This window comes from Phocoena phocoena, chromosome 15 (assembly GCF_963924675.1).
Source record: "Phocoena phocoena chromosome 15, mPhoPho1.1, whole genome shotgun sequence".
NCBI classification, from domain to species: domain Eukaryota; kingdom Metazoa; phylum Chordata; class Mammalia; order Artiodactyla; family Phocoenidae; genus Phocoena; species Phocoena phocoena.
In genome coordinates, this window is record NC_089233.1 from 21,794,917 (window position 1) to 21,866,502 (window position 71,586).

The window sequence follows — 71,586 nt, forward strand, 5'->3', positions numbered from 1 at the left end:
AAATATCTTTTTCCACCTCCTTACTTTCAATTGATGCGTGTCCTTTGCTCTAAAGTGGGTGTCTTGTAACAGCATATTATAAGCTCTTGCTTTTTATCCAATATGCCACTCTGTCTTTTGATTGGAGCACTTAGTCCATTAATATTTAAGGTAATCATTGATAGATATATATTTATTGCCATTTTAAATGTTGTTTTCCTATTGACTTTATATTTCTTCTTTATCCCTTTTCTTTTCCCTTTTTTGGTTTGATGATTTTCTTTTGTATTATGCTTATGTTCTCTTCTTTTTGGTTTTTGTGAATCTACTGTATGTTTTTGATTTGTGGTTACCCTGTTATTCAAGTATATTAACCCTCTATGCTTCCCGTACCTGGATATCTGTTTCCTTTGTTAGGTTTGGGAAGTTATCAGTCATAATTTCTTCAAATACATTTTCAATCCCTTTTCTCTTTCTTCTCCTTCTGGGATCCCTATTATGTATAGATTGGCACGCTTTATGTTATTCCATAGGTCTCCTATATTGCTTTCATTTGGCTTTCTATCTGCTGTTCTGATCGGGTGATTTCCATTATTCTATCTTTCAGATCATTTATCCATTCTTCTGCATTTTTCATTCTGCTATTCATTGCCTTTAGCTCAGCTTTCATATCGGCAAATAAGTTCCCTAATTTTTCTTGGTTTCTTTTTATAGTTTCTAGTTCCTTTTTATAGCAATCAGCATTTCTATCAATAGTCATTTGCAATTCCTTCAGTATTTTCATTATCTCTTTTTTCAAAGTCAGTGTCTATTAGACTGAAGAGGTCTATTACATTGTTCTTTCAGGGAAATTCTCTTGATCTTTTCATTAGGAGTGGTTCCTCTGCTTCTTCATTTTACTTATGTCTCTTGCTCCATAAGTTTAGGAGAAACAATTATATACTGTGGTCTTGGAGGGCTATTTTTATGTGGGAGTATCCTTGTGTAGCCTGCGTGGATTTAATATTTTTTGGTGCGAGGGCTGTTTTTAGTGTGGCTGGCTGCCACCTCTTTTCTCGGTGTATGCTGGCCATTATCCCCTTGATAGGAGGTGTGACTAGTGTTGCGGTGACCAGAGCCTGCACTGGACATTGAGCGGGGCCTCCTCTTTGCTGTGTGGTTGTCATGGGCCAGGTCTCTTCCCTAGCTATTGGGATAGAGGCCCCCAGATCCATTTCTGAGCCATGTTTCCGAGCTGTCGTGTGAGGTAGGTGGGACTGGAGCTCTCCCATTGGGAGAGGAGCCACTGAGTATTCCTCCACCATAGATGTTGACCAGTGAATGTGCTCTGTTGTGTCACCTGTCACCCGTTGTGTAGGCTCACAAAGTACACTGTCGTTGGCACTGCCTTGGCCAGGTCTCAACCTTGGGAGCGCCAGCAATTGGCCCTGGTATCTATCAGGTATTGTTTTTACAAGGCAACCAGTGCAGATCCACTGAAATCAGGCCCGAGGACTGCAGTAGGCATGCCCCTGGACCCGCTATGAGTGCTACGGAGCCAGCTCATACCCTGGCCCAGCCCAGGCCCCATGTGCAGGTGCCCACAAAGCCCGCAGCTGCTAAGCCAGAACCATCCCAGCCACAGGAGCACCCGTTGTCCACTCAGATGTCTTGCAGACGCTGAATTTACAAAGCCGGCAGTGGAGGTGTAAATCCGTGGCTTGTGCAGCCAGGGGGAGAGATTTCATTCAGCCTTGCTGCCTAAGCTGCCCAGGCCCTGGGACTCAGCTGTGGTTTCAGCCCTGTCTCTGCGTGTGGGCAACCTGGTGGCATCTGCTCCCAGAGCCTACCGGGGCAGCGGCTGGGGCATGGGAGGCCACCGAGGTGGGAGGCCCCGAGGTGGCAGCTGGGGCACAGAAGCCTGCTGAGCTGGCGGCTGGGATGCGCTCTCCCTGAGCCCCTGTAGGCAGGGAGTGGTGCGTGGAGAAAAAAGCTACCAAGGCAGCACCACCCCTCCCTTTGTGGGCCACTTAACAATGGCGTTTCACTTCTGTGGTGGCCTGGGTTTCTTTCACAAACAATCCCCGTTGCGGCTGTAGCACGCTCCAGCTCCTTCAAGCTGTCTCCATGCAGCCAACAGCACTCCTCTCCCGGGGTCTGTCCTCTAAACGCCGAGTTTTGGCTCCCAGCCCCACCCATAACAGCAGACTCATGTCTCAGGCCACGATGAGCAGGGTGGTGGCACAAATGTCTGTGTAAGTCTCTCTCTGTTCTGCCTGCCACCAACCAGTTGTGGTGCTCTCCTCTGAGCCTCTGAAGCTCACTTTCTGTCACAGCTGGTCTCCCTGCCAGTGAGGCAGCTCCCTACAGTGTGCGGGAACGTTTCCTCTTTTTCAGCTCCCTCCCAAGGCCACGGGTCCCATCCCACTTCCTCTTTTTTTTTTTTCCTCTCATCCTACCTGGTTACATGGAGATCTTTCTTGTCCTTTCAGGTTTTTGAGGTCTTCTGCTAGTGTTCAGCAGGTGTTCTGTGAGAACTGTTCCATTTGTAGATGTATTTGTGGGAGGAGGTGAGATCCAAATCCTTCTACTCCGCCATCTTGATGTAAATGGATTAAATGCTCCAGCCAAAAAATACAGACTGGCTGAATGGATACAAAAACAAGACCTGTATGTATGCTGTCTACAAGAGACCCACTTCAGACTTAGGGACACATACAGACTGAAAGTGAGGGGATGGAAAAAGATATTCCCAGCAAAAGGAAATCAAAAGAAAGCTGGAGTAGCAATATTCATATCAGACAAAATAGACTTTAAAATAAAGACTGTTACAAGAGACAAGGAAGGACACTACATAATGATCAGGGGATAAACCCAGGAAGAAGATATAACAATTGTAAATATATATGCACCCAACATAGGAGCACCTCAATACATGAGGCAAATGCTAACAGCCATAAAAGGGGAAATCGACAGTAACATAATTATAGTGGAGGATTTTAACACCCCACTTACACCAATGGACAGATAATCCAGACAGAAAATAAATAAGGAAACACAAGCCTTAAATGACACCTTAAATCAGATAGACTTAATTGATATTTATAGGACATTCCATCCAAAAGCAGCAGAATACACTTTCTTCTCAAGTGCACACAGAACATTCTCCAAGATAGATCACATCTTAGGTTATAAATAAAACCTTGGTAAATTTAAGAAAATTGAAATCGTACCAAGCATCTTTTCTGACCACAGCGCTATGAGATTAGAAATCAATTACAGAAAAAAAAAACACCTGTAAAAAACACAAACACATGGAGGCTAAATAAATATGCTACTAAGTAACCAATGGACCACTGAAGAAATCAAAGTGGAAATCAAAAAATACCTAGAAACAATTGACAATGAAAACACGACAACCCAAAACCTGTGGGATGCAGCAAAAGCAGTTCTAAGAAGGAAGTATATAGCAATACAATCCCACCTCAAGAAACAAGAAAAATCTCAAATAAACAATCTAACCTTACACCTAAAGAAACTAACCTTACACCTAAAGAAACTAGAAAAAGAAGAACAAAGTTAGTAGAATTTTATAAATTTTTATAACTTTATAAAAAAACAAAACAAACCCAAAGTTAGTAGAAGGAAAGAAATCATAAAGATCAGAGCAGAAATAAATGAAATAGAAACAAAGAAAACAATAGCAAAGATCAACGAAACTAAAAGCTGGTTCTCTGAGAAGATAAACAAAATTGATAAACCTTTAGCCAGACTCATCAAGAAAAAAAGGGAGAGGGCTCAAATTAATAAAATTAAAAGTGAAAAAGGAGAAGTTACAATGGACACAGAAATACAAAGAATCATAAAAGACTACTACAAGCAACTATATGCCAATAAAATGGACAACCTGGAAGAAATGGACACATTCTTAGAAAGGTACAATCTTCCAAGACTGAACCAGGAAGAAATAGAAAATATAAACAGACCAATCACAAGTACTAAAATTGAAATGGTGATTAAAAAACTTCCAACAAACAAAAGTCCAGGACCAGATGGCTTCACAGGCGAATTCTATCAAACATTTAGAGAAAACACCTATTCTTTTGAAACTGTTTCAAAAAAATTGCAGCGGAAGGAACACTCCCAAACTCATTCTATGTGGCCATAATTATCCTGAAACCAAAACCAGACAGATACTGCAAAAAAAAGAAAACTATAGGCCAATATCACTGATGAACATATGATCCGGAAATCCCACTCCTGGGCATACATCCAGAGAAAACCATAATTCGAAAAGATACATGCACCCCAATGTTCACTGCAGCACTATTTACAATAGCCAAGACATGGAAGCAACCTAAATGTCTATCAACGGAGGAATGGATAAAGAAGATGTAGTACAGGGACTTCCCTGGTGGCTCAGTGATTAAGAATCCGCCTGCCAATGTAAGGGACATGGGTTCAAGCCCCGGTCCAGGATGATCCCACATGCCGCAGAGCAACTAAGCCTGTGCACCACAACTACTGAGCCTGCGCTCTAGAGCCTGCAAGCCACAACTACTGACACCTGCGCACCTAGAGCCCATGCTCCACAACAGGAGAAGCCACCGCAACGAGAAGCCCACACACCGCAACAAAGAGTAGTCCCTGCTCGCTGCAATTAGAGAAAGCCCTCATGCAGCAACGAAGACCAAATGCAGCCAAAAATAAACAAATAAATAAATTTACTTTAAAAAAAAAAGGTGTGGTACATATATACAATGGAATATTACTCAGCCATAAAAAAGAATGAAATAATGCCATTTGCAGCAACATGGATGGACTAGATTAGATTATCATACTAAATAAAGTAAGTCAAAAAGAGAAAGACAAATTCCATATGATATCACCTATACGTGGAATCTAAAAATGACACGAATAAACATATCTATGAAACAGAAGCAGAATCACAGACATAGAGAACAGACTTTCTCTATGTGGTTGTCAAGGGGGAAGGCAGTTTGGGGAGGGAAGGATTGGGAGTTCGGACTTAGCAGATGCAAACTAGTATTTATAGGATGGATAAACAACAAGGTCCTACTGTACAGCACAGGGAACTATATTCAATATCTTGTGATAAACAGTAATGGAAAAGAATATGAAAAAGTATATACTTATGTATAACGGAATCACTTTGCTGTACAGCAGAAATTAACACAACATTTAAGTCAACTATACTTCAATAAAATATAAAAAAATTTTGAGGAGGACAAATTCATTCCATAACAGCTTTCTACTTAGTAGCTATCAACTTGGGGGAAATTCACCGTGAGGAGCCTTAATTTCCTTTCCTTATTCCTACCTTGAAGGTTTATACATCGGTGTCCAGCACAGGACCTATACACAATGGACCTGAACAAAAATTCCCTTCCCTCTTTCCTGCAGGGACTCATCAAATCACAGCGTTTCTGAGGACCACCTACTCTTTCCCAGTACCCTGTGTGAAATGTGAATTATAAAGGCATGGATTTATAAAACCCGCAGGGAAACCCAAAGGGAAAGGGGTGGATTACAGAGATTTAGTGAAGGGAGATTTAACAGAATTAGGAGCTACTTGAATAAGAGACAACCCTTCAGGAAATGGGCTGAGTTTCAACCTGGGTTACCCTGATCAAGACTGAAATTCCATAGATCTTGTTTGATCAGCTTTAGTCATGTGCCTACCATTTGTCCAAAGGGTGATGGAGACAGCTTGACAGAAAGTCTCACCAAGACTATATCTAATGGGAAAGAGAGTTCCTACCAAAAGAAGAGAAAAGGATACCAGACAGAAAAGAATGTACCTGTGTGTATTTAAGTTTACTTATTTATGCTTAGGTTTTATTTGTTACATAAGTAGTCATTTGGTCTCTCCCATCAGAAAGCAAACCCCTTAAAGACAGTCTTTGTCTGCACTTGGACAAATGTGTGTGTTGCTTCTTTTGAGGCTTCACAGTTTTATAGTTGGTCGGTAAATGCTCCCTCGGAGAATACCCACAGTTTCATAATGTAAAATTGGGCTCATTTTGAAACAGGAATTCTAAATAATAGTCACAGACAAGTACTGCCACAGTCATGCTGCTTAACAAACACCCAAAATTAAGTGGCTTAAAAGAATAAGCATTGATTTAGCTCACAAGTCTACAGTCAACTGGTCAACTCCTCTGTGCTCAGCTGACCTCGGCTTGGCTCACTCATTCATCAGCAGTCAACTGGCAGGTCAGCTGGGAACCAGTTGCTCTAGGATGGCCTCAGCCTAGATGACCTGTCTCTGCTCCTTGTGATTGTTTATCATCTGGCAGGATACCCTGGGTTTGTTGTCACAGTGAATGCCGAATGCTAAGAGACAGTGCATATGTGTACAGGCCTCAAGAGACCTAGTTTCAGAACTGGCATACCATCACTTCCACCACATTCGTTGGCCAAAGCAAGTTACAAAGCCAGTCACATTCAGCGGGTAGGAGGACCAGGCTAACTGCAAACCATGCTGCCAAGGATGGGAGTCCAGGGAGGGGTGGAAGATTGGCACCTTTACAATTAACCTACCATATCACCTTAAGAACTTTAACATTTCATATTCTATCAACTAAAAGGACTACGCTGTATTGCATTTTCTTTATCTCTATGGTAACCATTACCCTAGCTACTACCTATAATCTGTGTTAATATTTGTATGTAAATGAGCTTTTATTTAGAACTTCTGAGCCTTCTCTGTCATTCATTTATCTAAGCTGCCCTATTTTTACATTAACAGATCAATGAACCCTTTTATGCCCTTGTCCTATTTCCTTCTGAATCCATCACCGTTACAAGGCTCATTCAATTTTGATCTGTCTAAAGATCCAAAGGTGGAAAATGACATTAACTTTGTATAGTTACATTGTATAGTTAAAGGAACTACTATATGATGCTCAAGAACATTCTTATTAACATAGTCTATCTTATTTTTCCAAGTTACATTATATTTCATATTTGAAAGCTATTTTAAGCTATGTTAGCCTGATAGAAAATTCTGTATTTCTTATTTATCTAATACTGCTAAATTCTAATTAATGCCATCTTGTACTTTTAAAGCTAAGCGAACTGCAAGAGAAGCACTGAGTTTTAAAACACCCCCTCATACACACACAAGCACACACACACAGAAAATCATAATGAATTAGAATGAGCCTGGGAGTAGATATCAGAAGATCTGGTTTCTCCCTGGAGCTCTGCCACTAACTTTCTGTAATGACCTTGGGCAGGTCACAGAACCTCTTAATTTCCTTATTTTATATTCGGGAGTTGGACTTTGAAAGACTCATGAACCAAATCTACTCACTTGGGCAATTTACCTTTATACCATGAAGCTTGAACTCATCGGCCTTTCATTCTATAGCTTCTATAGATCACTTATATACAAATCAGGTTTACTGTTATCACTTTTAAATTACTTTAATTGGTTATTTATCACCAGGATAACTCAATCAATACAGAAGTGAATGAAGTTTAAAAAAAAGTATGATACCAAATGTAAAGTAGCTAGTGGGAAGCAGCCACATAGCACAGGGAGATCAGCTAAGTGCTTTGTGACCAACTAGAGGGGTGGGATAGGGAGGGTGGGAGGGAGACGCAAGACGGAGAGGATATGGGGATATATGTATATGTATAGCTGATTCATTCTGTTATACAGCAGAAACTAACACACCATTATAAAGCAATTATACTCCAATAAAGATGCCAAAAAAAAAAAAGTATGAGTCTCTCATCTCCCTATTCCTATTCTGGGAATGATGCATCACATATATTTATAACCAGTACAGCAAGAGCACAAACAAATCAGAACAGACGACAGTTGTGAATGTCCAGCACAGCTGGATTGGTGTGGACTGTCTGGATGCCTGCACTGTCTCCTCCCTCAGGTAACGTGTTGGCTCCCCGGCATATAAATGCAAACACACATTTCTATACCCACACATGGACACATAAATGGATAGAAAATACACACGTTTCTCATTTTTCTTTTTCTAAGTAAAATATGACAACATAATGATCATACAGCTCGAATACTCCAATTCATTGTGGATGTCTTTAATATCAGCATTTATAGATCCAGTTGAATCCATAGATTTATTTTAGTATCTGAACAGTATTCCAGAGTTTAGCTAACCATCTCCTGCTGGTAACAGTTAGGTCATCTTCAATTAATACTTTTACAGTTGTTGTGGAAAGTAAGGCAACGGGATTGGAAATTAAGAATTATGAACTATTGTTTGAAAGAACTGCATTTCAGAAAGTGAGGAGGGCACCTGCCCAAAGGAGGCAAAAATATGCATTGTTGTTATGCATTAAAACCTAAAACTCTCTTCAAGAAATGCCTGGTGATTAGCAACAGGTGAGAAGAGGCCTCATACGTCAAGCAGAGACCAGGTATTCACAGAAGAGGAGAGGTAACACATTGTAGTTATAAACACAGTTAAAAAGTCTCATTGAAAAGAATGTGGAAAACAGAAATACATCTGAAAGAGATCCTACGGTTTATTTAGTAAAATATTAAGGATCTATTATTTTTGTAAAGGTTTTAGTTTTCCTAACTAGTGATATGAGACACCTTCTTATTGTAGACAGCCATGTCTTCCTCATTCTCAAAGTTGGCTACACTGAACACATTTGTATCCTTGTGCCCTTATGCAGAATTGATTCTTAGGGGCCTGGAGCTAGTTGTTCAGTGACTGTCCCAAGCACAGCATTGGTTGGGTCAGGCAAGGCAAGTGAAATTAATCTCTGGTGCACTCACCACCCTCACTGGCTCTCACAGTGGTCCTCCTTCTCTCCATGCCTCCTGCTCAGGGCCTTTGTGCTGCCCCTTAGTCTCCCAGAGCCCCCAGTTTAGGGCTCTGACCAGAGCTGCCTTTTCCAAGGCAAGACCCCACACTCTGGAAAAAAGGTACAGTACTGGGGGAAGCAAGCCTGTGGGTGGGGCCTGGGAAGCAGGAGCAACACGTTAATCTATTACCTCTCTGACCACCTTCTTAATAGGTCTCTCTGAATCTTGCTCCTGCATTCCATCCTCTAATGGCTGGAATGGTCTTCTAATCTCTCCAATGGTCTTCTTATCATAGCCTTAACCATCGTGGTAGCAAATTACCTTCACAGTTGTAGAAAAGGTCCCACTTTTCAGAAAACTATTGCTATCATGCTTCTGCTCAGAATCTAAATCCTTTCACCATCTCTATCCTCAAAATCCTGCTTATCCTGGATTTTGCTCCCTCTCCCCCATTCCACTAGTATATAATCAACTGATTCCCATAAAGAAGTTAGTTAATCACTGGCAATCATTCAGTTTCTTGCCTGCCTCCCTCCAGATACTTCCCAAATTTTCCTGATCATAAGACTCACCTGGCTTGTTAAACATACAGTACCCCAGGCCCCTCCCCTAAAGAGTCTGATTCAGCAGCTTTTGGGTGGGCCCCAGGAATCTGTGATGTTAACAAGAGCCCCGTGTGATCGTTTTGATCAAGGAAGCTGGGGAAACCACTACTCTAACCAACCATATTTCAGACACCTATGACAGGGAATGAAGATTACTCCTCAAGTTATATCGTAAAGACATAAAAAACAACACATAAATAAATATTTCAAGCGCCACCCCACTACTTGCACAGAATTTGAGCATTATCACCTGTTATGGAACATGGACTGCAGACATCTAGGTCTCTCAGTCTGGCCCTGGCCCTGACACCCAGCTTGGGCAAATTGCTTTTCCTCAGTTTCTCCACCTGTAAACTCCCGATTGCTACACAGTGACATTCTTATTTAGATCACTATTCCCTTTGACCCAGAATTTCTACCTCCAGAAATTTATCCTGAGAGTTAACCAGGGAAATGTACAAGAATGTCCATCAGATTATTGTTTATAATGATGATAAATAGGAAGCTATATTAATGTCCATCATTAGGGAACAGTTAAACACTGATTTATCTAGACATTGAATACTATGCCACCCTACAAATGGTAATGGAGATCTTTATGTTTGATATGGAAAATGTACATGACATATAAAGTAGTAAAAGCAGGTTACAAACATAATTTATACTTCAATCTCAGGTTGTTTTTAAGTGTGTGTGGTGTTTGTAGAAAAAGACCATAGAGTTACATACCTAAGTATTAGCAGTGGTAAAATGTGGATGACTTTTTCCGTTTCCTCCATATCCTTCTGTAATTGTCGACATTTTTTGAAGTAAGCTTAAAATCTATACTTGGGGGAAAATAATGCTTCATCCATTTTTTTCAAAGGTACTTCTTCATGCACATTGCCAGGATGGTGTCCACAGTAGCCAGGAGACCAGGAGTAACTTAAAGGAAAGGTTTACTTAAAGATAGCATGAATAAGAGACGTTCTTTCCTCAAAAAAAATCCCACCACATTCTTTCACTGTGCATTTGAGCTGTAAAGATTTTGTCCAAAAGACCCTAATTTTTCCCAGTGTTACAGAAAAAAAGCAGCAATTCATTCACCTGGAGCCAGTTTCAGGGAACTCTGGTTTCATGGCTGGCCCGCAGAGCAGCTGGTGGAACAGCAAGGCAAGTGTCAGAAAGCACAGAACTCTGCTTATTTCAGGCCTTCCAGGAAGGCTCTCCCTTCCCAAGTCCCCTCCTCTCAGCTGGGAGGGCTGGAGAAGATTCAGGTGTCTCCAGTGGGGAGAGGGCGGGATCATGGCCTGCTTCCTGCTATAAAAGCACAGAGCAGCACACCGCTCTGCCTGGCTGATTTGGTGGTGTCTACGGTCATGGCGTGCAGGCAGAGAGGAGACAGTGGGAGACCCTCAAGCTGGTTCAGTGCAGACTGGAGGTAACTGGGGGCAGAAGGGAGAGGACATAATGGCCTTGTCTGCTGAAGTTCGCCCCTCTTTAACTCTCTCCCCCATGCCCTCCAGCACCTACAGGTCATTTCCTCTATTCTTCGCCCTTTTGACTTCGGTGAACTCAACACGTGTTCATCAGTTGGTGGATCCTGCCTTCCCAGGTAGGCCTCTTGGGTGAGGGAAGTGCTCTTAAGCATCTCTCGAACAGATTGCACCTAGGGTGCCTAGATGGCCAGGAAACACAAACATAGGTTAGACAATCTCCACTCATTCCCTTTATAACCTTGATCGAGTCACTACAGTTTTTCCATTGCTTACCTAGAGCTTGCTCTACCAGCTAAATGGAGGAGTGTGCAAAAACACCTGTACTACCTTCTATTCCCTCACTGCCTCAAGCTTTACGGCATCCAAAGAGTAGCACACCACACACTAAGCCCCCATCTTTGGGAGCAGTCGTCTTCAAACACATGCTCACGCTTAAGGAAAGCGTCAACATAACAGACAAAATCAGAGCCGTTCCACTTGTAATGAGTTTTTCAAAATTTTCATCTAAGCCAGAGGATGCACAGTGTCAGGTTATAGGCAGATTGGTTAGTCTTTAAAAAGTGTGTCCTTGGGCTTCCTTAGGGCATTTTTTAAACTTCAGATTGAAAAATCTTAGACAAAACTTTTCTCCAGTTCTTCACAGACCTACCATCCCCATCTCCATCAGGGTTCCAGCCTGGTTCCTGCATGCTTGCGTGTTAACCCGAATCCAGGCTTATCCTGGAGTACTTCAGAAAGCCCTAGGCACCTAATTGATAGCTTCCCTACAGTTTTTGGTATCTTGCATTGTAGTTATATCTTGCCCACCAATCTGTAATTTCCTCAAGGGTGGTAGGCAAGCTTTGCCTCTCCCAACTGGCATCTTCCCTGTTGTCTGTTGGAGAGGAGAGTTCCCTCAATACACTTCTGTAGGAATCATGCCTCTTGTGTTCAAAGATGCCCCATGTGTTTCCTTTGCTCTTCAGGGACTGTCACTTGCTATGAAAATAGAATGATAGTGGCGTTTCAAAGCATTCTTGCCAACAAGATACAGCACGCATCTGTGGTGGGTAAGTAATGTGTATGATCTCATCTTAGTCTTACTTAATAGAAGCCCTCGGCTCAAGGCCATCTCCATTTTCTGGTGAGCAGAGCACACAAACCCTGGAGCAACTGGCACCCAAAACCCATGATGACACAGGGGCCCTGATTGCATGATGCCTCTGAGAGTGGAAGACCCTGTCTCTCTTTGGAAATCTGTCTTATCTCAGAATCCCCTAGCAAACATCTATCTTCAAATCACAGCATTTCCCAGAGCTTGGGTTATATCACTCAGGTGGGAAAATGAAAGGTGAAGTGATTGAAGTACCTTAGAAATGGATTGGCAGTCTTGGCTACGTACCTCTGGTTGACTCAACGTCACTGAAATGTACTTCTTGGCCATCTCCTGTCTAAATTGCTCTTGCTTCTGTAGATCCCCTTGGTCTTGAAATGCTGAACTGCACTTATGTTCTGGACCCAGAAAAGCTCACCCTGAAGGCCCCATATGAAACCTGTACCAAAAGAGTAGTAAGTAATTGTTTGAGGAGTGATTTGGGAAGTAGTAACCTAGGAGTTAAGGCTTTGGAGTAGAGCAGTAGTTCTCAATCAGGGTGATTTCTTTTGTCATCCCAGAGAACATCCTGCAATGTTTGGAGACCGTTCTGGTTATCACAGGTGGTTGAGGGGTGGGGCGGGAAAGGGCAGCTACTGGCCGTCTAGTGGGTACAAGCCAAGGATACTGCTAAATAGCCTTCACTGCCCAGAGGAGCCCTCAGTAACGGACATGTTCCTGAACCCAAATGCCAACGCTGAGGTTGAGAGACCCTGGAGTTGAGGATTTGGGCTTGATTTCTGGCTCTGCCACTATCTAGATGTGATTTGGGGTAAGTTAGCTCATCTTTCTAAGCCTCTACTTGCCCACTGGAAAATGGATTATGATATCTCTCCATAAGGTGTCTAAAGATGAATGACGTAATACAGATGAAGGACGTGGCATAGCATCTAGACACAACAAATGATCAAACATGAGCTATTTTGATCTGTAACCCCCATGGAAAAGGGGAGGCTGTTTTGGGGCTGGCAAATAGAGTGCTGGCACCTCTAGGCTGTAAAAACATGTGTTGGAAGGCCAGCAGAAGCTGAACAATAGGATTTTCTACTGTTAAGCAATAGTACTGCCCAATCAGGGTTATTAGGAGCAGTAAAAGCAACCTAAGTCGTTTCCAAGTTTTAGTGTGCAAACAATCACTCAGGGAACTTGGAAAGTACAGAATTAGTTCAGTTAGTTCATGACTTAATAGGTCTGGGGTGCATCCTAGAAGTCTGCAAGTTTAACCGTCTACTTCATCTGATTCTATAGTGAAGATCTCCAGTAATTAACACTTACCCTTCTGAAATGGCCTTTCCCAACTTTAGGGAGCTTAGGGTTGCATTCCTTTAGACCAGAGGCCTACAGAGTATCACCTGTGGGTGGCCACATCCAGCCCATGATCTGTGTGTGTGATGGTCCTCAAGCTAAGAATGTTTTCTGTTTTTTTAAAGAGTTTTTAAAACATGTTAGCACTTGTATGTGGCCTACCAAGTCTATATATTTACTAACACTTAACAGAAAATTGTTGGCTGACTCCTGCTTTAGACTGTGAGTTCCTTGGGCCAGGAGAAATGGCAAAGATGGCTCCGTCCAGCACCCAGCACCATGGCTGCTACATAGGTGCTCAATAAGCGTATTTGAATATCTTGGTACAGGCCCCAAACCAAACAGGACCTTGATATTCAGATATAGGGTGAATGTAAAAAGAAAATAAAAACTGGACTCTGAGCCCTGAAACTCAAGGAACTATTATTCTCTGCCAATGTATGAGTCTTTCCTGGGATATCTAAAGAGGCTATAGAATCTCCTGGTACAGGAATGAGGGACCTTCTAGAACCCGTGGTACTGATAATTTAAGGGTTTTGCCAACGTTAGGGGTTTTGTCAACGTTAAGGGTTTTACCAATCAGCTGGGTCAGATGGTATTCTGGAATCCCCTTTCCCACTGAGGTACTAGCACTCTGTCCTTACTATGCCCTTTTCATACAGCTTGGCCAGCATCAGATGACCATCAAACTCATGGACGACAATGCTGCTTTAAGACAAGAGGCTTTCATGTATGACATCAGCTGTCCAGTTATGCAAGCAGAAAGCCATGAGCAGCATTTGGGATCCACAGTCTGCTTGAAGGATTTCATGTCTGTGAGTGAAGCAGGCTGACTGCTTCTCACCCAGCTACTGCGGGGGAAATGTGGTCTAGACAGAGCTGGGCTTCAGAACAAGATCAGGACTGCAATCTGTATTTTACTGCTGACTTGCTGTGTAGCTTTGGATTGATTTCTTAACCACACTGAGACTTTGTTTCTAAGTCTGAAGTGGGGGACAACAATACCTCATAGGACGGCTTTAAGAATTGACTGAGAAGGCAGATACAGCACTCAGCACATCATGTCTAGCAATAAAAAGGATTCAGTTGGTAGCTTGACAAACTGGATACTTCATCATGTGCCAGGCCCTACGCCAGATACTAGGATATAGCAAATGAGCAAAACAGACCAATCACATACTCGTGGACTTTATAGTCTAACAGCTAACATCAACAGTGGACAAAAATAATCATACTTTATTAACAGTGAGGGAACTGCATGGCTTGACAGAGTATTTGATTTCTATGCACACAGTAAAAAGCTGTACATTTAAGGACTTAGTAACTCAGCTTACAACTGAAAGGGAGCTTAGGTCTTCCAATTGCCTTTTGGTATCAAAAGCTCAAAGAGGAAATGATGTCTAAGGGCACTGCTAGGATTCATGACTGCCTGTGCTTCTACTACATCCCACAACTAGGCGTTGTGGTGTAAGAATCACACAGCAGTTGCTCTGGGTGTTTTCCACATACTCTCAGGTAACATGATTTCAGAAATCTCCAAATCAAAGCCTCACATCATCTTTTTTTTCTTCCAGTTTACCTTTCACTTTTTTCCTGGCATGGCTGATGAAAGTGCGGTATGAAAGTTATTTTTTAAATTACAAGCCTAAGTAACCTTTAGTTCTATATTAAAGGTGACATAACTTCCATCCTGGTTAAAATATGAAATAGACAATAGTCTTGGGGTTAAGGTGAGCACCAGCCCTCTAAATGAAACTTTTGACTTTAGGATACCAAACCTCAGATGGGATGGACCTTTGCAGTTGGTGATGGTGAAAGAGCCCAAACTCTGACCCTTCAGGAGGCTATGACACAAGGATATAATCTCCTGATTGACAACCAGAAGATAAGCGTCCAAGTGTCATTCCATGCCACTGGAGTGACTCACTACTCGGTAGGTGTGAATCTTTTTGTACCGCAATCCAGGCACAAACCACTATTTCTAAATCCAAGCATGATCTCAACCATGTCCTCCATTGAGAATACAACTCATTCAACAGGTATCTTAATGCTTACCATGTGCCAACCACTGTACTAGGTACTAAAGATAAAATGGTGAGATACAATGGTGAACAAGAGAGATATGGTCCTTACTTCAATCTGTTCTCCCTCTTCCTCCATAGATCTAAATTAACTACATAATACGGAGCTAGGGTACTACTAAATTCTTTTACGAATTAAGGTGTTCTGTTTTATCATTGCCCTGTATTGTGTTTACAGTAGGTACCGGCACTTTGGGGACCAACAATCATGACACTACATTCAATCAGTTAATGTGCCAAAACACTTAGAACAGGTCTTGGCACCTATGTGCTCAAATGTCAGCCATGTTAACAGTCCTGTTATATACACGGAGCATATGCTGAATCTTAAACATTCTCTCTGAATGCTGATACCATAAGATAGTCATAAAACAAGAGCTCATATCTGCTTAGAAATGATCAGCTACAGGTCATATCAGTAGACACTACTTTGCCAGATGTTATGAAGTACAAGATCTTAAAACTAGAGCACCTGCAGAACAATTGGGACAAAATGCCTGAACTCTACTTGGGCCAAGACAGTGCCCAATAGTTGAGTATGTTTGCCCTGACTATTCCAGCATTGGTTAGAAATTCAAGTAATTCAGGTAAACCAATGTCTTTGAAAATGCCTCTCCTCAGCAAGGTAACAGCCACCTCTACATGGTGCCTCTGAAGCTTACCCATGTATCTCCTGGGCAGACGATCGTCTTATCATCACGACTCATTTGTGTGTCAGGTAAGTGCCTAGGAAGGGACAACTCCAGTTGTGGAAGACGTTGTTCTAGGGGCTTAATCAAAACTGATCATACTGTCATTCCTTCTAGATCCTGTGACTTGTAATGCCACACACATGACTCTCACCATACCAGAGTTTCCTGGGAAGTTAAAATCCGTGAGCTTTGAAAATAGGAGCATTGCTGTGAGCCAGCTGCACAACAGTGGGGTTGATGTGGAAACAACAAATGGCTTGAGGTTGCATTTCAGCAAAACTCTCCTCCAAACAAAAGTACGTTCCATTGTCAGTCACTGAGCTTTATGGAAGCCCGACTTGAAGCATAGCGTTTTAGGCTACCCTGATACAGCTGCTGACTTGTCCATAAATTCTAATTGCCGGTGTAAAAAATTCAAAATTTGGAAGGCCTCATTTGAACACCTTGCATAAGTGAGTTCTCAGGTAACTCTCAAACACCAAGCCTCCTGCAATGGAAGTTTTCCTAAGTTTCTTAGTTCACTGAATAGTACAAACTGCCATCAAGCTCCTAATGATGAACCTCTCATGCCCTATTAAAACAGGACAGCTTGAGCCAAACAAGTGTCCCCAGCTGTCCTCACTGAGGCCAGTCTTGACTGAGGCAATTGCCAGGGACAACAAAGAACAATTTTATGTTGGTGTGTACTTTGCGATAACATTTTATAACTCCTGGATTGGCAGCTCTTTAGAGGTTGAATTAACAGATCAAATTCCAGTGTCTAGTACAAAGAGCATACAGTACTGGGTACTGGAGGGCGTGAGCTTAAAGAAATAAATTTCCTTCCTAGGGAAGGATCCTGATCTGGAGAAGTGATAGGGTCTCTTGTTCTGGCTTAAAGGGAAACCATAATAAGTCTGGAGTGTGCCTTGAAGGTTTCAGTGTACTTCCTTCCTACCTCCTTGGACTGCTCTGGGTCCCAACAGGCTGTGGTTGCTAAATGACATTCTTTCATTTCAGTTCTCTGAAAAATGCCTACCCTATCAGTTCTACTTATCGTCACTCAAGCTGACCTTTTACATTCAGCTGGAGATGGTATCCATGGTGATTTATCCAGAGTGTCTCTGTGAGTCAACAGTTTCCATCGGTAAAGACCATTTTTCTTAAACGGTTTCCTACATTCTTTCTCTCTTAGCTCTTGCATGTGGGAAAGTGTATAGAAGTTCAGACTCTGCATTGTTTATACTTTGAGGAAATGAAAGGCTGGTCAGACCAGAAATGTCAGTCTAAGCTGCTGTGATAGGGATCTAAGAAAGATAACACTTCTAAGATACACATACAGGTAGGTTTCACAACTGTTTCATGTTTTTAAGTAACCTGGATATACTTCATGTTAGGAGCCTAAGCCTACCATCTAAATAAGATTGCTTCAAACCTGAAACTACAGGGACTACAAGTATTTCCCCAAACTCCTGAAAAATCCCTCAAAGAATATGGAAGTAGGTCTTTCCTCTCGTGTAGTATTGCTTCTGCCCCTTTGCTCCTTTTATTCGCTGACCTGTATCAGGTCAAAGCCAAATAGGACAAATTAGTTGCTTCTTCAACTTCCCCTTAAACCACCAAGATTTGTGAGCCTTGAAAGGAGGGACATTATGACACAAGGGACGGCACTTTAAGCCTCATCAGGTTTTTCTCATGGGTCTCTTACCTCACCTGGTGCTTCTTCCCACGTCTCCTGTTGCCTCTTCCTTTGGATGAAAAATCCTTCTGCTCATACACAGCAGCCTCACTCTTGTCTTGGCACCTTAAGGGTCTTCCCTCGTAACTCAAGCTGCTTATCAAGGTATCTTCCCAAACAAAGACTTAAGACAAATTCTGTTGCCTCCTGATAAAACTTCAAACTTCCATCACACTTCAAATTGGTAGATGACAATAGTCACATGGCAGACAGATTTTTTTTTTTTTTTTTTTTTTTAACTCTCACCACTATCTAGTTTCAGGGGAGCTATGTACTCAGGATGGGTTTATGGACATTGAGGTCTACAGCCATCAGACAAAACCGGCTCTCAACTTGGATACCCTCAGGGTGGGAGACTCATCCTGCCAGCCAATCTTTAAAGCTCCATCTCGGGAGCTGGTGCAGTTTCACATACCCCTGAATGGATGTGGAACAAGACATAAGGTTAGTACTGGCCCATAGCAAGAGGTTAAGACTTACTTTTGAGATAACTAATTAACCACTTTCTCTAACCTTACTCTAAGTTCGAGAATGACAAAGTCATCTATGAAAATGAAATCCATGCTTTCTGGGCAGATCTTCCTCCAAGCACAGTTTCCAGAGATAGTGAGTTCAGGTGTGAACGCAATTGCTATTTGACTTTTTAAGCCCCAGCTTAAACTCAAGCCCGTTTTTTAATCTAAAATTCTTAACAACTCCACCCACCCACTCTTACAGAATGACGGTGAGGTGCTATTACAGCAGCAGTAACATGCTAATAAATACCAGTGTTGAAAGCCTTCCTCCTCCAGTGGCCTCAGTGAAGCCGGGTCCACTTGCTTTGACCCTGCAAACCTACCCAGGTGAGACATTATAACCTAAAAAATCTGCTTAAATACTTTCAGGGAACTCTTCCCTAAAATGAACTTTGATGCCACCAGACTAGAGTAGTAGCGATGCTTAAGCTTCTGTTGTGACCATCAACTACTTGAGTACCAGAGGGGCTTCTCCTCCATTTCAGATAACTCCTACCTGCAACCATATGGGGAGAAGGAGTACCCTGTGGTGAGATACCTCCGCCAACCGATTTACCTAGAAGTGAGAGTCATAAACAGGACTGACCCCAACATCAAGCTGGTCTTAGATGACTGCTGGGCAACATCCACCATGGACCCAGCCTCTCTCCCTCAGTGGAATATTGTCGTGGATGGGTATGTATTCTCCATATAAGGTAGCCCAGCTAATCAAACTGCCAGTAAAAAGAATAAAATGATCTTGGGCTTGAGAGGAGCACTATGTCAAAGGCCCTGATTTTTGTTCTTGTTTCTTAGCAACCAGTCCTTGGTCAAATAAGGTGACTCATGCTTTCCTATTACCCTTGAATCTAAAAGTATAAGATCCTTCCCAAGGAAATCTGGCTTTAATATGCCAATATCTGGAGAGAAGAGATTTCTAGTTCCTATCCATTTATTGAATACCTACCATAGGCGAAACATGGTGCTATGTGCTCCAGATGCATTACTTGAACCTCATCACTCTGAGAGACACTAGCCACCTCACTTCATAAAGAAACCCAAACTTGCTACTTAAATAACTAGGCCAAAGTAATATTTAGTAAATGGTAGAACATGAATGCCCATCTGACTCTAGATCTGAATATCACAGTGCTCTGAAGTTGTGGCTACCCACTTGTATGTTGGTGTTTATCCTCTTGGCTCTGCTGGCACCTAGATAGAACTGCACCTTATCTTTCTTTGAATCTATTGTAATCTGTTAAGCTTGTATCCTCCAGGTGCACTCCTGATCCATGATCATGGTAGCCCGCACATTCATGCAGCTCATTCCTTCACCCCATTAAAGGCTTGCTCGAGTGTCCACTTCTCCTTGAAGCCTACCCTGACCCTCCTGCACCCTTACCCTGGTCTAACTCTTCTTTTGTTAGTACTTACATGCTACCTAACATACTAATTTATAGCTACTATACTCTGCTAGCATCTAAGATATAAAATGGCAGGAGTTCTCCACCTTGTTTTTTCAGCAACATATACTAACTGCCTGGGACAAAAAAGATACTCAGACTAATAAGAATTAAGCCAGTGTCATCTGAAGAGTTACATAATTCTTGATGAATTTATCTGGCAAACAAATTGGTACTGAAATTGTATTAACACATAGTAGAAGAAAAACTAGCATGAACAACTTATAACTCCATGAATATTGTTGGATAGGCCAAATCAGAGGTATATTTAAAAAAAAAAAAAGGTACAGGTAGAAGATGTTACGTGTGACTGAATTTGAGCAAATGCTGAGTTAGACTCTGGGGTGAATTCAGCTGATGTCCCTCCCTGAAATGTACCTTCCAGCTGTGAATACAACCTGGACAACCACAGAACCACCTTCCATCCGGTTGGCTCCTCTGTGACCTATCCTAATCACTATCAGAGGTTTGATGTGAAGACCTTTGCCTTTGTGTCAGAGGCCCAAGCGTTCTCTCACTTGGTAAGTGATTAACAAGTCACCTGGGACAGGTCGAATGTGAGGCATCAGTTTTACTCAACTCTTGCTCCATCTCCAGGTCTACTTCCACTGCAGTGCCTCAATCTGCAATCAACTCTCTCCTGACTTCCCTCTGTGTTCTGTGACTTGCCTTGTGTCATCCAGAAGCAGGAGAGGTAAAAATTTCAAGTCCTCATTAATGTGAGTTTACAGCAAGCCTCAACCTTTCAGAATTTAAGAACGAGTGCCCTTGGTCTTCACCTAGTCCCAAGAGCACAAGAAACCTGAGTCTGAGATAGACAGGTTCTCCATCAGTCCTAGGGACACGTTTTTTTTGCACCTGAGCTGTAGCCTGATCTTCTGTAGACTTTAAAGTTACTCTTCCTGAGTCACTCTTCCTGAGTCTAGGTAGACTCTGAACTTTGTCTTCTGATATTCTTTGATAGTTCATTCTGCTTTTACAGTAAGGTGTATGCCCTCTCCTGTGAAGGCAGGCAAAACCACCTAGAGCAGGGGCTCCATGGGGAGCTGCTCTAGGTAATCCCTCAGCACACTTCTTACCACTACTCATTATCCCAGAGGTCAAACTGTTTCCAGCCACAGGAGCCACTGAGGAAGAGAAAATGATAGTGAGTCTCCCGGGTCCCATCCTCCTGTTGTCAGACAGCTCTTCACTCAGAGGTATGGATTTAAAGCCTTGGGTACTTCTTGGACTCAAGTTCTTGGTTTTATGTCAGATTTAACTGTGCATAGATAACACATGCTCCTGATTAGACAAGAAGAGAAGGAGTCTCTTCCCAGCAATAGGTTCTGTTAAGTCTCTTGTGTGCCCTTCCAAAAATCCCCATTGAACACAAGTGGAATCATATACTCTACCTACTGTTCTGTAACGTTTTTTACTTGTTTAAGCCATCTTATATCTGTACAGAGACCTCTCACTCTAACTAAAGGATTCCAGTTTTGTCACTAATGCCACATTAGAATCCTCAAATCTTAGCCTACTATACAAGAACTTCAGACTATGTTTCTAAAAAAAAAAAAAAAAAAAAAATAGGACTAATAGGTCAGAAGACATGTGCTTGCTACTATTAAACTTAAGTCTTTACTGGATTATGTTACTGTTAATATTTTATATCTTCAGCCCAGATAGTCTTCATTTTAGGCCTAGAACTTGAAATTAAGCTCTCAAATCCCTAGCTAATAAGCTGCAAGAAATCATGCACTTGGGACAACTAATCATATCTGTTAGTGCCAGAATGTTAAACAATGAGCTGGGACTGTAAGGTCCTTTCCAGGTGTCAGCCCATCTGATCTGAGTGAAAGCAAGTAGGAAGTGGGAACAGCTGTGGGAGTGGAGAAGGGAGAGGAGGAGGTTGGCTTGAGGGATAAGACTATACCCTGTTGCAAGCTTCCCAAATGAGCTCTTTGAAGCTTCATTTCACTTCCTTCTCTGGGGAGCTTTAATGTGTAAAACTTCAGCTTCAACTGACACTTCGTTTCAATGATCTTAAGACTTGAATGTCTGCTTCCTTTCCAGACGCTGTGGACTCTAAAGGGCATGAGACTGCTGGATATGTTGCTTTTCAAACTATGGTTGCTGTGGTTGCCTTAGCAGGCATTGTGGCAATTCTAAGCCTTGTCAGCTACCTGCACAAGAAAAGAACCATAACGCTAAGCCACTAACTGGATATTCCAACAAAGTGGTCAACATAAGCCTCTTGCTTCTTTCTTATTAAATTTTGATGGAATTCAAGGACTGTTTCTTGCAATCATTCTTCTTTAGAGAATATAGTACCTTTCCACAATCCTCTGGGCAGGCCTTGTTCTGTGTGGACATGAATACGGATATTTCTGACTTAAGTGCTTCCTGTCACTCAGCTTTTTCTGAACTCCATCCCCAAAACTGGCAGTGCAAGAGAATTCAATCGCTAATGGGGCTTGGTGACAGCCCATCTCTAGGGGTGCATTTAGGTGACTTTAATGCCTTTTACCCCCTCCACTCATATATACAAGATGAGGAGGGCAAGAAGTCACCCCTAATCCTTGGCATAACTTCCCTTCTCTACAGAGGAAGGGAAGCCAGGTATTCCCAAGGAAGTAATCTAGTATCATACTTAAGTAATATTTCCTAATTCAAATTAGTCTTTCCAGTGAGTAGAAAACTTTCCCTGAGAACTTAAGGGATTTATTCTCCCGTGTACTCCCATTCCAATTAAAGGCCAGCAATCTCCTCTGGGGGAGGGAAAGGAATAATAAAAGATTCTAGCTTCATTAAGTGCAATTACAACATTCCTGGTCTCATTAAGACTACACAGCTGGAGACGAGCCTCTTAGCTGAGCCTGGAGAGCTGCTTTCCCACTACCCAGCGCTCAGTTATTACCTCCTCCTGAGGCTGCTCCATCTTCTTCCTGAGGCTGCCCCATCTTAACTAGGCTGTAATTATGTCAAAATGACTAGTCTGCCTCACACTGTAGCTCTAACAGACCACATTCAAGATACCTAATATAGACATTAACTTGTATACTTCAACTAGAAAAAGTCTGGATCTAAACAAGAACTTTTGCTATGAAAAAAGCTGTAAAGCTTCTAAATCTCTGTACATGGTGGAGGTGAATAGAAATATGAATATCTTTAGTGTTTGGACTTCACCCCTCAATTGTGAGTTGTTATACTCCTGGGTTTTTCAAAACCTTGAAAGAATATTATATATACTTGGTCATCTTATGATACTGTAGGTCTTTAATAATGAATCCTTCTGCCTTTTCTTCAACACAACCTTTGATTCTAAATCCTTTTAAGAGTTATATGGTAAAACTCAACCCTGGTATGGGGAAGGAAACAGCTGCATTCATATTGTATAAAAGGTCTGGTCTTCCTATAGTAATAAGGGTCAAAATTTCAGGTTCTCATCAAGGCTATTCTTTAGACATTTCTTTATAAGAGAATAAGACATTAATCTGTCACTGATAAAACAAATGGTCTTGGATTCAAACTTTTTCTGTGACTACGTCATATTAGCGTTACATATTAGAATCAGAAATATTGCATGCACTTCTTAAAACAGCATTTAAAAAACTGTTGGCCACTTACATGGCTCCCTGATCTCATGTGGTAGGCTGAATAATGACCACCCCCAACATGGCCACATCCTAATCACCAAAAACTGAATATTGCTACCTAGTCATGGCCCCAAATGGACTTTGCAGATGTGGTTAAAGGTCTTGACATGGGAAGATTATCCAAATGGGCCCAATTATAAGGCTCCCTATGAAACAGGAGAGTCAGAAAAGATGTCCCAGTGGAAGCAGAAGTCAGAGTGATATTGTCCGCAAGCCAAGGAATGTGGGCAGCCTATAATAGCTGGTAATGGCAAAGAAATGGATTCTCCCCTAGAGCCTCCAGAAAAACACAGCTCTGCTGCCCCAGTTTGGACTTGTGAATTCCAGAGATATAAAATAACTTGTTTCAAACCATTTAGCTTGTATTAATTTGTTACGGTGGAAACAGAAAACTAATATACCCTCTAATGAGTCATTACCCACAAGTTGAAAAACACTTTGCTAGAAATGCACATTTTACAGATGAGCAACTTGAGCCCTAGCAAGCTTGTCTAAGGTATCAGAGTATCTTGGTTATAGAGGTGGAGCCCCTCATCCCCAATCTGGTCTATTTGTTTAGAGTCACAAGCCAGGATCAGAGTGACTTGGGCCCCAAGGCTGCCGCATGGCAGGTTGGTTCTGGTGCGTTTGCAAATGTTGAGGCAGAAATTTGAGAGAGGAAAGCCAAGCTGGCTGTGGAGCAGCTGCTGGAATGAACACTAGTTGCCATGGTATCCTAGAACAAATATAATGAGCAGTTGTTTAAAGTCGTGTTCTCATCTTCTGAAGGTACCTATCCTACTGTACATGGGGGGAGGCAGCCTAATAAGCGGAGAGGAGCTGTGTGGGCAGAGAGGGAGCTCAAATCCCAAGAAGCTGCTCCTTCATCCAAACTTGTGTTTGCAATCTCCCTCACCAGGTAGGGATGGGCGGTAATTGTAACTCAGGTGGCAGGAGGTAGACGAAAGGCATTTGGGATTCTAATAGTCTACTGGACAGTTCTGTTGGTGCAGTTTACAGGGGCTGGGAGCAGACTTGTGTGCCTTGGGAAGCCCCCTTTAATACCGAACTTCTCTCCCCTGCCCTGTTCTGCTGCTTCAAGCTGTTTTATGGAACGTGTACAGCTCTAGAACAAGAGCTGGGCTTGGGTTCTGGATCTGTCTTCCTTACTGTGTGACCTGGGGCAGATGGAACAATTTCCAAGCCTATTTCCACATCTGGAAAATGTGAATAAAACCACTTTTGGAAGCAAGCAAGGGTTCAATGAGATAGTCAACGTACTAGTGTATTTGCATTGGAGCCACCTAGATAAAACCTCATAATACTATAAACAATAATGAAGGTTGAATAAAATTCCGTGACAGATGAGAGGTTCTTGATCACGCACATATTTTGTAAAATACAGATGCCCTGACGTCACCTACTGAACTAGAATCTTTAAGGAGTGGGGTCTAAGCATGTTTAGGCTCTGTGGGAGGCTGAATAATGGCCCCCAAATATCTATGTCCTCATCCCAGGAACCTGTGACTGTTACATTTCATGGCAAAAGGGACTTTGCACACATGATTAATCTAAGGATCTTGGACCAAGAAATTATCTGGATTATCCAGGTGGGCCTGAATGTAATCACAAGCATCCTTATACAAGGGAGACAGAATGAGATTCACCTACAGAGAGAAGGCGATATGATGATGGAGATAGAGACTGATGCACTTTGAAGATGGAGGAAAGGGCTCCAGCCAAGGAACACAGGCGGACACAAGAAGCTGAAAAAGTCAAGCAAACAATTCCCCCAGAGCCTCCAGAAGGAAGCAGCCCCACTGACACCTTGACGTCAGCCCAGTGAAACTGTAAGAGACCTCCAGATTTGTAGGACAGTAAATCTGTGTTATTTTTAAGCCACTAAGCTTGTGGTAATTTGTTACAGCAGGGAGAGGAAACTGAACACAAGCTCCTCAGACGATTCTGACATGTACCCCGGATAAGAATCACTGTGCTAGACAAACGCAAAGGCTGTGTGGACAAAGAATGTTGCCTGCCATCAAGCCCTCAGCCACTGCAGCTGCCCCCAAGGTGCGCCCTGAGGGGAATTCAGGATGGAAAAAAATAAGATACTGGCCCTGGATAGTTAAGACGCATATCAAAGGAATAATTTCAAAGAGCCCAGACTCTTGCATCTACACATACACAGAAAAGCACTAAAATCATTAACTCGAGATGTCTGTTTCCTGTGATTAGCGATATTTTGATGTTTGACCACGACGTTTGTTTGTTTTCAGCAAATCTCCTATACGTCCAGACTCCTCCCTTAGCTCTTTGCAACAGTTCCTCAGAGCTATCTGAAAGGCTGTTTCTGAGCTAAAGTCCTCAGTAATGTCCTTGAATAAAACATAATTCTCAACTTCAGGCTTGAGCATTTTTTTTCAGTTGACACTTGACTTTGTTCAGGAATGACACAGCATGCCCCTAGTATCCTGATTGGGCTAAATAATCAAGATAAAGCCTCAATTCCCCTTGCAGATATTTATGTAGTGGTAGGTACATGATACTGTTCTGTTCAATGAGATTTAAGGGAGAAACTGGGAGGGGGTTTCTGTCTTTTTCCTCATTTCAAAAAAAAGGTATATAAGGCTAGCCCCTTTTCTCCCTGTCTTTGGCTGTGGTTGTGTGAATTGTGATTCCTTGAGCTGTGCCAGCTTTCTTGTGACCGTGAGGGAACAAATCTAAAGATGCTCTCTGAGAATGGTGGAGTAATGACACAGAAAGCCTAGATCCCTGATAACGTCACTGTGTTTCCTAAATCAACCCTAGAACCACTTGTATCTGGATTTCATGTTTAGTGAGATGCTAAGAGTTCTTATTTTTTAAGGGAGGCACTTTGTTTCCTGTAGGTAAAAGCATTCCAAATCATTCAGGCTTAAAGAACCCTTATTTTTAGAATAAAGTTTATGACTATAATCTGCATCTATAAGAACACACCAAGTTATATGTAAGCTTTTCTTTGGGTTAACAGCCAAATTTGTATAAACCAAAAAAATAAGAAAACCTTTTGTTAACAGATTTATTTTGCTTTGGCTCCCTCAAGGCTCAAGAGGTCCAGAGTCTGATTCTGTTCATCTTTGAACTCCCACTGATACTTCTGTGAGGGAAGTGATTTGACCAAAAATGCAATGCAAAGAAGCTTGATTCAAAGCAAACAGTATAGTCACTTACTTCTCACCCTTACTCAGAGATGAATCCTCCTGCCTTAATTCTGTTCCAGGGTCAAAGGAGCAGGGAAGATGTCATAAAGCAAGAATTGGATGCAGGAGACATGGGTTCTATCCCTGGCACTGCAGACTTACAGTGTGCACTTCCTCTCTGGGCCTCAGGTGTACCAGCTGTAGAAGAAGACTGGAGAGAGCATCTATTACCTTGCCACTCAGGGTGTGATCAGTGGAAGGCTTTGAAACCGAGGGCAGTCATCAGTTAGATTCCCTTAGACTATAAGGTGCTTAATAAATAATATCCTTTAAACTGCCTTCACTGACCAAGCTTACTTTCTTTTGCAAATTGCATACCCTCCAAACTTCATGTAGCTTGGACAATATATATCAAGACTCCTTTAACAGCCCCTTATAGAAAACACCTGAGAGTAATGTTTGCTTAAGCTGTTTTTAAGGAACATGGAGCTAGTCTTACCCAGTTCAAACCAGTTGAGACCATCAACCATTCAGCTGGGCCTGCACAAGTGTCTCATGGGTGACTTTTTGACGTCAGAGGACCAAAAACTCCACCATCAGATCATGCTACTGCCACCATTTTCTAAGCATGTGTCCCATGAAGAAGCATGTAACTCAGATATGCTTGTGCGGATCACTGATTACCTCACCTTTTTCCTGACTCCAATCACCTTCCCCTGGACCTTCGACCACCCTATACTCTCCACCCACAAATATCCCAAGCCTCTTGCCTTTGAGGAGGCAGAACCTGAGACCTAGTCTCCTGTCTCCTCGCTTGGCTGCCTTGTGAATAAACCCTTTCTCTGCTGTAAACCTCAGCGTCTCAGCGCTGGTCGGGCAAACAAAACTAGTTCAGTAACAGCTTCGCCAGGAGCTGGTGAGCCATGTAGAAGCTCAGGTCCTGCTCCAGACCTACAGACTCAGAATCTGCCTTTTAACCCCTTGTACACATGCACATTAACGTTTAAGAAGCACAGTCTAAGGCTTCCCTGGTGGTGCAGTGGTTGAGAGTCTGCCTGCCGAAGCAGGGGACGTGGGTTCGTGCTCTGGTCCAGGAAGATCCCACATGCAGTGGAGCGGCTGGGCCCGTGAGCCATGGCCGCTGAGTCTGCGCGTCCGGAGCCTGTGCTCCGCAATGGGAGAGGCCAAGGCAGGGAGAGGCCCGCGTACCACAAAAATAAATAAATAAATAATGAGCACAGTCGAAAGCTTCTTCCAGCTCTCAGTTGAGTCACCTTCAGATCACCTGATGTGAGTGCCCTCTACTGGCTCTAGGAAACATTTTCTTTAGGAAACACTTCTGTTCCATTTCCCTCTGCTGGTTCTTTAAGGTTTCCAAATGGGACTTGAAGCTCCTAAATAGGGCCATAAGGACTACTGGAGCATATGTATGGGGCTTGAGTCTTCTCTGCAGTTTTGGGAAGCCAATCAATGTCTACCGCCCGAGCAGAAGGGCCCATGCCCTCTCTAGCTCAGATGGCTCTCTGATTCCCAATTACCGAGTAGTCTGCCTTCCTGATGTCTCACCCTTGCCACTTCTGCTTTAGCAAAAAGCAGGTTGCAGAGGAAGGGCACCTGAGTGGGCCAGGTGATGGTGGGTCCCTGGCTTAGTCACTAGCTAACTCTGAGACCTTCAGAAAATGACTTGCTTGTTTGCCCAGTTTCTTCTGCTGCCAGTTGACTAATAAGGCATGGAAATGAGAAGAGGACCTCTCAGGACTCTTATGAAAGGTCAGAGATGATAACATATGTCAAAGCTCTTTGAAACCCTGACACATTTCACAAACGTGAAGGTGTATGTGTCCCTGAAGCCGCTAGTGTAACCAGCTGCTCTGGTGCAGACCTGGCCAACTCCAGTCCCGCCTCAGCCTGACACCGACCAGGGTTCTTAGCCTTCCCCAACCGATAGAAGTTGACTAGAGGCAAGACAAGAAACTCAGGCAAGGCCTTACGGGGGACCCTGCTGCAGCAGAGGGGAGCGAGAACAAACAACACTTTCCCTTGACTGCTTGCTCCCCGAGGGGGTCGAGCTTATTCCTTACATGGGGTGAGGGTAGGGGTGTGTCCAGGGGTCAAGCTGGAGGCGTGGCTTAGGTGGTTTGCCCACCCCTTAGGTGGTGTTGGGTGCAGGGGGCATGCTCGGTACCCTGCTTTTGCTCCCCACACCCAGTTTTTGCTCTGGGCTCTTCAAAATTGGCAGTCGGGTTTTTTTGGTCTCTTTGTATCTTTTGTCCAGAATTTGCCCCAAATTATCACGCAGTTATTTTTAGTTCCATACAGTTTCTTTGTATTTTGTTGCTTGAGGAGAGGTGTGTCCAGGTGCAAGCACTGCAGAACTGCAGCACAGCAGCAAAGGACCCCAGGTCCCAGCCTGTCTCAAGCCCAGCTCTGCTGTTGTGTGGTCTAATGCTCTAAATTCTCATTATTTGTCTAGATCAGGGATTCTCAACCTTGGCACTGGTGTTTGGGCCCCTTAGTTCTTTGTTGTAAAGGGCTGTCCTGTGCACTGAAGAATGTTGAGCAGCAGCCATGACCTTGACCCACTAGATGCCAGCAGCATCTCCCCCAAACACAGTCATGACAATCAAAAATGCCTCCAGACACTGCCAAATGTCCCAGGGTGGCGGTGGGAAACGTCACCCCCGATGGATAACTCCTCTAGGTTCAGTTTCCTCAGTCTTTCTAGTCAATGCAAAATACTGTGCAGGGGTTTCTATATTTAAGTTTCTGGGCTACCCAAAAGGAAAGATACAGACACTGTTTCCATTCCCAGAGCACTAGAAGAGAGGAGGCAGGCAGGGCAGGTGGGAGGAAGGACAAATATAAGGGAATAGTGGCAAACAAGAGACAATCTAGTCAAGCAAGGGTTTAATCGTCTAGTGTTTTGTAGCACTTTTATAATTTAGAGATCACTTGCCTCAGTTCCCAATGACAGGTTGGGCGGCATTCTCGTTACTGACTGAGGAAACCAATGCCCAGAGAAATTGTCATTTGCTTACCATGCCTGGTCCATGAGGGCTGTAAGTGTAGAGACAGTGTACATTAAATGAGACATGACTTCACTGAGGGATGAGCCTTGAGCTGGATCGTGGAAGGTGGAAATGTTTGGAAACAGGAGGTGGGGAGTGGGATGCTCCAACATCATTGATTTTCAACGTCCACACACGATGGATAATATTCACCATAAAGACATATCCAAGAGGCATGCCAGATTTGGAGGTAATCCCCCCCTCCTATCTTTCCCCTAAGAAGGCAAAGAAAGCACTTCAATAATTTGTAATTATCAGAATTCTTACCAACCACTCAGGGTGTGTGTGTGTGTGTGTCTATTTGCACACATGCTTAATTTCTCAGGTATATGTGTGTGCACACACATATTTAATCACTCGGGGTATGTGTGTGCCTGTACACACACACATGTTTTGGGGGATGCTGTGGAATAGGTAAGAAAAAGCAGGTTATTCTCAAATTCCGCCCCCCCTCTAGTTCCACCTGTTATCTCCTGCTCGAGGAAGCACAGCAGAATATGTGAAGTAGTTAGTCATCCTCAACCTTGTGACAACTCACACCTGATCATACCTTGCTGGGGTGTCACAACATCCAGGCTGAATCTCCTGTTCTATGTGGAGCAGATAGTAGAATCCATGCAGAGGCGGTGGTTGAAACAGTACTTCTATGTGCACAACTCTAGGGGGAACCAACGGTTCACGTCCTAGTTTATGAAAACAGGGATCCCTGAAGTTATTCGACCCAGCAGCAAAGGTTATAGGAACTGTTGCAGACAATGTCTATTAGGGCATGGGTCCACATCGCAGGCCTTAAAGGCAGTTGGAGGCATTAACATTTAACAGCACACTGGTTACAAGGGTGGGCTCTTCAGTCAGGCAAACTGGGCTTGAGTCCCACTTCTGCTTCTATGTGCCCTTAAACAATTTAACATCTCAATCTTTCAGCTTCCTCATCTCTAAAATGAGTGGTAGTGAGAACTGACTGAAAACGTGTATTGAAGTGTAGAGGGCTTAATATAGCACCTGACTCATGGCAAAAACAAACACCTATAGTTATACTGATAAATTAACATTCCGGCTGTATAAAGTCAGTTTCGTTTAATTAATTTAATTACCTTTCCAAATAAGGAACACATTGAATTGTGCCTAAAAGGCCAACAATACCTTTTTTTTTACTTAAGTATAATTGACACACAATGTTAGTTTCAGATGTACATCAGTGAGTCCATGTCTTTGTACATTACGAAATGGTCATCACAATAAGTCTAGTTACCATGTCACCATACAAAGCTAATTCAATATTACTATCTTCCCCATGGTTAACCTTACAACTATTCCACTCAGTTTCAAACGATGGTGCATCTCGCACTTTGACAACTATTGCTTATGGGCAAGCACTGTGCTGGGTTCTGTATTTTACTTCGTTTGATCGGCAAAGGCCTCGGGCTCCAGGCAGTGTGACAGACAGCCTGAATTGCAAAGCTCTGATTTAGATGCCATGTTTCCTGGCAGAATTGGTGAATCATTTCGGCTCTGAACCTTCGTTTCATTCACCTCTGAAATCCAGAGGCTAAGGGAATATGAAAAATGAGAAGCTGGCAGGCGCAGCTTGTGATGGGAAGGAGTTAGTTAGCACTTTTAAGCGCAGTAGAAAGGCAACTTGCACTCTGCAGTTTGAAGCAAGGCTGTTTATGTGATCAGAAATGTTTTAAAATGGTCTCTTGGCTTCTCTCAGGACAGCATTCCGTAAGAAGGCTGTGTAAAGCTCTCAGTACTGAAAATACTTCTAAATCTTGTATCCCCAGCCCATACCTACTCTCTAAGCCACTGTTCATTAGTCACATCCTCTTGGTGTCAAAAAGGCATATCTGTCTCAACATGAGCCAAGCAGATTCTGACTACTCACACAGCCCCCGTATCAGAAACTAGTGTCACTGACTACCCACTGGCTCAAATGAAAAGTTCATGTGCCATCCTTGTGTCTCCCTTTCCTTCACTACCCACATACAATCCACCACCAACTGCTGCTAGCTCTCCAAATGAGGAGGGTCTCCATAACTTCCACTCTAGTGTAAGCCATACCATCCTCTGCTCTGGACCTCCACAGACCTGCTAACTGGACTTCTGACTCCCAATCCATTGGCCACAAGTGACCTTTAAAAATCCAAGTCTAATTATGTCCCTCTTAATGCAAAGTGTAAAATTCTTCTTCATCTTCCCTTTGCTTTTTGCTGTAAATTTCTTTCCCTACGAGGTCCTGCCTGATGGGCTCCTCTCTCTCCTCCATTTACCCTTTACTCACCAAGCCCAGTCACACTGATATTTCTTTTCCTAAAACACATTCAGTTCCTTCCAGTCTTGGGGCCTTTGTTTTGCTGCGCCCTCTGCTGGGAATACCTGCCCCCCGTCCTGCCCCCCGTCCAGCTCTTAGCACAGTGGCAACTTCTCATTATGTGGTTCAAAGAAAAGATTTCTGTGGCTGACATGGCCTGCCCCTTCTTTCTTCAATGCACTTATCATAATAATCTAATATTCTGTTTACTTGATGTAGCAGGTAGAATCTAAGGTGGAGCCCATGATCCTCAACTGTGGTATGCATTCCCTTGTGTGATCCCTCCTCTTCGTGTGAGTGGGACCTGACTGCTTCTAACCCACAGAATGGGGTGAGAGTGATGGGATGTATGTGATTATGCATACACGATTACGCGTTATAAGAATGTGATGTCCATCCTGCTAAGAGACGTTCTCCCTGGGTGGTTTTGAAGAAGCAAGCTGTCAGGCTGTGAGCTGCCATATGACAGGGAATGAGGGCCTCAGCCCCAAAGCCTACAAAGAAATGGATGTTGCCAATGACCATGTGAGCTCAGATGTGGATCCTTCCGCAGGCGAGCCTCAAAGGAGAAGCAACGTGGCAGCGCTGCTGTTGTAGTCTTGCAAAGGACTCAGCTAAGCCAGGCCTGTACTCCTAACACACCGAAAATGTAGGATGACAAAAGTGCTCTTTGTAAACCTTCACGCAACAATAGATAACTAATACACTTGTTAGCTGACTCCTGCATTAAAAAGTAAACTTCAGGAGGCCAGGGCCCTCTTCATTCTTCTTTTCTGAAGCCTCAGAACCCAGCAGGGTATTTAGCTTAGACAGCTAATAGCAGACACTTGCAGGTCAGAAAGAAACATTCAGTAAATAGTAACTGTTAATATTAACACCCCCATGTATTGGCAGGAAAAGGCAGTTCTTGTTCTCTAAGAGTTGAAGGCCCCTTTAGTGACAGGTGTGGCTGACTGTCATGGGATACAGAAAAGTCTGAGCACCAAATGAAGGCTTTATGCCCATCTGAATCAAAGAGCAAGTATTTGCTTCTGTCTGCCTGGCATACATTCCCTTTCTTTGCGATACTCCTTTGGGATCGGATTGTCCTCCCATCTCTACATATGCTAGCACTCCCACCTATGCAGAACCAGTGGGGCTGGCCCACCCCCTCCCCTGGTTCCAGAATGCACACATGTCCCAGCCCTGATCCCAGTCAGCATATTCCATCCACCTTGGCCACGGTGTTTGGTTTGGGGTTGCTCACATGACCCAAGTCTGTCTAATCGGAGCCAAAAATCTAAATATACTACTGGAAAAGAACAGCTTCCTTGTCCAATAGGGAGTGCTAACTACAAGGCTGATGTAAAATTAGAGCTGCTGGGACCTCCACATGGAGAGGGCCTGCCTAAAACTCAGCTCACACTGAGAAAAGCAGCGCTGAGAGAGGAAGGGAGAGAGATGCCTAATGACACCACTTGAGCCCCTGGATCCAGCAGCGCCTAAAGTCCTACCTTTCGGCTTTTTAGTTCAGTGAAACGAATCCGTCCCCCTCTGCCCCCACTTTTTAAATCCATTTTGAGTTCAGTGTCTATCACTAGCAACTAAAAAAGCTTTATTACCCAGGATCTGCCATGAAATTGACACAGAAGGAAAAAATGGGTTTGATGTCTAGAAAGGGGGTATTTTGAAATAGAGTGAAGAAAAAAAGTTCACCTAAATAAATATTTTTAAATAAAAGACTACAGGGAATAAACCACTGAAGTAGATATCCCATAGGATTTAAAAAATTTTTGTAGTCCTTTATCATTTTCATGGGACGTTTTGAAGAAATGGTTTAACAAGACAAGTCCTTAAAACAATAAAAAAGTATCAAGTGCAAATATTTTAAAGAGTAACACGACTTAACAATACTCAACAGTGGAAACCATACCTTTAGACTTCGAAAAAAATGCTCTTGGCCGTAAGGTTAAGTTTGGACTCTATTTTCTAACTTTGTCTGAGAGGCTATTATTCCTCTCATATGCAAATATGAATATATGAATATGCAAATGTTGTTTGTCTTTCTGATAAAAGGCTAATAAGGCAGAAGAGCTTGTTCTGTTTTGGATTCTTTCCCCCACCTCTTTTTTCAAATGAGTGAAGAAATAAGCAGCTCTCATTTAAAAAAAAAAAAAGGAAGAAAGAAAAAGGAAAAACAATCTGTGGCTGCCCCAAATTGGGGCCTCGGATACAAGATCTGAGCCTTTGGGGTCAAGTTACCGGCCTGTAGAGGCTCAGAACCCTGCCAAGTTCAGGTGTGCATCTCTGGGGAGGAGGGGGTGAGAGGTGCGAGGAGCCGCCACGCCATCGAGATTCTCTGCTGATTCTCCATGTGAGGGCCGGTCAGCTGATGGAATTGACCAAGAGCAACAAGATCCCCAAAACTGTCCATTGCAGGACCCTACAAATAAGTGAAAAAGCTAGAGGACACCTCCAGGAAAAACTTGACTACCCAGTCCCTTCTGAGTCATAATCCCAAGGGGCAAGGATGATCCAACAGCTTTCCAGAGGTGCTTGAAAAAAAGCTTTGGTTCCGTTCAGCTGGTCATTCCTGGTAGAGCCCCTCTAAGTGTGTAGACTTCATGGCCAGCTAACAGTCGCCACTGGAGTTGTGTTGTGTCCATAGTCTGTTTGGCAACAAGAGGAAATGATCAGCTCTAAGGCCTCTTTAAAGAGCAATGTTGAGAGTATACATGGCGGAACGAACGACGTTCTTCGTTGGTTTAGTTTTGGTTGCTTCTTGCAACCACACCAGATTTTGGGCTACACTGACTTTACAGATGAGGAAACTGGGGGCCCGAGAGGTCAAAATACCTGAATTAGGGGCAAGGGTTATGATCCTTTTTCCCATTCTAATTTGGATACTGCATTTTCTCCAAATTATTGTTTGTGTCCTCATGACAATCCAGTGAGAGAGGCAGAGCAAGGAGTAAGCCTATTTTACCAATGGAAGAAAACTGAGAACAGAGATGTTGAACAGCTTGTTCAAGATCACACAGGTAAAAAATGGCATAGCTGGGATTCAAATTCTAATTAACTGACCATTTCTTTACATCTTTAACAGAAGGGAGATGGGGCAGGGAGAGAAATAGGTCTGTCTTTTTTCATCCCAGTGATGGTAGGTTTCAGAGGTAAGTGAGAGAGGAGGTAGCACTATTGATACTAACTTAACTGGCTCTATGGATTCTCTTTGAATTTCAAGTAGCCTTGCTAATAACACTTATACCCCAAGCAGGGGAGCTATGGCACACACCAGAGCTTGGCTGACCAACACACATTCCCAAGGCCCTTCTCCTTGTGGGTTTATACTCCATTTCCCAGCCTCCCTTCCAGCTTACGGTGGCTATCTGCCAAAATTCCAGCCAATGAGGTTGGTTGGGATAAGAAAGGGGGTAGGTTCTTGGAAAGATTTCATTTACTTGACAAAAAAGGTCAGACTCAGTTGGTGAGGACTCATTTTTTTTTCCTCTCTTCATCCTGCCTTGAATGAAGTTGGTGTAGCCAGCAGCAGCTTTCTTGTGGCCATGAGGTGACAAGCCAGTGGGGTAAGGATGGCAACACAGAAAGGCAGAAGGTGCCTGGTACCTTGATGACACTAGAGAGGCTGTGCCAGGACTGGGTATCTCCAGCTTGTTGTTATGCAATAAAAATAAATCCCTATTTGTTTAAGCTAGTATCTACTTAGGTTTTTCATTACTTGCCACCAAAGCATTCCTACCTGATAATCAAAAAAAAAAAAAATGAGAAGGAAACCTTACCTCTTTTTAAGCAGAGACGTGAAGAGGCTAGGCACCTCTTATCTTGGGAGACTGAGTATGATGTGACCAGGGTTAGGGTGTTACTTGTGAAAATCTCCCCAAATAGTAAAGATTAACATTATTGCACTGACATGTATTTACCTGGGAGAAAACCAGTAGTTGACGAGGCTGGAGACTACCATGTAGGACACTATGATTGTCCCTGACATGATGAGTGACACGAAGCCCAAGCCACAGAGGACACAAAGCAGTGAGAGGCTGCCCACAGATATGACCAGTCCTAGAAGAAAGCGTGTCAAAGAATCATTCATCTAAAACAGACTGAAAACATCAGACCCTGCACCACTGTGTTTAAAACAACAGTTAACTCAGATGTTTTAAGTGAGGAGGTTTTCCACAAAAATCCAGACTTCTGGTATCACTTAAAAAGGAGGCAATCTCAATACCCAAGTGAGCATCACTGCATGGCAACAACTGCTGGCCTTCCAGTTTCTTCCAGGCCCCACTGTTCCCAACTGTATTATTCTTGGACTGCTTTGCTCACTTTTGTTACCTGTCTTGCCCATGGCAAGAATCTGAAACTCCCTCATTCTCAAGGTCAGGGATGGGCTCCCAATGGAATCCTCTAGAAGGAGTTAGCCAAGACAGTAATGGGGGTGGTAAATCATGACCAGTGTTTCAAACTGCCTACCAAATACTATAACTTACACTTACCCACAACCTATGGAAATAAAGGCTATGCAGGCTAAATAAAGTCAAATCTAAACATAACTTTTGATTACATCCTTTACAACCCAGCCTGGCAACTATCACACAGTAACCATAGGGCTGAAGGGTCATTTTACCCACCATTAAATAAGTTTTTAATGGGAATATTAATGAATTACCATCTAATAAGTGCAGAGAAAATACATTTTTATAACATGGGGTCTATGGGAGAAAAGTAATAAAAGATACCATGGAAAGAGGATGGATTTTCATAGTTGACACGCCTGAGTTTGATCCTAGTTAAGTCACTTATGGTGAGACTTTGGGCCGCTTGGAGCTTTAGTTTAACTAATCTGTAAAAAGAATATAATAATAACTACCTCTAAGTGTTGACATGACAATTAAATGACTATCATATATGTGACTCACTGTGGCAGAAAGTCTGCCCAGCACACTTTCTCTTGCCTTCCTCATAACAAAATTCCTCTTTCCAAAGCAGAACTAATAACATGGCAAATGTTGCATGGCAGACATCCTTCCCCTTGCCCCACGAGCTGTCAAATAGCCCACCCAGTACTCCACAGTGACAGTTTCAGGGATGGACTCTGGAAAGGAAGGAAAGTAGAGAATGTAAACAGACATGCTGCCTTTTCATAAAGATTTACAAAATCTTAGATCAGTATTTTTCAAAGGATGGCTAACAACCAGCTGTATCAGAATCAGATGCATTAGGGAATCTTGTTGAAAATTTGCATTTCTGGACCCCACTCCAGACCTACTAAATAACAGTCTCTGGATGATACATGAAAGTCCACATGTTCAGAAAGCAAGTAAGATTTATGCAGACTCAAGTTGCAGAACCACCGCTCTAAAGTGGAACAGCTTTGCACATGCTGTTCCTCCTATCTAGAAGGCCCTTCCTTGTCTACTCTGGGACAAAGTTGTTATACATCTTTAAAGTGCTCTCTCCTGTAAAGCTTTGTATGATACCACAAAAGGGTAGTGGCTCTCTTATTTCTTTCTAAATTTACCTTTGTTTTGATATTGATTCATCTTTCTCCCATCTATCCATCAATATTTACTGAACAACCACTCTGCCATACTGTATTTGGCTCATCCACTTACCGTGCCTGTCTTCTTCTTCAAGTGTAAACTGCCTTGTCCACAATCCCTTTGGTAGGGAAGCAACCCTGGGTGCTCTTAGCTCTGGGAAGCCACAGAATGAGCCAGAGGTGATCACCTGAGCAGATGGCAACCATCTCTTTGTGGACTGTGATCTGAGTTGAAAAGGCAAACTGAGCCAATCAGATATTACTTTCGTAGTAATTTTAACTTAGCAACTCAGGGAGAAGCTGACAATTGGCAGTGGGACTTCAGGAGGAAAGGTGGAGAAGGGGGAACCTCAGTACATAGTAAGGCACCTGGCATGCAACAGGTGCTCCATAACTATCTGTGGAGTGAATTTTAATGTCCTGTTTAATGACAATAGTTAGCATTCATGGAGAAGCTACTCTGTGCCAAGGATTGTGCTAAGTACTTTATGCAACTGTAAGTTTCAATCCTCACAACCCTCTGAGATAGTATTATTATATCCCTATTTTACATATGAGGAATTTGAGGCTCAGAGAGGGTAAATAATGTGTCCAAAATCACACTGGGGGAGGTGGGATTCTAATAGACAAGAACAGGAACCTTTGACAAGAGTGGCAGATGCCCAATAAATACTGTCATCCCAAGTGAGTCATTTTCCAAGGGGGAGAGTAACTGAGTAGGATACCTTCTAGTAATATGACTCCCAAAAACGCAGCCAGGGAGGTAAGCACCACGAGGAGCAGGAAGCAGCCAACAGGAACGGCTGACACAGCAGCAAACACCAGCAAGGTGAGGGTCAGAAAAGGATGCCTGTCCAGGTACTGGCCCACTGGAGACTTCATGAAGGCAACCACCTGTGGGCAAAGGGGACGAGCAGGACTGAATGCCATGTCTGAACCCCAGATTGATGAATTCACCCGAGCTATAGGAAGTATAAGCCAAGGTTATAAAGTCGGAAGGCCCATAGGTAAGAAGTCAACAATAATAATCCTCCCAAGACATGAGTTGCCCCAGCAACAACTTAAGGCAGCTGTGGACAGGGGGCAAGTTTGAGGGCCCCACCCAACCTCAAGTCTTGTGAAAGGAGGAAAGACCCAGGCATGGCTCTACTGCTTCACACACACCCTCTCAGAAGGCATCCTCAGCGTATGTGTGCTCTGATGTAATATATGTACAATTGGCTGCTTACTTCACAGTTGAGGCCACTGAGGCACAGAGAGGTTAAGTCCTAGCTACTTGGCATCACCTGGGAGCTTGTTAGAAATGCAATATCTTGGGCCCTGACCCAGACCTGCCAAAGCAGCTTGTTTTTTTAATGAGATCACCAGGTGATTTGTACACACATTAAAGTTTGAGAAACAGTGGGACGAAATGACTCAACTAGAGTCACACGGCTTCCAAGTGGCAAAATCTAGGCATTCAAAGCTAAATCTTTCCACTTCAGATGTCTGCAATGGCTGCCACTTCATTAGGAGAAAATGTTTTGATGTCATCAACCTGGATACCACAGTCAGGCCACAGCCTGATGACTACTGCAAGCTTATGCTGTGTTAATAAGTAGGTTATCTTCCTCCACCAGGCAAAAGGGTTCTGGAGCTGGCTCAGTGGGGGGTTGGGGAGGGCTGCTTTAATACAGAGCTGGCCCTAGGCATCCTCACAAGGATGGGCTTCCCCCTCTTCTTAGGGTCCACGCCATCTCTCTCCTCAGTGCTGGCATGCTAGTTCCCGTTCCCTTGAAAGCTTCTATCATTCTAGAACTTTTCCCCATCAAAACTCGTCCTTCCTGTGTCTCATTCCTTAGGGCCATGTAGGCCAGCAGGTGAACTGAAGATGTAATTTAAGCTTCAGTGATGGTGGGTGCCACTAACCAAAACACACCTTCTCCTAGAAAGAGTTCTTCACCCAAGGGCCTCAGATGGAGGAAACTGTGGGCAAGCTGGAAGGCAGGAGGATTTTGGAGCTCAAGTTGATGGTGACAAAGCACAGGACTCACTCTGCTTAACTAGAAAAGGCTGTTCCACAAAGCCACCGTTCTCAGTCCTGGGGCTTCAAAGGGTTCTCAGTCCTGGGACCGTTCCCGGCCCAAAATGGCATAACACCTACTGGCTACACTGCCTCCAGCTACTCCTTTCTGACAAAAGCTATCTAAGACTTGGCTGTTCAGCTTCTCTCGCCAGAGGTGACTGTGCCAGGAATCACCTCTGAGCTGGAAATACCCAGCTTGGATACTCTAGGATCAGAACCCAGTGAGATCTTCCCGTTAGGGTGGCTGAAGGTGTGAGAGAGGCAGCGGGGCCACGGGAGTGGGGCTGGATGCTCCTTTAAGCTGTCTCAGGTCTTGATTGCTTTCCAGCCCTAGTCCACGTGTATTCTTAGTAAACCTCCAGGGGTCACCTGACAGACCGAACTGCTCTGTCTGATCCTTAAAATCAAGAGACCCAGTAACCACAGTGGCGGGGGAGCAGATGAGGCTGGAACACCAGAATGCCAGGCTTATGACTTTATACCCAGACCGTCCAGCACAGAAGCCACATGTGGCCACTGAACACTTGAAATGTGGCTAGCATGACCGATGAGTTGGATTTTTAATCTAAGTTAAATTTAAAAACTGATGTTTGATTCAGTCATTGAAAAAATTTTAATTACATTTCAAATAAGGTGGGTATGTTTCAAATAAGTTTTTCAATTATCAATTTTATGAAATCTAAATAGAGACCAAGTATTTCCAATGGAAAATCAGCATGTGAATTGAGATGTGCACTGAATGTATTAAAAAAAGAATGTAAAATATCTCATCAATGATTTTTAAATATTGATTACATGTTGAAATTATATTGTTTTGGATATATTGGGCTATATAAAATATATTATTAAAATTAATTTTACGTTTCTTTTTATGTTTTTTTTTTCTTTTGCGGTACGCGGGCCTCTCACTGTTGTGGCCTCTCCCGTTGCAGAGCACAGGCTCCGGATGCACAGGCTCAGTGGCCATGGCTCACGGGCCAGCCACTCCGCGGCATGTGGGATCTTCCCGGACCGGAGCACAAACCCGCGTCCCCTGCATTGGCAGGCGGACTCTCAACCACTGTGCCACCAGGGAAACCCTTATGTTTTTTAATATGGCTACTAGAAAACTTAAAACTATATATGTGGTTCACATAATATTTCTGTTGAAAAGCACACACTCAAATTTTACCTAAAAAAAACACAAGACGCGAACTATTGGCATTTGAGCAGGACTGTGATCCAATCAAAGGAATAATTTTAAAAAGATGAACCTGGTGGTCCTGTGCAAGAGGCAATGAGGAAGATTTGCAGGGAAGCCAGCAAGAGATAATGATGGCCAAAACTAGGCTGATGGCAGGGAGGGACAAGGAGGAGGAGGAGATGCAGTATGAAAGTGGAACGACAAAAGAAAATTCAACAGGACCAGGAGACAGTGTGGCATAGGGATCCAAGAGGGGAAAAGCACGAAGGGACTACTTGTAGTCCTTAAGAAATCTAATTTTTTCTTAGCCTCTTCTAAATCTTGGCCCTACAAGGAAAAAATAGAAAGTTATTCAGATATGCAGAGAGACCAATTTAAGATGCAGACAATTAAGCCCAGCAACTGTCTTCCCCTAGGGAGGATGGCCCTGCTCGGACCAGTCGGTCTCAGAAGAGGAAGATATGATTCAGTTATGCCTAATAATAAGAGAGAACATTCATTAAACACTCAAGTGCCAAGCACTATTTTAAGAGCTTTCAATAAACCTCCTTATTTTTTTCTCTCTACAATGCTACGAGGTAGATAACAAGGCAAAATTTAACATTATTTAAATCCGGGAATTAGACTATAGCAACTAACTTTTCATTCTCCCAGGCAACAGAGGGTGACACAATCGAAGGATGCAAAGTGGGAGAGCTTATTATTCAGCAACATTTTCCATCGCCCTCCTGGAAGCACACACAGGTTATCCAACCTAGATTTTACAGGCATGGTGCGGTGCTAAATAACCCAGGAATGCCAGGCTGGGACAGACTGGCACCATTATGGTCCAGACTCTGTGCTAAGGCCTTCTCAAACGACATCTGAGATCATCCTCACAACAAAGCTATGAGCCTGGCATTGCTTATTTTAGAGAAGATGAGATGGAGAGTCAATGAGCCCAAGCAACTTGCCCAAGGTCAAACACAGGTGATTTATTTTAAAATGCACACAAGGGGCTTCCCTGGTGGCGCAGTGGTTGAGAGTCCGCCTGCCAATGCAGGGGACACGGGTTCGTGCCCCGGTCCGCGAAGATCCCACATGCCGCGGAGCGCCTGGGCCCGTGAGCCATGGCCGCTGAGCCTGCGCGTCCGGACCCTGTGCTCCGCAACGGGAGAGGCCACAGCAGTGAGAGGCCCGCTTACCACAAAAATAAAAAATAAAAAAATTTAAAAATAAAATGCACACATGAGTATGGGAGGTTCCAAAATAGGGACAACATGGCCAGTGTTTAAGGACATGAAGGCTCCATCTGGAACTATTCAGAAGAGAGGCCAATTCCCCGGTGTTAGAATGCAAAAGATAATCAGTATCCACTGTCTTTGCTACCAGAGGGGTGGAGGGCAGAGGGGTCAGCATTATTTAAAACCACTGGTAATGACAAGTCCAAGGTGCTGTGTGACAATTTCTCCCAGATTTTGGTCCTTGTGATTCAGGATTAGAATACAGGTGCCAAGGAGGTAATTCAAAAACACCCTTTGTCCCAAAAAAATAATAATAAAAAAATAAATTAAAAAAACATCCTTTGTGGAAGGAAAGGACCAGCATGAGACCAAAACTATTTTGTCCTAGGTAATCCACACAAGGAGATACCATTGGGAGGGCATCTGCCCAGCCCATGCTCCATCTCTCTTCCCTCCTCTGTGAAAACTGCCCCCTCTCACAGCAGGGGTGGGCCCCTGAAGCCATGTTTATACCAGTGAAATGGAAAGCCCCAGCCCAACTGCCACCTCCCTGGCCATAGGTGACCTGGTCAAGCAGATTCTTGCTCCTAGGAATCAAGCACTCCCAAGACCAGGTCCCATAGAGGATTTCAGCTGGGAGCTGGAGGAGACATGAGGAGTTGAAGGTACCATCCTGGGCGATCATGTCTGCCCATGTGAATGGAAGAGCAAAGGAAGCCAGGCTGCAAAGAGAGGAGAATGAAGCTGATACACAAGGAAGAGTTACGATGAGGAACAGTATGTCTCAAGAGAGGGCACTGAGAGTTATCTCTGACCCCAGTGACCTGCCAGACTCTGGTTCTAACCCCTCCTGAGGCTCCACTCTGTTTACTTCCTGCCTTGGCTTCTATGATAGCCTTACATTTCCCAAAAGCCCTGGGAGGTCTCACTGTTTGTTTGCTTGTTTAACCTATTTGGGACAGGTTTCTGACTCTGTCAGTCTAAAAGTAAGACAATTAAGACTTGACATTCCAGAGGTTTCCTAGAAGAGATGACAGAGTTGTTTCACAAACACTCCATCTGGAAGCCATCTATTCTTATCTGGAACTCAAAGGGTTTATTAACTCTGAGAAAAGATTATAAATTACTTGGGGGAAAGAAATCATCTAAATATCATAGAAGCAAGGGGATGCCTATGTAAATCATGGTATGTCAATCTAAGGGAAGGTTCTACCACCAAGAAAATAATTGTTCAGAAGACCTATGCTTTAATATGGAAAAACACCAATATACAATATCAAGCAAAAATAAAAATATAGAACTACATCTGCCACAATTAAAACCACTAGATCTAAAAATTACATACTAAAGGGTCCTAATAACAACAACAACAGTAATGATAACACCACCACTGGATTTGTTAGTGATGGGTTTACAGGTGATTTCCTTTCCTTTACTGCCAATATTACTCTATTCAGTAAACACAATTAATATAATTAATTCAATTAATATAATTTAAAAATTTAAAAGAAACTACCTCAGGACTATCTGAAGAACATCAGGGCTTAGCCAACTGATGATCTGTCCCATCATCCCGGGAGTCAACTGCCCTGGAAGTTATCTAGTCCAAATCTATTCCAATGACCATGGCTGAGGAGCTAAGGTGAAAAAATGAAGAAATGTCAAGAAGTCAGAGTTCACATGCTTTGAAATGCCTACCTTAGGAGGTAGACACGAATATTAACTAAGTTAAGATACGCCAAGTGTGTAGCACAGTGCTTTGCATATAATAAGCGCTCAACCAAGGTTAATTAATGTACAATCCCTATTATTTGCGGATTCCATATCTGTGAATTTGCCTACCCACTAAAATTGATCTGTAACCCCAGAATCAACACTTTGAGTTGCTTTCATGGACGTGCACACGGCAGTGAAAAACGTGAGCCACCTGACGCACATGTTCCCAGCTGAGGCCAAACTAGGCAACACTCTGCCTTCTTGTTTTAGCTCTTTATACAACTGTCCTTTACATGGTTTATTTCGTGCCACCTTTTTCCGCATTTTTATGTCTTCTGTTGGTGATTTTGACATTTAAAATGTGTAGCAGTACTGTCTAGTGTTCCTAAGTATAAGAAGGCTGTGATGTGCCTTATAGAGAAAATACCGTACGTGTATTAGATAAACTTCGTTCAGGCAAGAGTTATAGCTGCCTGTATAGTACAGGCTGTTGGCCTGGAGTTCAATGTTAATAAATCAATAATATCTACAGAATAAAGGTGCCTTTAAACAAAAAGACACACAAAACAGGTGATGGTTTGATTGGCTGATGAAAATGTTGCCACCAGAAGTTTGCCAGAACCTAATCCTGTACTTCCCATTTGAGCAATTGTTCAGTATGTGCTAATTCAGTGTTTGAGGTGACTCAACAGAACAGAACTAACACAAATTATATAACGAGAATCAACGGAACATGTAGATGAGTATGAGGACCTTTCTCATGGAGCTAACTTTTAGTAACAAGCGTCTCAGCCTGCTGGCTAGAAAGCTGCTTGTCCAACCTAAAAATATCTTGCTAAATCCACAAAGAGTGCCAGAGGCATTTGGGGATGAGTTCAGAAAAGATCTCTATAGAGTATATTGCTCTAGACTGCAAAGGTCTGGCTCCTCAAATAGATACTAGTGGTGTCCAATACAAAAAAACAGATCACCAACCAGTTCACTTTCTTACATATACATATGTATTTTATGGGTATATTGCATAGAAAAAAAGTCTAGAAGAACATACAACAAAATGCTAATAATATTATCTCTGAGAGCTATTATTTTTCCCCTGAAAAAATGCTGAAAGGCACATAGAAGAAAGCAATAAAGTTAAAAGTTCAAGAAAGCAGAATATACTATCTCAAGTCCCATTGCCATTGAATGGCTATTGAGCGCTTATAAAATGGCTAGTTCAAATGGAAATGTGCTGTTAAGTGTAAAATAGACTGGATTTCAAACTTAGTACAAAAAAGAATGTAAAACATCTCAATAACTTTTTTCATTAATATTTTTAATAATGATTACATGTTGAAATATATTTTAGATAGGTTCAATAAAATACTCTATTAAAATTAATTTCACCTGCTTTTTTTTACTTTTTAAATGCGGCTACTAGATACTTTTAAATTACATATGTGGCTTATGTCGTATTTCTATTGAACACTGAATTTCTAGTGGAACACTGGGCTCAAAGTAGACGTTAGCCTCTCATTTTCAGGGTAACAGGTCAAAATTAACAGCAAAACAAAAAAAAGGATGGTATCTGTGGCACAGACTAAGAGTTGCCTCTATTTCCAGCTAAAGAATTGCATTTGCTACAAGGGGTGATCATAAGACTAAATTTTGGTCTATGAGATGCAACTGGAAGCTTTGTGTGTGTATGACTTCCAGGAAGTCTCCTTAAATTGGAGGTGGTATGCAAGTCTTTCTCTCCCCACATCTTATTGCCTAGAATATGGATACAATGGCTGATACTCTAGCAGTCATCTTGGACAGTGAGTTTGAAGGTCACAACTCAGACATGACAAGGTGGTGAGTTAGAAAGATTCCTGACCTACCTCCAAATTTCTTCTACTTGAGAGAGAAATAACTTTCTATGGTGTTTAAGCTAGTATTATTTTGGGATCTTCCATTATGTGCTCTGATTGGAAACTGACCTTTGAGTTACTCTGGACAGCCGCTATCAGCAAAGACACCCTCCTCTGCAGCTCCTGAAAGTCCTTTGAAGTACTTGGGGGCTCTTCTTTCACCATCCTGAAACCCACTTCAGGTCTCTTTAGGGATTAATTCTACCAGTAAGCTCTTCAGTGCAGGGCACAGTCAAATCTCTCATGTCACCTTGTCTCTTGCTGGAGGAAATGAAAAGTATCTTAAACCATTAGTGGTCTTCACCCAACTGACCCAACAAGAGATTCTACTATCCTCACACACTGATGGTGGGCATGCAGATGGAGGGTAACTTGGCAATATCTATCCAAATTTCAAATTGCACACACCTTGATCCAACAATTTACTTTCCAGGAACTTGAAGGAAATAATCAGTTATATCAAAACATGCCAAAAGGATGTGCAGTGTACCCGTTTCTAATACATAATAAATAGTAAAACAGTGGAAAGAAGCTGTCTACTAACAGGAAATAGGTTAAATAATGATAAATTCATAGAATGGAGTACTGTATAGCCATTAAAATGATGTTGATATTTATTTAGTGAAATAAAAATATATCTATGATGTGAAAAAATTATAGAATACTATATATTGTTACATATTTTATGCATATATCCATAATATAAAACACATATATGTATTTATGTATTTTATGTATATATCCATAGTAAAATAAAAGATCTAGATGGACATATAAGAAAATGTTAATGGTATTGTCTCTGAGAGCTTATGCTTTTTTTTTAGCCTGACAAAATTGTGAAAAGAATGTGGAAGAAAGTAAGAAAGCTGAATACACTATTTCAAGTCCTATTGCCTTTTTTTTTTGGCCAGAAAAACTTTTTCAAACAAGTGACAGTGGCCAATACACTAAACAGGTTGGCTCCCAATTATATTGTGCCATAAATTATTCTCTTGTAAGTCTCAGCTCCGTAACAAGAGAGGCACCTGAGGGACAGACTTTGCCACAATTATACCCTGTGACTCAACAGGCTGGAATTTCCAGGACTGTCCCAATCTCACATAATTATTTATTTTTAATAAGAGCTTTTTGTTAAGTTAGATATCTATCTTTTAAACCCTTTTTAATTTTCATATAAACTAATATATTGTTATTTTATATTTCCCAGAATAACACTGTAGGGCTGGACACAGATATCTTTTCCATTTCTCCCTTACAACTGATCTCCTGACCTATAGCACAAACACCTAAAAGATTCTGTCACAGTGGACAAAATTAACTGAGAGATGCTCACATTTATTTACCATACTGAACGTCCCCCATGCTAATTATGTGAGATGGGAAGAGGTATCTCCTAATATCTATAGGGTCTAGCACCAAATTAAAGCACATTTTAATCTCTCCAGCTAGAGATTCTCTGCTACAATCCCTTTTGTGAAACAGGAATCCCCTGAACAGGGCAGGACTAAACTCCCATTCCCATACTGTCTCTGAAGCTACAGCTGGCACAGATTTGAATTTGCGATGTTCCCAGCACTCAATTCCCCTAATCTCCAATCTGCAAGGGTCAGAAACAAGCCCAGCTCCCCTACTGGTCTCCCAGGGCCTTGGAAACCCAAGCGCCACCGGGCCGGTTTGGGGAGTCCAATAGGGGCCAGCGTGGGTAAAATGCCAGCGGCCACATCCGTGGAACGCAACCACCGGGCCACCAATCCCCAGACCCCCTAGTCACTCACTCCTCGGAGGGGCCTCCCTAGGCACTGAGAGGTCTCGGGAGGAGTGAAGACGGCAACCCCTTAACCCGACGCAGCGCACTATTTCCCGCCTTCTGCCTTCTCCGCGCCTTCCGGGCTGAGCCAGGAGGACACGAGCCAACCCGCCCTTCCCCTTCCACGCCCCACCCCTCCAAAAGCCCCCGGCTCTTCCACTACCGCCCCTCCCGGGGCAAACGGAAACCCTGAGCATTCCAGCCGGGCGGGGCAGGGGTCGCATCTCCGGCTTGAGGCCGGGAACTGCCGGGCGCCTCGGGCCTATCAGACCTCCCCCTCCCCATCTGTTTCCAGTCTCTCAGCCTTCCTAAACGCGAGAGGGGACAGGCGGCCAGTTTCTTGGGATCCAAGGAGAGGGGAAAAGGGGGGTGATGCAGGTACAGAGGGGGCTCTGCGCCCGAGGGGGCACCGAGGCTGAGAAATGGGAGCTTGGGGGCGGGGAGTCGAGTACACCGTCATTAATTTGGGGAGGAGAATCCCACCTGTGGTACTTGGAGTTCCCCTCTCTGCAGTGAGGGGGGAGGGGCCCTCCGTAGAGAAGAACCCGGGAGGGAGGAGGGCACCCATTTTCATTAATCCTAAAGAGGGAGTTCGGAGTCTTCCCAACCAGGTTTCCCAAGAAGGGGAAGGGTCCGGGGTGGGATGGGGATGGCAACCCTTTTACCAAATGTAGTAGTAGGTGTAGGGGTGTATGTGTGTGTGTATGGGGATCTCGCAGGGGCTCGGAGGGATAAGACTCCCCTTATTAACAAACGTCGTGCTGAAGGCTTCGGGCGTGGGACACCGACTATCCTCTCAACCGACCCCCCCCCCCACCGCCCTCCTCCAAAATTTGTCCCGCCCGGCGAGGGGGCTGTCTAGCCAGCCGGGTCCCCTGCGCCCAAGGTGGCAGCTCTCACCTGGTCCCGGCGGCCGCGCTGCAGTCCGAGCAGCGTGCGCGGGCAGCTAGAGGAGACACGCCCAATCGGCGGCTCTGAAGCGGGAGCCCGCCTTCTCACTCCACCCCCGCCAGCAGTCTTCCTCCGCCGCGCGGCGCCGCGCCGTCCCTCCTCTCCCCTCCCCTCCCCTTCGCTTGGCTCTCCCCGCCTGCAGCTCTTGCAAAGGACGCTGTCTCCCTCAGCTTTTTGGAGCCTCCCGGACAAGCCACGAGTGAGGAGCACGTGAGGAAACTGAGGCTCAGAGAGAGTTGCCCTTCCTACACTCTTGGCTTGGAGTGAGGGCGCCCAGGCCATCTCTGAGACAGGTGGACTGGCAGCTGAGAACGGGTTTTCCCAGGGTCTCAGGGCTTCCCCTGCCTAAATACCCTGAACCAGCTCTTCTGGAAGCGTCTCTGGAGCTCAGGACAGACAAGTGATGAGGTACGACCTTGACTGGAAGGTTTTAACCATTACTTCTCAAACGCAAATATCATGAGCCAGTGAGATCCCTAAAGATCGGTTCGATTAGTATCTCCATTTTATAAATGAAAAAGTCTAATCCCAAATCCTTCAGTTTCAAGTCAGAGCCAGAACACATGTTCCTTGGCCTGAAATTCAGCCCATACAGCAGGGTTTCTCAAGGGGCAGCGAGCGCTATTGATATTTTGGTCAGGAAAATTCTGTGTTGAGTGGGCTGTCCTGTGTATTGTAGGATGTTTAGCAGCAACCCTGGCTTCCAACCTCTAGATGCCAGTAGTACTTTCCTTCCCTGCAGACCCCCAAACATTGGCAGATGTCCCCTGGGGGGCACAGTTGTCTAGGTTGAGAACAACTGCCATAGAACATACTCGTAAAGACCATGAACCGAGGTCCAACAGTCCTGGACTCTGATCCCAGGGCAGTGTCTTACTGTGTGGATGAGTTAACCTCGCTGAGCTTCAGCTTCAGCTGTAAAATGGAGAGGGATAGACTTGAGAATTGGCCTGCTACTGCACAGTTCTCATGCCCTTTCCATCCAGGGACCTTTGCTGATCTGTCTCTCCTCTGTGACTTGTGTCCGTAGGCACCTGAAAAATAACTCTTTAGGAAAGATCAAAGCAATCACAGGGTTGTAGTGAGGACTGGTGCAATAATGGCTGTAAAGAACCTAGCACCTATCGGGAACATAGGAGGAGCTCAAAAATATTTAACGTATTGTGCTTTTCTTTTTCTGTGTCTTATCATGGTTACTTGGTATATTTTTCTTTTTTGTTTATTTTTATTTTAAATTTTTTTTTGTGGTACGCGGGCCTCTCACTCTTGTGGCCTCTCCTGTTGCGGAGCACAGGCTCTGGATGTGCAGGCTCAGCGGCCATGGCTCACGGGCCCAGCCGCTCTGCAGCATGTGGGATCTTCCCAGACCGGGGCACAAACCCGTGTCCCCTGCATCGGCAGGCGGACTCTCAACCACTGCGCCACCAGGGAAGCCCTTTTTTGTTCATTTTTATATTGCGGTATAGTTAACATATAACATTATATTAGCTTCAGCTGTACAACGTAATGATTTGATGTTTGTGTATATTGCAAAATAATCACCACAATAAGCCTAGTTAACATCTGTCACCATACACAGTGACAGAATTTTTTTTCTTGTGACAAGAACATTTAAGATTTGCTCTCTTAGCAACTTTCAAATATGCGATACAGTTTTATTTTGACTTCTTTCACTGATTTTGCCCACCCTCCAATGATGTATTCTACCAACTAATATTTCTAGAAATAATCAGGCTGGTGGATAGAGAAATAAGCTTGGGGATAATAATAATAAGCTAAGGGATCCTGCCCTAACTCCACAAGCGCCAAGAAGGGGGGAGCTAATGGTGAAGATAGGAGGACATGGACGGAAAAGTATTCCTAAATTTTTACGTTTCAGGCAGTCCTGTCCGTTTTCATGCCTTTTGTTCAGCTGCAGTGTGATGGGTGCCCCATCCAGGAAAGGGTTGGTTATTGTTTGGGTTTGGAGGGTTTTTTTCTTTAGGACAAAACTGCAACCCTCCTTACCTGGTGGGTGTTGCTTTGGGAAGCTGAATTGAGGCCTTCACTGGAAATTTTGTTCAAGGGTGCCATCTAGGGGAACCTCTGTGAATCTTCTAGTTCCTTTCACTTGCATTTTTGTAGGTCCAGCCAGATTTTGGGTTTCCTTGTGTGTTGGCTGCCTTCTCTATCTACCACACTATATATTACCCAACGGTGGGAATCTTAGCATCTCTCAGTAGCACAAGGACTTGGCTCTTGCTGACCATTGGATGGGTCAATAAATTAAGTCCCTGGATAAGCAACTGTTTCAAGCCTCAGAAAAGATCTGCCAGAAACACTGGGCTCTGAATTACAAATATGTGAAAATTTCCAGCAACAGATTGAGACTCTAAGCTGTTAACACCACAAAAATGGGGGTAACCTAGAGGCTAGCTGACCTCTTCTCCCCATATTGCCAGATTTAACAAATAAAAATACAGGACAACCAGTTCAATTTGAATTTCAGGTGAGCAACAGGTAACTTTTTAGTATGAGTATGTCTGGGCATCCTGTGTTTCATCTGACAACCCTATGTACTTGAAGTTGATTAAGGGATTTGAGGATTGCATCCTCACTTGGAAATTGCTGAACAGAAGATTAAGTCAGCAAGCAATTCTGGTGCCAGTGAGGTGGCCTGGGGCAGAGGGGAGATGATGGAAGTTTCATTCTCTTTGGCAGATATTTTTTTTATTTTCTATCTTTCTTCAGACTACATGTAGGCTTTTGGTTAAAGCCATGGAGCAGATTCCATAATCAGGTGAAGTTCTAACTTTGCCACTGACCTAGCTGAGTGACTATGGGCAAATTACTTAACCTCCCTGTTTCTCAGTTTCCTCAGTCGTAAAACTTGGGATAGTTGTATTCACCTTCTCCATTGTTGAGAAGATTTGGGAAGATGATGCTCATTAAGTGCTTACCACAGTGCCAACAGCTAATATACATCAATAAAAGCTGTAATTATTGCTTTGATGTTTTTGGACACAGGTAGACTTAAAGCACACAAAATTTTAAAGGGAGGTGTGTCTCCTACTCACCCACAAGGTCACGGGGCTCATGGGCACCCTACCAGGCCCCTTCCAGAGTTCTTTACTTTGTTGGGTTACAGTTGCTGGGTTTTTTGTGGGACATGGGGTTTCATATCCTATTATAGAAGGCCTGGTAATAACCCCATTTCCGTCTAAAGTCTCAAACCCTGTCACTGGCTCATTTATTCCAAACACTATTTGAAACTGTATATATACCTTATGGTAGAGAGTGCAAATGTAAGGAATGAGGAGCCTCAAGGTTATTTTGAAGGTATGGAAAGCCAAACTTTGAGGGAAAAGTAAGAAAAAGGAGAAATGGAAGTACTTGGTACTATGTAATGCTCATTGAAAGATCTCAGAAATGTTTGTTTTATGGGCAGGTACTTTATGGAAAGAACACTGGACTCTGGAGTCATAAGGACAGGGTCCACATTGTATCAGCACTACTTAGAAGTCCTGGCAGTTTAGGAAAATTATGTTTCTTTCTCAGTTTTGGTTTTGTCAATCATAAAATGGCAACATCATGGAGTTTTGGGGAAAATTGAATGACAAAACATACATATATATATAGAAGCCTGTCTCCCAAAAAGAGCTCAATAAATCTAACTTGATTTTGAGAAAATTTTGAAAGTGACCAGTTAACGTGTGCTTTGAATGTCTGGGCAGCAGCTACTTGTATCTTGTGTGTGTGAGCGTACATGTGCATGTGTTCCTGTGTTTATCATGAGAATGATGTTAGCCACACTTATAGAGTGCCTGCTGTGTTGAGTGACCAAGCTGTCTCAGTTTGCCCAGGACTGAGGGAGTTCTCAGGGTGCAGGACTTGCAGTATTAAAACCCAGAAAGTCCCAGGAAACTGGAACAAGTTGGGCATCCTTCTGCTATGTGCAGGTTGCTTTACAGGTATTATCTCATTAACTCTCAAGCCCACCTATGAGGTAAGTTGTCACATTGCTGGCATTTTACATTGTAAAGGACGCTTGGAGAGATTAAGCAATTTGCTCAAGCCACATAGCTAATTAAATGTGAAGGACAGGATCTGAACCCAGACCTGTCTGACTCTAGGGCCCAAGAATTTAACCACCACTCTGTGTGCATTTAGGCGCCTCCAAAGGCACAACCTCTTGTTGCCATTCACCTCCTGGATCATTGCTAAACACTTTTCCACCTTCCCTCCTGTCACCGAAACTTCCTGCTGGACAGCTGGCCTACAGCAAAGGGAGAGACCTGGACACAAAGCTGAGTCAAGACCAGTCTTGTATCTGGGCACAACAGAGGCCCCTCCTTCCCTAGCAACAGACACTGAAGCCTTGTGACTGGCCCCAGGACCTGGGTACAAGCTCCTCCAGTGTTAAAAATAACCCGAGAGGAGGAGAGAGAAGAGTTCAGGCTGCCAGGGGGAATGTTTGGTGGGGTGCTTCCTCCCTCTTCTCTGTGTTAGTATGTAACTCTGCTTCAGTTTCTTCTCTACAGTGAAGTCGGTGTATTCCTGGAAAAGTTCCAAGGGAGGTGCTGCTCAGGGGAAGGGAAGAGCGGCCAACACATGAAAGCTGCAGCACAGAGCCCAGCAGAGCCCCAAGGCTGTTCCTTCATTCTCTAGCTTCCCTTTCTCTCCTCTTCTACCTGGAAACTCCTCAGGGGGCTGAAGTCCATGACCTTGGAGAGGCAGCCCTGTGAACAGAGCTTTCAGAACATCTGGAAAGTTCCAGATGTGTCATCCCCATTATGCTATAAGGAATTTCAGAGCCACTGATAGGAGAGGAAGAATCTGTGTCATCCCCATTATGCTATAAGGAATTTCAGAGCCACTGATAGGAGAGGAAGAAACTGAGAGCTCTTTGTTCCTTTATTTAATATTTTTATAGGTCCAGTTAGAATGGAGAACATGAGTGACATGGATTGCTCATCTCAGAAGGTAGGTATGAATTTTAAGGTGTATTTCTTTTTTCATACCTGTAGTATTTTCAACATGTAGGGAAATTGGAAGTGGGTGGAAAGGGGATGTTTCAATCATAAACCAATTGCCATGTTAGATCTCTTTGACCAGGCATATATGTTAATCAAATAATGTCCTTGAATTATGCTTTGTGCTGAATTAGTCTTTTGGACATCTTCAAGTTTTGCTGAGAAAATTTCAGGAATAGACACCTTTCTTTCCCTTCCTTTTCAAGGCCATTAGACCATATGTTCCATCCAGCAGTTCCCAGCACTGGAGGTATATATATAAGAATATACTGGGGAGTATCTTGAAAATATAGAGACTTGGCCTCGCTCCCAAAGATTCTGATCTCAAAGGTCTGGAGTGGAGCCCTGCAGTCGGTATTTTTAGCTAAGACTCTAGTGACTCTGCTGTTGCAGGTCCTTAAGTGAGCATTTGGAAACTGCTTCCGTGAAGGACTTGCAAACATCACATGTAGTCAGAAATAAGCACCTGAAAGTAACAGTTCTACCCAATCTAGGTGCCAGAATCTTGGTGGAGAAGCCAAGATCCACTAAGTTGCCATACATTGAAGTGTATGGAGCATTTTACACTCCAGAGGAGCATTTTAAACCAAAACTTTGTAGAATTAAAGTGGATTTGTTGATAATTAACTGAGCCCACCCCCTGAAATGGAAATGCTCTGCAATTTACCAGAGAGAACGCTTACGCATTAGTATTTTTTGTTTTTTGTTTTTTTGTTTTTTTGCGGTACGCGGGCCTCTCACTGTTGTGGCCTCTCCCGTTGCGGAGCACAGGCTCCGGACGCGCAGGCTCAGCGGCCATGGCTCACGGGCCCAGCCGCTCCGCGGCATGTGGGATCTTCCCAGACCGGGTCACGAACCCGTATCCCCTGCATCGGCAGGCGGACTCCCAACCACTGCGCCACCAGGGAAGCCCCGCATTAGTATTTTTAACAAACCGTTTTGGGTAGCCAGGTAGTTCTTACAAAAATCTCCGTCTCTTTCACCTTGAAGGTGCCACAGAGGATTCTTAACCAGGTGTGTTCAAGAAAACTCTCTTTGTTTTATGAATTGATTTCTAGATCTGCTAATCTTGTATGTGTCCCATGTGTCCCTGTCCCATGAACTGAGCTGTTTTCTGCTATCATGGTTTAATGACTCTGTGTGTATAAATCTTAGTCTGTGCCCATGAACTAGCTTAAAGTTTAATTTGTTCTTCAGCAGTTCTGCTTCTCTCCATTGTGCTCTGCAAAATGCTCAATGTTAGTTTGCTTTCTTTTTTTAATATAAATTTATTTATTTTATTTTATTTATTAATTTTTGGCTGCGTTGGGTCTCCGTTGCTGCGTGCGGGCTTTGTCTAATTGCAGTGAGCGGGGACTACTCTTCGTCTAGGTGCGTGTGGTTCTCATTGTGGTGGCTTCTCTTGTTGCAGAGCATGAGCTCTAGGCATACGGCCTTCAGTAGTTGTGGCTTGCAGGCTCTAGAGCGCAGGCTCAGTAGTTACAGCACACGGGCTGAGTTGCTCCGCAGCATGTGGGATCTTCCTGCACCAGGGCTCGGACCCGTGTCCCCTGCATTGGCAGGCGGATTCTTAACCACTGCGCCACCAGGAAAGTGCCTAGTTTGCTTTCTTGCAAGATGTTGTTTTCTTTCTTTATTATCCCAAGAATGGCTTTTCTCTTTATGCGATGACTCAGCTGCCTCTGTGTCTATCTCTTGGATAACCATCTCTCAGTATGGAGGGACTTACATATGATTCAGTCTGGCTCAAACCCAAAAAGGAATCTATGGGCTCAAGTAATTGGGAAGTCCAAGTTGGATCCTGGGGTCCAGTTGATGTCATTGGGAGTCTGTCTTTGTCCTTCTGGTGCTTTGCTTTCTTTTATGTTGGCTTTAATCTAAGGAAGACTTTTTTCACATAAGGCAAAGATGGCTGTTGAGAGTACCTCTTTCTCAATGACACTATCAAAAGTGTCAGGAATGATTGCGATTAGCCCAGCTTGGGTTACACACCTATCCCTGAACCAATCACAGTGTCTAGGAGGAGAGAGTATTCTGACTGACCAGACCTGTATCACATGCTCTACCCTGGACACAGGCTGAAAACTATACAGCATGGACAGAAATTGGAGTAGAGCCAGTTATGTCCACTAGGGCTCTATTCTGCCTGTTTTGCTGGGAAGAGTAACTTCCCAGTATATGTCAGGGCTGAAATCAGGTTTACCCCAACCATAAGCAGAAGCATGAATGCTAAGCCACCTCCAGAATAATGTTAATATTCTCCTCAACTGCAAAAGAGTCTCCTCAACTGTAACTTACTCAAGATGTCTGAAATTTGTGGTGTTTGCTTGTTGTTCTTTTTTTTTTTTTTTTTTTTTTTTTTAACAGTACGCGGGCTTCTCAATGTTGTGGCCTCTCCTGTTGCGGAGCACAGGCTCCGGACGCGCAGGCTCAGAGGCTATGGCTCACGGGCCCAGCTGCTGCGCGGCATGTGGGATCTTCCCGGGCCGGGGCACGAACCCGTGTCCCCTGCATCGGCAGGCGGACTCTCAACCACTGCGCCACCAGGGAAGCCCGCTTGTTGTTCTTTTAATGAATATCTTTATTTGAAACAGATTTAAGAGCCAGGCCAAGGGAAAGATTTCCACTGACCACAAAACCTTCTTGCTTGCAAAGACAAAATGCAGACAGCCCTAACTTATCAATCAGTATATGTCAGTATATGTCCCAGTCACATCTGGGATCCTGAAGGAAACCATGAATGACTTCATTTCCCTGAAAATACTGCTGCCAAAATCTACCTTGGATGGTATCGTACCCATTTTGGATGGCCAGGTTCCTTTCCTTTGATGCTGAGTTTTTTCATTTTGTTCACCTCATCAGTGCAGATCTGATATTAATTTCAGTAGTGAAAGAGAAGGCTCTTGGAGATGATTCATCGATTCTTAGATCCTTGAAATTGAGGTCAAGAGCAGAGAGACAGGCACAGTGCTAAGCTGAAAACAACAGGGTCATCTTGTTTAAGGTGGAGCCTGAGCACCCCCATGTTTAATAAAGTTCTGTTAGTGGGTCTGAAATTTTTGAAAACCACTGAATTAGGCCATTAGATCAGTGAACCTATTATGTCTTTAAAGCTCCCAGGCTCAGTATGCATTTTGTTTAAGAGTTTGCATGTTTTTGTTTAGTTTTAAGATCAACACATTCCCAAAGTAATTTGCCGTGTAAGTGATACTTGCCATTTCCAGTGTGTTGGGATGCTGAGTGATGTGTATTTAAAAGCACCTCTGGGGACTTCCCTGGCGGTCCAGTGGTTAAAACTTCGCCTTCCAATGCAGGGGGTGCAGGTTCAATCCCTGGTCGGGGAGCTAAGATCCCACGTGGCTCATGGCCAAAACACCAAAACATAAAACGGAAGCAATATTGTAACAAATTCAGTAAAGAGTTTAAAAATGGTCCACATCAAAAAAAATCTTTAAAAAAATCTTTAAAGAAATAAAAGCACCTCTGTGTGGCTCGTATGTGTTACCTATCCTCTGTGAGCCTTGGTTTCAGCTAGAACGTGGGTATAAAAAAATCTCATAAGTGCCTGGCACATCATATTTAGAATGATGGCAGATGTAATTGTTGTTAATGTTATTATTTTATGAGATTGAGTCATCAGTGAGGGATTGGTTGGGGCATGGGATGGCTAATATCTGATTCATATACCCCCTACGTCTCTACCTTCAGTTACCCTGCATGACTTAATTTGCTGACCCAAATAAATCAAATCTGTCCAATAATGTCTCATCTTACACAGTCATTGCCTCAGGTGAAAAATCACAAAGAGCCAAAATTATACTTGCAGATTCATTAAACCATCTTTAAAGTGCTGTATAGCAACACCTCTCAGTAAGTCCAGCCCAGAAGTTTTCCTCCATCACAGCCCCAGATGGAGTAGTTGTCTTGCTTATAGTGGCTGGGTGTAGGACAGAAACACAGCATTGCTCAACACTGAAATCACCTTCAGCTCTGAGGTGAAAAGGCACCGGGAACTGAGAGTGGCAGTGGGGGCCACCTGTTCACCTCTGTCTGAGGCTCACTCAAGTATACACTCACTGAATGGCATGGTGGACCTACATGCCCACACTCTTTAAATGATACTTTTTCTTTCCACAGAAGCACAGAGTTACTTATGTCACTGCATAAACAAATTTCTATTTGGAATTTTGCCAATGTGAAATGCAAGAGTCAATTTTTTAAAGTCAACCCTTTCAATTACAACCCAGGGTAGGGTACCTGGAGGTGCCCTCAGATTTGGGCTCTTCCCAGGGGAAAAAAAAAAATATCTGAATTTGCTCACTGAAGTGTAGCCAAGGAGGAGATGCTAGAGGAGAGACATTAACAATTAAGAAATGAAACCTACACAGTGGATAGGGGTGAGAAGGGCAGAATTTTGTGCCTAAAACCTTTCCTGAGGACCTTTTTACTCCTTATCAACCTCAGAAGCTTGGAAATCTTTCCTAATTCCTGAAGAGTGGCTTTGTGTCTGTTTCCCACAGATCCACAAAAGTGACTCGATACATCACATGAGCCACTCCCAGATGCGGCCAGAGTTGCCTCCTCTGCCTGCTTCTGCTAACGAGGAACCATCTGAACTCTATCAGGTATGTTCACCTGGCTGCTACTCTTCTGCTGGTACTAGTTTGGGGGCAAACAGTCAGACTTGACAAGTGGCATTAGAGACCTTGGTCATTTTTGCCACTGGAAGAGGCTACAGCACCATGGGAGAAAGCTATGCAGTAACACAAAGGTGAGTTAGAATCTGGCCTTCTCACTTACCTGCTGCATTATTTAAACTCTCTGAACTTCTCCATATTCAGCTGTAAATTGAGAACAGTTATTTCTACCTTATAGCCACGTCCATAGCAATAAAGACAGTAGATGTAAATTATCTGATCACAAATTTACTGAATATTGAAAGCAAGCTGTCATCCTTGTCATCAGAAATCATGCTCACAATGGTCAGAGAAGTACAGTTGGTGTCCATTCCAAAAGTATTTGCACTCAGTGTGCAGAAGGTAGAGCCACCGTGTAAGGCATGTGGGATGCCATGAGTCTCAGTGTGAGTGGAGCCTGGCCCTAAGGAGCCCAGGCCCCCTGAGTGATGTCCCTCATCATGTGTCACTCTGCATTTCTTCCCTTGTAGACAGTCATGTCGCACAGCTTTTACCCACCCTTGATGCAACGCACATCATGGACCCTGGCTGCACCCTTCAAAGAGCAGCACCACCACTGTGGACCCAGCAACTCCATTGCCAACAACTACTCCTTGATGGCCCGGGACCTGAAGCTGAAGGACCTGCTGAAGGTCTACCAGCCCGTCACCATCAGTGTCCCCAGGGAGAAGATTGTTCAGGGGCTGCCATTAGGTATTTCTGGCTGTGTGTCATACCCACTCAGAATAGGGCTTTGGAGTGAGATTTTTTCTAATCCTGGGTTTTAGTCCTGGCTCCACCTTTTGCTGCAGCTTACTTTGGGTAACCTCATGGAGCCTCAGTCTCCTCGTCTCTAAAATGGGAATGATTGTAATGGCTAGCATGACATTTACCATACACCAAGCACTGCTCCATGTGCTTCTTGTTGATTGCTGCATAACAAGTTGCCCCCAAACTTAATAGTTTAAAACAACTACCATTTGTTATCTTACAGTTTCTGTCAGGAATCTGGGCATGGCTTAACTGGCTCAGAATCTCTCACAAGTGTACAATCAAGGTGTCAGCCAGGGCCACAGTCATCGAAAGGCAACTAGGGAAGGATCCTCTTCCAGTCTCACTCACATCCTCCACTGCCTGCTGGCCATAAACATCAGTTTCTTACCATATGGGCCTGTCCATAGTGCAGTTCACAAATATGACTTCTGGCTTCCCTTAGAGGGAACGAGAGAGAGAGCAAGAGAGAGAAGAGAGCCAGCAAGATAGAAACCACCGTCTTTTTGGAACTTAAATTTGGAAGTGACATCCTATCACTTTTGCCATTTTCTCTTTGTTAGAAGTGAGTTGGTAGGTCCCGCCCACACTTAAGAGGATTACACAAGGGCATGATTCCAAGAAGTGAGGATCCTTGGGGACCATCTTGGAAGCTGCTTACCACAGTACTTATTATGTATTAATTTGTTTAGTCCCACTGGGTACACCTATATCTGCTTAAGGATATCCTTTAGTAGTTCTTGTTAGAGGTGTGTTGGAGACTTTCAATCTGCCTGCTGTCTCAAACTCATTATCATGGTTTTCTTTATCCTCTCTGCTGTGTCTCGGTGAATTCCTCAAATATATCTTCCAGCTCACTAATTTGCTCTTCAACTATGTTCAGTCTTGAGTTTAACGTGTCTAATGAATGGGTTTTGTTTTAATGACAGTATCTTTTTATTTTCAGATTTCCTAATTGGTTCTATTTGTGAGGACCACACTTGCCAATTTATTATTCTATTCTCATGGACATAGCCCTTCCAATATCAATCACTTGGAGGATCTTAAACATTTATTTTAGAGAATTATTAGTATTGCTGTATCATTTCCATTTTGTAAATATGTCCCTCAATTTTTGAGTTTATTTGCTATCTTTCTTAGTATTGGTTTTTCTCATGTGTTATGGGATTTTAGTTTGCAGACTTATATTGAGAGTTTTTCCCTTTCTTGCTACATGCATTCCCCGTTGGTTGAGGTATAATTCACATCCAATAAAATGCACAGATCTTAAGTGTTCAGTTCAATGAGTTTTGACAATTGTTTACACCATATAGCCACCACCCAAATAAGATATAGGGTATTTCCATCACTAGAGAAAGTTCCCTTGTGCTCCTTTCCCATCAGTTCCTTCCTCTACCCAACACCATCCCACCCCAGGGTAACCACTTTCTGATTTCTGTCACCATAGGTTAGTTTTGGTTGCTCTCACATATAAATGTACTCAAACAGTGTATTCTTTTGACATACCTTTTAAAATCTTGCCTTTTTCCCTTATGCCTTCATCTGGCATCTTGGACCCCAAATTAGTACCAGATCTTATATTGGTGGCTTAGGACTCCTGTCCTAAGGTGATGTTTGGGGATTGTAGATCTGGTCCCTGAGGCAATGTTAGGCTTGGCCTAGATATTACCAGCCTGCCTTTGCTCTCTGTGGCCACCATGTGAATTGAGGATAACAAGTGCTTTATCTGCATGACAGTGTTGCTGTCTTTTCGGCGTGTCTTGGGTAGGGCAGCCCTGGCTTCATGCTGTGAGCCTACCTGCAGTCCCCACAATCATGGTATGTTTTGGGTTCTGTTATTCCCCCCAAGTATCAAACACCTAACTACTTCTGCCTGCTTCTGGAGCCAGAAGCCAAGTTTAAGACTTTTGGTTCACAATGTGTTTATTTTTAGTCCACACAGAAGAGCATCTTTTCGAACAATGCACTGTCTTTTTAATTTTAAAGAATATTTTTTCTATTATTGTTATATTTGGAGTAGGTTGAGGAAATTAAAGTATAAACTCAAAATACATCTTAACCAAGAGTCTTCAATCCTCTGATTCCCTCAAAATGTCAAATTCATATTAGTATGTCTTTAACATGTCTCTATGACATGTTAGTTTCCTTAGGCTAGAATCTTAAGCAAGTATCCAGTTAAAGTTTAATAGTGGAGTTTTATATTACTTGTTGAATTTATTTATCACAAATGATATTTATTGCAATACCTTCTGTTTATTACAAATGACATCAGTTTTTCTATTTGCAATAATTATATTTATTGCAAATGATACTGGTTTTTCTACTTGTGATAATCATAATATTTCCTTTAAAATAAATATATTAGATTTAAAAGTCTGAATCTATTTAAAGAAAAATATTAAGCAGTAATACACCTGATGTTTAGAAAATAGAGCATATAGGATTGGGGAGTGAATTGAGCAATTATTAATACTTGTCCAATGTATGGGATAACAGAAGGTATGCTCATCCGCATTTCACAGTTGGGGAAGCTGAGGCTTGGAGTGATGGGCAGTTCTTCAGGGTCACACAGGTAATTAGTGGTACAGGGCCCACATCACCTGCGTCATCCCACCACACCAAGTCCACCCCGCTTAGTGTTCTCCTGCGCTACCCTGAGACTGGCATCCCTGTGGACAGAGGACCGCCCAAGGCCACTGCTCATCACTGATGTCTTTCTTCTCTACTGTTCTAGCAAATAAAAGCTCATCAGAGCCTAACAAGAAGAAAATGAAGTTCTCCCCCAAAGACAAAGAGGATCTCACTGGGTAAGGTATCCCTATGGGCACAGGGGATTGCAGGACACTGGGCTGAACCGAAGAAGGCTGTGGCCTCTTGAAAGCCATGCTCTGCTTCTTGACTTTAAAGCATTCCTGGATACCTAGTTACTCATGTATTTTTTCCCCAGCAGTCCTCTTAATCCAATTTTTTGAGGCTCTAAATAAAAATAAATTAGCCAACTAAGCAAAACCAATGCTAACAAACCTATGAGGTGTTCATGGAACCAAGGACTGAGCTTGTGTCTACTTTTCAGGACGAGGTTGGCCTGCAGCACCTCAACCTCCTTACCTATGAGGACGGAGGTGGTGACATCTTTGACCCTCCCAGGAAGCAGACCAATGAGTCCAGAAGAACAGATTGATGTGATGTTACAGCAGGAGATGGAAATAGAAAGTCAAGAAACCAAACCAACTGAATCAGACTTGGAGGTACATTCTTATTGCCTTCCTTCTCTCAATTTGCTAAGTATTACTCTTGGCATCTCAGTGATTCTAAACTGGAGAAAAACAGCAGAGTCACCTAGGGAATTTTTTAAAAATACTGAAGCCCAGACCCCATGACAGACTACTGAATGAAGGTGTGCATGCCTGAATTCTCTGCTCTAGTAAGTCTTAGAAATCCGTGCCTTTGGGTCCTCGTAGAATGTAGGTTGCGGAATGGTGACCCATAGGCTGGGGTTGCCAGATTTTGAAAAACAAAAATAAAACAAAAAACAAGACACCAGTTAAATTTGAATTTCAGATAAACAATGAATAATATTTTAGTATAAGTATATCCCAGTGCATCCTGCATTTTATCCGGCAACCCTACCATAAGCTGAATTTGGCCTATAGATGTGTTTTGAAAATAGAGGAAATCTCACATAAGCTAGATTGCTAACCTCTCTTGAAAAAATTAAAATATTTGAAGCAGAACAGTAGCCACTTCCTTTAGATGAGAAATACATTCTCTGGTTTGTCAGTCTCCACAATTCCTTATTACTTTCTTATGTACAGCCAACTTTCAGTTAGTAACATTACCTGCTTGGTCCCAGGTGGACTTTTGAGCTTCCAACCCCTGTCTTAAAAGAACAAATAGCTTGCGAATTTATAGTGTATAGTAAAATGATTAATAATAAAAACCCATAGTAACTGAGCATGTGCTATTAGCAAAATTCCATGCTAAACCCTCTAGATGCTTGACCCCATTCAAGACCTAGGGACTATGGTTATTCCTATTGTCCAGTTGTGGAAATTGGGGTGGGGACTGATTAAGTAACTTGCTCAAGGTTATACAGTCAGTAAGAGGCAAAACTAGAACTTAGACCAGGTCTGGCTGATACTGACATCTCTGTGCTCTTAGGAGCTACACAGCATTTCTCAAACTTGCCTGAAAATAAGAATCACCTGGGATGCTTGTTAACAAATCCCAAATGCCCTAGCAGGGGGCCTATGAATCTGCATTTAACAGGAGCCTCTCTCCTCACCCCACGCAGTTCTTATAATGAGGGAAGTTTGGAATTTGTCCTGTATTAAGGTTGAAGAGATGTAAGCTCAGCCTCTTCTGACCACAGACAATTGGCACTGAAGGTCAAATCTGATTTCAAACCCTTTCCTATACTTTGTGCTTCTTATCCATCTGAAATTATTCATTTCCAGAGCCACTCAGCCATCTAGCAGCTTAGACGCAAGCCCTAAATAAACCAAACTTCCTAACGTCACCAGGTCCCACTGGGCATTTTTGTTCAGTTCCTATGTTTGTGTGGCTTTTCTAAACTCAAAAGTCCCATGGTTGGATTAGAAGGGCTAACTCCTAAGTCTCACTCAGGCTTGGGGGTTTTTCCCCACGGACAGCTACAAGCCACAGGATCAAGTGCTTTCTTTGTATAGGAGCATTGTTGTTGAGGAGGGTGAATTATTTGAGTCCACTTGAGGAGCTTGTCATTCCTCTTCTTAAAGCTCACCAGATAATGCCACCTCCATCCCTGGCCTCAGTCCTCCTTCCACTGTTCCTATCTGCATGGCGTTTGACAAGTCCTTCCTTATACCACACTGAGATCTCTCTGGCTTTGTTTGACTCCTCCAGAGTCATGGGGAATACTCGCCAATGATGTATTGCAATGAGTGTGAAGTCACAGGCCCAGGAGCGAGTGAAGGATGGAGATAGGTGCTGTATGAACAGGGTCCCTTGGTGGCTGACAGATGTGGGCAAGTGGGCACAGTTAGCCAATTGATCATGATCATTTTCTTGTTGGTGGTTTGTTTACGGAAGAGATACTATTACTATTTGACCAATGGAGTCCAAAAAGACATGATTGCCCCTGAGGAGGATGAAGTGATGGTTCGGATTTCAAAGCTGATTTCTAACACACTGCTGACAAGTCCCTTCCTGGAACCCCTGATGACTGTCCTTGTGGAGGAGAAGGAAAATGACTATTACAGTAGCCTCATGAAAAGCATTGGTAAGGCTGGGCATAAATGGGACAGGGGTTCCTATGTGGAGGGTACCTTCTTTCCTCTCACTGTCAGTCCTTCACCCTGGTTACTCTGAAAATGCCAAAAACATTGTTTAGCTTTTCATCCAAATGCTCCCCGCCACCATCACACATGTCCACACCAGTACTTACCACACTTTAATGTGCATCTAACCTAAAGATCTTGTTAAAGTGTAGTTTCTGATTCAGTAGAGTTTGGGAGAGGCCCAAGATTCTGCACTTCTAACAAGCTCCCAGGTGATGCAGGTGCTACTCAGGTGCTACTTGCTCTAAGTAGCAACACTAAGAAGTAGGGGCCTACTCACATTTAAAATCTAGTTCAAGACCTGCCTCTTCCCTCAAGTATTTTGATCTCTGCAACCCTCAGTGATGAATCCATCCTCTGCATTCGTAGCACTTCTTGTTTCTACTTTCAACTCATCCCACTTTGGAACTTCTCCCGTGCCACTGTTTCTCTATGGTTATTTAACACTGGCATTGTCTTTCTTATGGGTCTCAGCTCTCTTATTAGACATTAGCTGATGTATCATCAATCCTCCCTCCCCTTCATATTTAGCCCCATGTCTTGTGCACACAGTAGGTCATTGGGAAATGTTTGATGATGGTGAATAATGTGAGAAACACATCAAAGGGGAGAGGTGATCATATTAGTTCCCCAACTTCGCATTTTATCTGGAACACAGCTATACTTACCAAATTGTTATTTTTAATTTCTTAATTAACCTTCTAATGGTGTCAGTGTAATGGCGCCTTGTCTGCTATAGGCTAGAACCAAACTTATAAGGATAAACATGTAAAGCCCTTCAAATTTCAGCCTCAACCTACTTCTCCAGTCTTACCACCTTGAACTCTACCACTTGTACCTGTTATTTCTGCCACAGAATGACTCACAGCACCTTGAGTATATTATACAAAAGTCATGGAACTACACTTCTTATCCTTCAGACAAAATCCTACTCATTCTTTATGACCCAGCTTAAATGGTACTTCCTCTGTGAGGCTTTTGCCAATCCTTAGCACGTGAAATATTTGGCCTCTAAATTTCCATTCATAGGTATCTGATGTCATCCATTGTGTTTATTTTTTATGTAACTATCTTGGTGTGAGAAATCAGTTAATGAGTAATGAGGTATCAGCAAATACTAATTCACTGATACGCATAATGCTAGATATCCTAACAGGACTCAACTCCAGATTCGAAGTACTCCAGACTGTAAAGTTATATTCCTCTTTCCCTGAAATATCTCACATACCAACAGAGTGGAACCTACCCAATTTAGTTATACCCAGGAGATTACCACTGACCTTGTAAATGAGGGAGCATTTCCAAGTGTAAATGGACAGAGGCACATTTACCTTTAAAGTGTTGACGCTAAGAGCACAGAGTGTTCAAGGTCCCTGCTTAATAACAAGCGTTTGCCCTGTTGGTTATAGTTGATTACATCCTCATGGATCCAATGGAGAGGAAAAGACTCTTCATCGAGAGCATCCCCCGAGCATTTCCTCAAAGAGTGATCCGGGCCCCTGTGCCCTGGCACAGTGTCTACAGGAATGCCAAGAAGTGGAACGAGGACCATCTGCACACAGTGAACCCCATGATGCTCAGCCTGAAACAGCTGTGGGTTACCGAGTAAGAAGTGCTTCCTGTCCCTTTTCTTCCCTTTCTTGATTGCTTTCACACATAAGAGATCATCTTATGTGGGAGTAGCCTTGCCCTTGAAGTAAAATGACAAACATCCCAGACCCAAAGTGCAGTATGAACAGCAAGTGACAACTCTCCACGCAGGGCTAAGTGGCCCTCCTTTGTGCCTTCACAGCACCCAGTGCCTGTCTGTAGGCACTGGAGCATACTGGTTAAGAGCACTCACATGGAGCCAGCCTACTCAGGTCCACCTCTAACTGTGCTGCTTCATAAGTAACATCCTTATCTCTAAATTTGGGATAATAAGACTTCCTACTTCATAGTGTTGGTAGGAGGGATAAATAATTTAATACATGCAAAGTACTTAGAATAGTGCCTGATGTAAGTATCCAGTAGGTGTTAATTAGACCTCCATTATGAAATGTGTCACACTGAATGATAATTATATGTTTACGACTTTGACTCTCTCTAGCCTATGAAATGTATGGGGGCTTGAGTCTTTTTATTTCCTTTCCAAATTCTTTTTTAGAATTTATTTTATTGAAGTATAGTTGATCTACAACGTTGTGTTAATTTCTACTGTATGGCAAAGGAATTCGGTCACACACGTATATATTCTTTTTCATATTCTTTTCCATTATGGTTTATTACAGGTTTATCTAACATAGTTCCCTGTGCTATATAGTAGGACCCTGTTGTTCATCCATTCTACATATAATAGTTTGCATCCACCAACCCCAAACTCCCACTCTGTCCCTCTCCCACTCTCCCTCCCCCTTGGCAACCACAAGTCTGTTCTCTATGTCTGTGAGTCTGTTTCTGTTTCATAGATAAGTTCATTTGTGTCATATTTTAGATTCCACATATAAGTGATATCATCTGATATTTGTCTTTCTCTGTCTGACTTACTTCACTTAGTATGATAATCTCTAGTTCCATCCATGTTGCTGCAAAAGGCATTATTTCATTCTTTTTTATGAGAGTAATATTCCATTGTGTGTGTGTGTGTGTGTGTGTGTGTGTGTGTGTACCACATCTTCTTTATCCATTCATCTGTCAGTGGACATTTAGCTTGTTTCCATATCTTGGCCATTGTAAATAGTGCTGCTGTGAACATAGGGGTGCATATACCTTTTCAAATTATAGTTTTGTCTGGATACATGCCCAGGAGTGGGATTGCTAGATCATATGGCAACTCTATATGTATATTTTTAGTTTTTTGAGGTTATTCCTTTATGTAACTCAGGGCCAGCACAGGGTTGGCAAACAGTAGTCTCAGTTATATTCATCAGTGACTAAGTTTGTGACAGGTATTGGTAGAAGTCCAGAGGAGGCAGGAGCCACTTTTTTTTCTCTTTCATTTTTCTAAATTGTTTTTCACATACTTTAAAATTCACCCTTTTGAAGTGTACAATACAGTAATTTTGAGTATACTCACAGATTTGTGCAACTTTCCTGAAAATATTGGGAATATTTTCATTATCCCTGAAAGAAACCCTGTACCCATTAGCAGTCACCCTCTCTTCTCCCTTTGACTCAGCCCCTGGCAATATTAATCTGCTTTCTGTCTCCATGGATTTGCCTATTTTGGATATTTCATATAAGTGGAATCATACAATATGTGGCCTTTCATGTCTGGCTGCTTTCACTTAGCATCATGTTTTCAAGATTCATCCATATTGAAGCATGTATCAGTACTTCATTCCTTTCTGTGGCTGAATAATATTCCATTTTATGGCTATACCACATTTTGTTTATCCATTCATCAATTGCTAGGAAGAAAGACTGATTTTTTTTATCAACCCCTCAAGAAGGGGTGTGAATCCTGGTGGGAGAATGAGGCCACCAGAGTTCACCAAAGGCAGGCTAATGAAATGATGAGCTGCCACCATCTGGGTTTTTTATTAGAAAAATTAGAGGCCGGTAGGTTTATGTAATTTTGATTGGGTGAACTTAATCAGTAGCCCAAATATTTTGTTTGGGGAGGATCTATAACTGTGAATGTGTTTAGTCTTTGGAGAGCCTCGTTACTTGGATAACTTACTTGTTTTTCCACATTCTTAGTTTTACCTATATTTTAAAAAGGAATTGCAGGTGAGGTCAACCTAGGACAGAGCCCACCAATGATAAGAAATAAACACATTCCTTCTTTGAACTGAATTCAGTTTTCTAAGGCATTAGAGGTGCTAGTAAGGACATTGGGGGAAAAAAGTAATTTTTTAATGAGGCAGAAGTATATAATAATAATTTATAGAAGAGTAATAATTTATAGAGTGGGCTCTGAAACCAGACAGCCTAGGTTCTGGTTCTTGCTCTGTCCCTGATGAACTGTGTGATTTGGGGAAGTTAATCTTTCTGGACCCCTGTTTCTTTATATGCAAAATGAGAATTATAACAACACTTCCCTCATGGGGTTGTTGGGTGAAGTGCTTAGAACAGTGCTTGGCATCCAGTAGTTGTTCAATAAATGAAGATACTGCTTTAACTACAAGCATGTTTATGGCCTCAAAAAATAAATTAACCTAGAAATTAACAAGAAAGTCAGTCACAGGGCTGGTAAAATTGCCAGAAGTTCAGTACCAAGAGGATGTACACGTGAATTTAGTTTGATCATATAGTGAAGATGACAAATCATTGAACATATAGCTTCTACTATAAGAAGGATTCTTATCACTTGCTTTTCATGGTTCCCTGAAGAAGATTATATAGGCAACAAAGGCACAAAAGTGAACCAAAATCATGTAGGTTTTTGTCAGCTGAACCAAAAAATCATCAAGGAGAAAGATTTGTTAAGGAAATGCTACAGAAAAATATTCTTATATGACCTGCAGCATTTAGCTTTAAACATTTTAAGAGGTCACCTAGTGATCAGTGAAGGGTGAGGGGTTTAGGGGCCAGAATGAGGGTCGTGATCTGAAGAAAGAGTAGATTTTTCTGGCCATTGTGGGAAGTTTTTTAGGATTGAACTAAAGATGAGTAACATAGTTATCAGGTTGTGACCAGGGCCATGCTGGAGTTGGATATCAAAGTGTGTGGAGAGTGAGGTCCTCAAATTCTGCTCTCCCCTAGCAGTGCTTTGTGACTGGCCAGACAAGATGAAGACTAAGTTCACCACCTCCACCAAAAAGGAATAGAAATGTAGACTGCGGGATTTTAGAAGGATGAGGGAAAGTGCCTAATGGGTCATTACGGTGGATGATGAAAATGAGAAACGAGAACTGAGGCAAGCTAAGAAAGTGAGCAAAGATCTAGTTTGGGAAGTTGTAGGCACTGATGATTTAAAAGACTGGTTAATAAATGAATGAATAGGTGTCAGGAAGAGAAATGGTGGCCCTGTAAGCTAAAAAAGGCCTTGCGGAGTGTGGTAAAGGGCAGAACCTCCATTAATCTGAGAGAAATAGAAGGTAAGATTATCATCAGAGAGGGCAGGAAGAGATTCATGTGTTCATTTAACAAATATTTATTGAGTACCCGTATTATGTAAGGTACTGTGCCAGGGTTGCTGTGGGTGTCTCGGTGAGCCTGTCAGCTGTCGGGGGCAGGTCTATAGGGTTTTCTGGGCTCAGACCAAAGTGGACCTCCAAGTTGTTTTGAGTAGCTCACCCAGGGGCCACATTAAGGATTGAGTGGAACCCACTTGATCATGAAGGTGGTGCTTTGCTTGCCCTGTCCTCTGTGTCTTCACTGTTGGAAAGAGCTTTGATTTGTCCATTTGATATCCCAGTTCCCAGCCAGCCAAATTCCAGGTCAGTGTCAAAATCCCACTCCCCAGATGGGTTACCCGGAGCAGGACACATAGGAAGGCTCAGTAATACCTGCTGAGTTTATCTACTCCTTGCAAGAGTTCTTGTGAACTATCCACTCCCTCCTCAGACTCCCAGATTTTTCAGATATAATTCGTTTTAATCTGTTTATATCTCCTCTCACTGAAAAATGAAAATATATTTCCTTTGAACCCATCATACAAAGTTTGTTATAAAGCATCTACTTAGCTTAGGAAGTTTTTCCCTCTCTTTCTGCAGATTTAAAGACCTCAGGTTTGTTCGAACAGCAGAATTACTGGCGGGAAAATTACCTCTGCAGCCCCACGAATATCAGGATGTCGTCCAGAAACACTGCATGGAAGCACGCCAAATTCTTCTCAACAAGTCAGTATCTGGCCGCAGAATGGGGCTGTATCACAGTATCATAAAGATCAAAAACTCTGTGAAGTGAAAACGTATCCAACCTGGGGGGTGCACAGATTTTGCTGACTTCTCACTGACATCTTCCTCTGTTCTCTTCCTCCCATGTTCGCATCCCCGACAAGCCTCTGTGCCTCCTCATGTACACTGATCTTTGACCCTCACTCCTCGTCTTCCTCTGCCTTTTTGAAACTCTCTCATTACCATTCCTCGATGAGAGTACCACTTCCATTCCCTCCCTCTGAAATCCTGTAGGCCTTGCTGGGTTACAGGACAATGCATGTAAATGACTTGTGTTCAGGTGGCCCAGATAAATACCTGCAGGGTTCCACGGATGGGAGTTTTTAGTCACTTAATTCTTTTTTCCTTTGCAAATGCATGCAGGACTGTGTCCAGAGCCAGAGAAATTCCCTTATGTGAGATGATGGTGATAATACCTACCAACGGGTTTTTATTATCAGAGAAAATGTTTATACAATAGCTGGCACGTAGCAGCTATTAAATATAATTATTACATCTACAACTATGACTATTACCAGTACTTCTCTGACTGTTAGAGTAGTACTTTTCTAGCAGTCAGAAAAGAGAAGTGATAGGGTGCAAATGCCAGTGGTTCCCACTGGGAATTAGAAATTGGGGGAAGTAGGATGAAAGGAACAACGAGGCATCCATTTCTTCTTTCGGTTTTCTGCTTTCTGCTCTCAACTTCTGAGCAGCTACTGCCACACTGGAGTTTCTCCTCCCAAGTTTCCTTCCTTTTCTCCTCTTTCTCTTTCCCCCTATAAAGTCTCAATCAGAAAACAGACATCCGCCAGGGAGAGAAGTTGGAGAGAACATTCCAGTTCCTTATACCCCTTTACCCCAATCTCTGAATATAATGAAGAAACTATAGACACTTTCGTCTTTCAGCAGGGCTGTTCATTTGGGTACTGCTAATGGGAGAATAGCCTCTCAATCCAAATCTTATTACTGTCTTCCCCAGAAAGGGATGTTGGCAGGTGAAGTGGCCAGGGATATGAAAGTACCAATTTGCAAAGCTGCCTAACGGCAAAGGAGCCATCTGCCTTGTTGTGGGGAGTGGGGCGTGGCTGAGAGGACTTCTTGGAGCTTGGAAGAGATTCTTAGTTAGACGCCCTGCTTTCTTTACAGATGGATCCCCACCTGTGCCCAGCTTTTTGTCTCCCAGAAGGAGCAGTGGGTCCTTTTTGCTCCCAAGAGTGACTATGGCTCCTCTCGTCGCATTGAGGAATATTTTGCTTCTGTTGCATCCTTCATGTCACTCCAGCTCAGGGAGTTGGTTATTAAGTCTCTGAAGGACCTCGTTTCCTTTTTCTTGATACACAAGGTATGTAGGGGACCAGCAGTAGACCCTTTGGAGTGGAATCAACTGAGATAGACTCAGGATTCAGTCATGTAAGGTCCTCAGCTGTAAGCCAAGCCAAAAAGTAAAATTCTTGATTTGAACACATATCAGGTGATTATTAGCTTATAAAAATGACTTATTTAAACACACAGCAACCTTTCCTGAGATAATTACCTCCTACTATATTGGTAAAAATCTATAGAGCTAGAGAAATTAAGAAAATTTAAAGCAAGATTGAGTAAAATGGAACGCATACCTCCTACAGTAGAGGGAGTGGTCACTTTTTCATCCTCTCTATTAAAAGAAGGCGTTGAAAACGGTTTGTTATCAATTTTTGGCTTG

General features: G+C 43.0%; 3 protein-coding genes across 3 annotated transcripts in view; 2 read left to right on the forward strand and 1 right to left on the reverse strand.

The window, feature by feature from the left end:
* The first annotated feature begins 10,745 nt into the window (after positions 1-10,745).
* On the forward strand, positions 10,746-21,950 carry ZP2 (zona pellucida glycoprotein 2). Its single transcript, XM_065893196.1, has 18 exons — positions 10,746-10,807; positions 10,893-10,981; positions 11,831-11,914; positions 12,319-12,413; positions 13,965-14,117; positions 14,877-14,918; positions 15,071-15,235; positions 16,005-16,101; positions 16,190-16,371; positions 17,075-17,201; positions 18,049-18,236; positions 18,317-18,408; positions 18,510-18,634; positions 18,793-18,982; positions 20,135-20,270; positions 20,347-20,443; positions 20,847-20,948; positions 21,805-21,950. Exons 1-18 carry the CDS (start codon positions 10,746-10,748, stop codon positions 21,948-21,950), a joined length of 2,172 nt encoding a protein of 723 aa, XP_065749268.1.
* A 9,061-nt stretch (positions 21,951-31,011) lies between these two features.
* LDAF1 (lipid droplet assembly factor 1) lies at positions 31,012-45,710 on the reverse strand. Its single transcript, XM_065893198.1, has 4 exons — positions 45,615-45,710; positions 38,192-38,360; positions 35,848-35,986; positions 31,012-31,165 (listed from the first exon to the last, which is right to left on the reverse strand). The coding sequence occupies exons 1-4, from the start codon at positions 45,708-45,710 to the stop codon at positions 31,012-31,014; spliced, it is 558 nt and encodes a 185-aa protein (XP_065749270.1).
* Positions 45,711-53,235: 7,525 nt separating this feature from the next.
* DNAH3 (dynein axonemal heavy chain 3) overlaps positions 53,236-71,586 on the forward strand; it is a 192,705-nt gene continuing 174,354 nt past the window's right edge. Inside the window, exons 1-9 of the mRNA XM_065893394.1 lie at positions 53,236-53,265; positions 57,836-57,940; positions 58,483-58,717; positions 61,497-61,569; positions 61,836-62,010; positions 63,833-64,022; positions 65,490-65,685; positions 69,720-69,845; positions 71,031-71,226. Coding sequence (XP_065749466.1) covers positions 53,236-53,265; positions 57,836-57,940; positions 58,483-58,717; positions 61,497-61,569; positions 61,836-62,010; positions 63,833-64,022; positions 65,490-65,685; positions 69,720-69,845; positions 71,031-71,226 — 1,326 coding nt within the window. The remainder of the gene's footprint in view (positions 53,266-57,835; positions 57,941-58,482; positions 58,718-61,496; positions 61,570-61,835; positions 62,011-63,832; positions 64,023-65,489; positions 65,686-69,719; positions 69,846-71,030; positions 71,227-71,586) is intronic.

Excerpts from the sequence above, each read along its gene's own strand:
- LDAF1 (XM_065893198.1), bottom strand. The coding sequence starts at position 45,710 with ATGGTGAAAGAAGAGCCCCCAAGTACTTCAAAGGACTTTCAGGAGCTG. Across the intron at positions 38,361-45,614 it reads CTGTCCAGAGTAACTCAAAG|GTGGTTGCCTTCATGAAGTC; the intron begins GTCAGTTTCCAA and ends CTTTGCCCACAG. Across the intron at positions 31,166-35,847 it reads AACTACTGGTTTTCTCCCAG|CCTCTGGATTTCAGAGGTGA; the intron begins GTAAATACATGT and ends ATATTCCCTTAG.
- ZP2 (XM_065893196.1), top strand. The coding sequence starts at position 10,746 with ATGGCGTGCAGGCAGAGAGGAGACAGTGGGAGACCCTCAAGCTGGTTC. Across the intron at positions 10,808-10,892 it reads TGGTTCAGTGCAGACTGGAG|CACCTACAGGTCATTTCCTC; the intron begins GTAACTGGGGGC and ends CATGCCCTCCAG. Across the intron at positions 12,414-13,964 it reads AAACCTGTACCAAAAGAGTA|CTTGGCCAGCATCAGATGAC; the intron begins GTAAGTAATTGT and ends CTTTTCATACAG.